The following is a 72,089-nucleotide window of genomic DNA, read 5'->3' as shown; positions in this document are numbered from 1 at the left end:
AAGACAACCTGTATAGCACAAGATTATTAATGTACCCACCAGCAACTTTAATGAGGATGAAATGTTTCCCAAAGAGCAGAGGAACTCAAGAAGTCAACTGAGGCATTTATACTCTAAAAACCCGAGTCTAATTATCAATGAGAAAAGACATACATACATTCAGTAAAAATAAATCACCTGAAGCATTTTTATAAAAAAAAGACATAAATAGCTTATGTGCTTTGAAAATAGGTAAACAAATACAGGAAATCAGGAAGACACAAGTATTGGGGAAAAATTGACACCTGAGGCAGTACTAGCTACTACAATTTTCTCTGTATATTGTAGAGGGAGCGATGTTTAGTTTTGTTGCTTATTGGCATATAAAAGAAGGTCATATATACAGAGACTTTAAAAGTTTTCCCTAGGGGTTTTTTTTTTAGTTTTTAATGAATTTTATTTTAAATGTATTTTCTAAATCACAAGGGATTTCATTATCTATTGAAGAAATGCATTTATTCTTCATAGCTTCATAATTTTATAGATAATTACAGACAATGCTTTCTGAGTTCAGGCTTCAACTTCTCTTTACAGGTTTCTGAAACCCACATTTAAATAAAAATCTTATTCCAAATCACAATTCCAATCAAATATTGTAGACTTGTAGACAGATTTTCCCAAAACTAACATAGCAAATCTGAACAATGACTTATGCCCAATAAGAGCAGGAATAAGGGAAGTGTCAATAATTACATGTTCAAAAATGGTTATTGATAGATTTAAAAATAAAATGAAACTAGTGCTATGAGAACTGGTGAATGGATACAGGAGCCTGTTGCTAATGGAGTATAAACTTGAAAAATTGTCATTGCCCAGGATATAGTACTGCATGAGCACATTGTAGATATGGATTAGTCTTCTTTTTTAATTCATAATGTTGTTGTCTTATTAGAGTTTGGTATCAACCTGTGTAGACAACTATGAATGGTTTACTTATTGACAATGAGAATAAGTATGTTAATCTAGCATAAGCAACTCCATTTTACTTTAAGCTTCCATTTTCTTACTAAGTAGTTTTATGTAAACCATTTTTTCTATAATATGATAAGCACTTAAGAGACATATTCAGACAATGATATGTGTCAATAGAATCTGAAATCTGGTAAAGATTAAAAATCTTCGATAATATTATTAAGAAATGAAAACTTTGGTAATTTCTTTTCATCACAAATTGAACAATTGATCATCAACCTGAATTCAGATGTAATTTGCAAATACCCCTTAACCAGAATCATAAAAATATACTGGAGATTATAGTCAATCAACCTACTTCCAAGTGACCTCCAAGAATTTACTCCTAAATTTTCCACCCTTGGGGCTCTGATGACCCTGTGTTCACTCAAAAAGCAATGCTTAATGATGTTGAATTGCCAGAATAACACTTCCTAGGAAGACATGCAACCTTTGGCCAGGCACAAGGTAAACACTATCATGAACTACTATTTGGGACACACTTAACCAGTATATCTTGGAATCATATTAGTGGTTTGTTTCTAAATGAGGCTAATATGTGTATTGTTGAATAGATAACTGAATGCTATCAATTAAGGAAGAGTGCCTGTATGAAATGATGAGTCTAAATATGATTTTTTTATTTATAAAACTCCCTTCTGTGACCCATGTTTTGACTCAGCTTCTATTAATTTCCTTATATTAATTCATTACATACATCTTGGTCTTCTCTCATAAACTTTCTTGGTAAACTTGGTTTGTTTTTGTTTCTCCTATTTTTGATGGTTGTGATTCATTTCATTGTCTGTACAATAGGCAGTAACTTCCCATATATGCTCTGGTAACTAGCATTTCAGTCTTTGTCTCCCATTAAATATTGGTGGGGCTTCAAAATTGGGAAGAATTCCTATGGGCTAAGAGGTTTGAACTTATCTAATTGTATTTTTAATTATTCTTTTAAAAAATTCCAGTTATATGTAAAGATAGTTTTCAACATTTATTTTTATAAGATTTTGAGATACACATTTTTCTCTCTACCTCCCTTCTCTTCCCCCCTCCCCAAGACAGCAAATAATCTGATATGGATTATAAAAGCATAATTATTCAACTTATCTTACTGAACTAGACCTTTTGTCTTTAGCCCAGAGAAAAGTGATTCAAGATACTTTGGGAGGAATTACCTCTTTTAAAAAATTTTAATTTATTTATTTTAGAATTTTACAATTTTCCCCATACTAAATACATAATAAGATAACATTTTTTTCTTTTCTTTTTAAAAAAAAGGTTGTTTATTTATTTTGAATTTCACAATTTTTCTCCTAATCTCACTTCCCTCCCCCCACCCCCACAGAAGGCAATCTATACATTGAACTAAGTTGAATGTGATGAGAGAAATCATATCCTTAAGGAAAAAAATAAAATATAAGAGATAGCAAAATTACATAATAACAGGGTTTTTATATTAAAGGTAACAGTTCTTTCTTCAGTTACAGATGGTATTCTCCATCACAGATACCTCAAAATTGTTTCTGATTGTTGCAATGGAATAAGCAAATCCGGTAAGATTGATCATCAACCCCATGTTGCTATTATGGTATATAATGTTCTTCTGATTCTGCTCATCTCACTCAGCATCAGTTCATGCAAATCATTCCAGACTTCCCTGAATTCCCATACCTCCTGGTTTCTAATAGAACAACAGTGTTTCATAATGTACATATACCACAGTTTCTTCAGCCATTCCCCAGTTGAGGGACATTCACTCAATTTCCAATTCTTTGCCATCACAAACAGAGCTGTTATGAATATTATGATATTTTTACCCTTTTCCATGATCTCGTCAGGGTATAGACCCAGTAGTGGTATTGTTGGATCAAAGGGTATGCACATTTTTATTGACCATTGAGTGTAATTCCAAATTGCTATCCAGAAAGGCTGGATGAGTTCACAGTTCCACCAACAATGTATTAGTGTTCCAGATTTCCTACATCTCTTCCAACATTGATCATTACCCTTTCTGGTCATATTGGCCAGTCTGAGAGGTGTGAGGTGGTACCTCAGAGATGCTTTAATTTGCATTTTTCTAATCAGTAATGATTTAGAGCAATTTTTCATATGACTATGGATCGCTTTGATTTCCTTGTCTGTAAATTGCTTCTGTATATCCTTTGATTATTTGTCAATTGGGGAATGACTTGTTTTTTTATAAATTTGACTCATTTCTATATATATATTTGAAATTAGTCTTTTGTCAGAAGTACTAGTTGTAAAAATTGTTTTCCAAAATGCTACATTTCTTTTGATCTTGGTTACAGTGATTTTTGTCTGTGCAAAAGCTTTTTAATTTAATGTTATCAAAATAATCTAGTTTGTTTTTAATGATGTTCTCCATCTCTTCCTTGGTCATAAACTGCTTCCCTTTCCACAGATCTGACAGTTAAACTATTCTTTGATCTCCTACTTTGCTTATAATATTGTTTTTTATGTCTAAATCCCATGCCCATTTTGATCTTATTTTGGTATAGGGTGTGAGGTGTTGGTATAATCCAAGTTTCTTCCATACTGACTTCCAGTTTTCCCAACAGTTTATATTGGAGAGAGAGTTTTTATTCCAAAAGCTGGACTCTTTGGGTTTATTGAACAGCAGATTATTATAATCACTTCCTGCTATTACACCAATCTATTCCACTGATCCACTACTCTATTTCTTAGTCAATACCAGACAGTTTTGATGACTGATGCTTTATAGTATCATTTTAGATCTTGTAGGGCTAAGCCACCTTCCTTTGCACTATTTTCATTAAATCCCTAGAAATTCTTGACTTTTTATTTCTCCATATGAATTTACTTAAAATTTTTTTCTAACTCATTAAAGTAATTTTCTGGAATTTTTAAAGTAATTATTTTGGAATTTTGGAATTGCCTCTTGTTTCTAGAGCCATTTTCAGTTGTCCCTTTAGAGGGAAAAAAGATCTTGCTGAAAGCAAGCAAAGAGAGTCATGAGCAAAAAGACATGGAGAGTGGACAGCTGAAGAAAGATAAAGCTTCAAAGAATGTCAGAGGATCTAAAGTAATCCAATTCCAGAATTGAAGCTCTATAAAATAAGCAATTCCAAGAATCCTTAGTTCGTTGGTAGTGAGAGTCATCCAAGGGATGGCACTGTGAGTGAACCCTTTTGCTATATGTCTTTGCCAATTACTTGTCTCTCTATTAGTTAGCCGAGTGTACAAGTTTGTTCCTTTCAATTTAGATTTAATTTCCTCGTAAAAGAATCCTATTGGTCATAAGAGATGCTAAGCTGTGTTTGTATAATATTTATGAATTATAAATAAAGAGGATAAGAGAGAGAATATCCTTTTTGATATGTTTGATTTAGACTGAGACCAGAGGTTGAGGAGCAAATTTAGGACAACTTGGCAAAGAAGCCAAGGGACTGATTATATTGCAAAAACCTGGAAATGAATCTGAAATGCCCATACCAAGGGAGCAAAATGCAAGCCTCTAATTTCCAATTTCTGTTTGGCTTCTGCAAAACAAACTCCAGGAAAAGAGGTGAAGTTATTTCATGTAAAGGAAAAGCCACACCCATGAAGAGAATGAATGGAAGCCTATAATGAATGGCCCTAGTTCAATGAACAATTCTCCTGGCTCAATGAGCAATTATTTAAATTGTAATAATGTTATAAAGAGGAACTTTTCACATCCTCATTCTAAATAAGTCCCTCCTAGGTATCAGAGCTATCTAAAGTTGATGTAGACTACCATGACAGGTAGAAAATTATCTATCACTTCAGGTGTTGAAGTGAAGACTCTGACTACTTGTTGAGAATGTTGGGAGAAGATTTCTGATTAGATGATAGAGTTGTTCAATCAATTATTCTTCCTTCTTAAAGAGTCTAGGCATCTAATAGACAATGGAGTTAATAAATGACAGTGGTAAAAATACTGGAGTTCAAGTCAGGAGACTTGGGTTCAGAGCCCACCTCTGACTATATGTGACCTTAGGCAAGTCACTAAACTCCCTTAGGTCTATTTCCTTACCTATTGTTTGACCTTCCCAAAGAAGAATGTGACACCAGGGAGGTTTTGGATTTGAGTGAGGGGATATTGAACTAAGTTATGTGTCACATTCTCCTCTGGAGCCTTCTGGGTCCAGAGGCCAGATATGAATCAGGACTACTCGAGGCAGAATGCCAGGCAATTAGGGTTAGGTGACCCAAGATCACACAACTAACTAGTAAGTGTTAAGTGTCTAAGGTTGGATTTGAATTCAGATCCTCCCCATTCCAGCACCAGCACTCTATCCTCTGCTATCTAGCTGCCCCAAGAGGAAAGGTGAAACTAGACGGTCTTTGTAGTCCCTTTTAAATTGATATCTATAAGGGGCAGCTAGGTGGCGTAATGTATAAAGCACTGGCCTTGGTGTCAGGAGTACCTGGGTTCAAATCCGGTCTCAGACACTTAATAATTACCTAGCTGTGTGGCCTTGGGCAAGTCACTTAACCCCATTTGCCTTGCAAAAACCTAAACAAATAAATAGATAGATAGATAGATAGATATCTATAACATATGATACTAGGAACTTGGAGATGAAACACTGCTACTTAGTGAAAGTACCTGAATCACTTTAGCAAGACATGAAACCTCCGTGTGCCCCAGGTTTCTCCTCTTTAAAATGGATTAGATTGCTTCCTAGGACCTCCCAGCTCTAAATGCCTTCCTTATACTTAGCTTATACTGCAAGCTTTTAAGTTATAATCTGAGTTTGTTTGTTTTTAATTTGTTTCCTTATACAAAGATTATAGTGTAATAAAAAAAATCTATCTCATTTTGTGGGTTTCTTTTCCTTTCTAATTTGAATGCATGACTTCAGAGCTTCTGGATTTTTTTAAAGTTTTTCTTTTGGTTACTTGTTTTTCAGTTGTCCTTATTTTGAAATCTTTATTTTTCCAACCTAAATAATTTTTTCTAAGATTTCTGTTTTATTTTGGTTCATTTATACTCTTTATTTTTTCCAATTTTGAGATTTTAAATCTTATTTTGAAATTTATTTTGTTCAATTTCTCATTGAAAGGACATCTATCTGTTTCTAACTCAGATAAGCATTCTGATTATAAACTACTTTCAAATGTGAAGTCCTCATATCAATGCTGCTATACAGTATTTGAGTAAGATTTAGTTCCCAATTATTGGCTAATAATTGAAATATTACTACCATCACACTGCTATTTCTTTTGCATATTTTCTTCATTGCTATTTGTTATTAATAACACTTAGATCCTAACTCTGCTGTGTCATCATGGTATATTTCCTGTTTGGTATTTAATTAAGTATTGATGGCCAATTGAATATTATCATTATTACTCAGTATTTTATCACCTGATGCTTACATCCAACCTCTAACTTTAGTGTAATTTTTTTCTCAATTTGGAGATCATTCCCCATGAGAGAATGAAAACAAAACAAAATAGATGATCAAGTCTCTCTTCTGTTAACATTATACAGTTAGGACAAGCAAATATAGTAGAGTAGGAAAAAAGAATACAGTTCAAATCTCCCCCCAAATTACTTTAAGAAAACCCTATAAGGAGCACAAAAACTAGTGATGATTAGAAATCCAAGAAAAAAAAAACACAATGAATCATTTTCCTAGCCCATGTTGACATAAAAACACAGAGGTTGGTAGAAAGTGGAGACACTAGAAAGAGGACACTATTCAGAGACTTCTAGAAGATAGAACTGAAATGAGGCCTTCTCCAGTGCACTAGGACAAGAAGATGTTCTGGATACAGAAGAGATGATCCTGATACATGAAGGAAGAAGGAACATGAACTGGACCAGAAGCTCTGTCACTCATACATAGTTAAGTCCAAAATCCATTGCAGTCCTCTGTCTAGAGATAGTGATCCAGGATAAGGGAGATTTCACAGAATTGAATCTCTGTACCAGGAAAGAGACTGGAACAAATTGCACAATAGCTGAGTATCTTGGACCCTGGAGTAGGGTCAAAAATTTAGTTGCCTAATCTAGTCTGAGGCATGCACCTGAGAAACAAGGGCAATGAGCTTAAACCAAAGGGAAGCATATGATCGTAGGAACTTGATGATGAAATGCTGTTACTTAGCCCCCCGAACCTGCAGTCTTCTAGGATTCTCTTAGTTATAGGCATTTTCTCTGATGTCCTCAATAGAAGGCATGCTTTCTCTTCTCATCTCTAGCTACCAGCTTCCTTGGCTTACTTTAAGATCTAATTAAAAATCTGACTTTCAAGATGACCTTTCCTCTTAATTCCAGTGCTTTTCCTCTTTTATGCTTTTTTATTCTCTATATAGCTTGCTTTGTCTATTTGTTTACATATTGTCTCCCCCTTCAGATACTAAGCTCCTTGAAGGCAAGTGTTACAACTGCAATTGACACATTGTAGTGCTTGAACAAAATTTTATTGAATTAATCCTTATGAAAACTCTGGAAGTTAGGCACTATTATTATCCCCTTATTACAGTAAAAGAAATGACAAAAACAAGTTAAATGACTTGCCCAGAGTCACACAGTCATTGAGTATCTGAGGCTGAATTTGAACTCAGTTATTACTGACTCCAGTCCTAGATATCTAACTGTTGAAACACTGGTACCTCAGGTGAAAAGTTCAGAACTAAAGTTATTTCATATAAAAGAGGCAAGCAAAGATGAGGGGAGTGACTGAGCCTTCACTGCACTATCATCAGAAGTGGATCAGAGAGGAAATAACCTACACACTCAATTGAATATAGAAATTTATCTTAACCTGTAACAGAAAGGATTATGTTCTGCACAGACTTTGAATTTGGTCAGCTCTAATCTGTCCTACAATGACATGTCCTTTCTGTCTTAAGTTTTTAAATGAGAATTTAATGATTAATACAACTTATAATCCAAGATTAATATACTTATGACCCAAAAGATATACGATTACATATATGCATATATGAAGGTGAAACTTCAGCATAGACAAAAGAGAAAGGAGAGATAAGACATAAAAGAAATAATTAATTACCCAATGGAGGAAGCTCCAACACCTGGAAATTTGTCTGACTGGGAAAAACAAGGTCACAACACAGCCTCCAGGATGTTGATTGGGAAAGTTCCTGTGGCAGAGCATCCTATTCAAAGAGAGAGATTTCCAAAGTCCACTTTCCCAAGTAAGACTTTTATATTACTTACACAAAAGTTGACACAGGTCCAAGGGTTTACAAGGCTAAACTCAATGATCTGGGGAATTTAGGCCAAAACACCCTCAGATCCTGAGTACAGTCACTTTCTTCAAGTATCTTAAGGTAAATACCCAGAATGGGCCAAGCCCCCAGGGGTGGACTCCAAAACATGTTTATTAGGAATTTTCCCCAGTATTCCTTACCCTGTAAGATGCTTCAGTTCAGTGTGCATAGGAAGTTCCTTCTCCTTGGACCAAGATGATTGATAGGGAAGATCTCAATTTAACCCTTCACTCTTCCTACCCTAAAGGAAAATAGGAGAGGAAAGGAATGGGAGAAAGAGGACAGGGAGGGGAGAAGGGGATATAGGTGACAGAAGAGAGGAAAGATCATGGGACAGTCAGATATTGTACACTTTTGAGGAGGGACAGGGTGAAAAGAGAGAGAGAGAGAGAGAGAGAGAGAGAGAGAGAGAGAGAGAGAGACAGAGACAGAGACAGAGACAGAGACAGAGAGAGAATAGAATAATTGGGGAATAGGGGTGAATTTGGATGAAAGGAAATGCAACTAGCAATAGCAACTGTAGGAAAAATATTGAAGTAATTTCTCTGATGGACTTATGACAAAGACAGAGCTGATGGTATCTGAATACAGACTGTAGCACACTTTTTCCCCCCCTCTCATTTATTTTTCTTGAGGTTTCTTTATCTTTTGGGGTGGATGATGGTTTCCTTACAACATCTCGTACTAATGTGGGCAAAAAGAAAGTACAGGAATCAGGAATATTGAGATGCAAACACAGGATTTGTGGGTAAATTTATACAAGTTTAAGTCAAAAGTCCAATTCATCAGGGGTTATGAGGTATTTAAAGAAGGCAGAGGACCTGGAATGTTTTTTGTTGTATTTTGATGATCTTAAAAGGAATGAGAAAATATAAATGAATGAGAAAATATAAATGTTAGCAGTTGGGGGGAAGGGAGGGAAAATAATCTTACACAAATGAATATACATAGATATATAGATATATAGATATATAGATATATAGATATATGTGGGGCAGCTAGGTGGCATAGTGGATAAAGCACCGGCCTTGGAGTCAGGAGTACCTGGGTTCAAATCTGGTCTCAGACACTTAATAATTACCTAGCTGTGTGACCTTGGAAAAACCACTTATCCCCATTTGCCTTGCAAAAACCTAAAAAAACTGTATATATAAGTAGAAAGGAAAGAATAGGGAGAGAAAATGATCTGACTTTCATATGAACTGATCAAAATAGGTAAATTATGCACACACACACACACATATACATACACAGAATGGGGAATAGAAACATATTTCATTCAACTGGGAATTTGAAGGAACAAGGAGAGGAAAGTGAGGTGAGAAGGATTATGAACTAAGTAAGGAACTAGTCAAAAGCAAAAGAAAGTCTAGCCTTAAAGACTGAATTTCAAAGAGCAATGTAAAAGAAAAGAAAGTCTAAGATAATCAATCTTAATGATCTTTAAAAGTTAAAGAGAAGAAAGACATAATCATTGGAAATTACACCATAGAATATAATTCCAGAGTATACTTTACCAACTACCCTCATTTTTGTAAAGAGGAGATGTGAAACAAAGGAAGAAAATGCATTAGAGAAAAAGATGGACAAAACTAAGTAATTAACAATCACAGCTATGAATATGAATGGGATAAACTCATACATAAAGCAGAAGAGGGTAAAAGAATGAATAGAAAGCAGAACTAAAAATATAGCATTTATAAGAAATATACATGAAACAAAGATTCATAAAGAGATAAAATAAGTCTGAAGCAAAATCTATTATGATTTAGTGAAATTTAAAAATATAAGGAGAGTTAAGTATGATTTTAGACAGGTAACAGAAAAAATTCACCTGATTAAAAAGAGTTTCAGGAGAAACTATTGAATGGTGGCATAGAAAATGACAATACCAATATTTAATATATACATGCACCACATAACAATGGGAAATAGTAAAACTATGATGACATGAGATTTTAAGTGCCCATTTTAGTCCTACATATTTTAACACATACATATGCAAATACCCAAAAGAAGTTAGGGACCTGAATGGAATTTAGAAAAGGACAAATTGCTGCCAATTAATGAATGGAATTAAAAAAATAGAAATAGAAATATATATGGGGAGAGAGAGAGAGAGAGAGACAGAGAGACAGAGAGACAGAGAGACAGAGATAAATATGGAGCAGGGGAAATCTGGTCACAGAGCTGTACTATGGCAGGAGTTCAAATTCCATTACATTTGTTCACATCCTTTGGAATGGGAGAAGATATGAATAGGCACAAATGAGTGCTGTCAGCCACTTCTTGGGGACGACTCCTGTGTCATGCACATTGAAGAATAAACACCACCTTTGTCCTACCCACCACTGAAATGCATTTAAGTAAAAATTAACTGAGGTGGAGTTCTCTTCTCGCCTGAACTCCAGGTTGGACTGTAATTCTCTTCTCTTCTCTAATTTAGATCCATGCGGTCTGGCCATGCTGCATGCAGCATGGAACCTCCAGTAGCTGAAGCTATGATGATCTAAGCTTTTTTTCTTTTCCCTTTTCCCTTTTAACTAAACAATTCCTTTCTCAACTTGTAACTACCAATATGACCCCAGATCCAGGAGGCTGAATCTGTGCTGATCTAAGCTTCTTTGCTCTTTTTATCCTTTTTAAGGGCCTTTTTAACCTCAAGTTCTGCTAATCAGTCTGTCCTTCAAGAAGCTCACTACCTTGTTGCATCTCCAAAGAACTTAACCTATGAACTATTTGTAGTCATCTGTGAACTTTATGTAGTAACTTAAAACTTTTACGTAATCTGTGAATTAAATTTTTTGCCTTTTCTTACCCTTCTGAGTGAGAGCTTGGTGTGTTTCATATATGTGTGTTTACATACATAAATATATGTATATATAAAATATGTATATACTATACTATACTATACTATATGTATACATATATGTATATATATACATATATATGAAAAAAGAGAGAGATAGAAGAGAGGGAGCAGGAGGGAAGGAGAGAAGTGGAAAGAAAGGAAAAGAGAGACAGTGAGAGGGAGGGAGGAAGAGGGAGGAAAGGGAAAATAACAATAAATTGTGTAGTATCTTTACAAAAAAATCTCCCAAACAAATGCAGAAAAACAAAAATATTGAACCTATCCTTTATTGAACACAATTCAATTTATACATATATGTATATGGGAAACATAAGGGTGAGGTCCTTTCAGATGTAATGTAATCATTCCGTATATTATAAAGGCTCTGAAGCTATGAGTAGCTCATTTTTGAATGAAAAGTTGAAGAAAACAAATGACTTCAGTCTGCAGAGAGAATGACCTTTCCTTAGGGTATAGATTATATCATTATCTTTTCTCTAGCTCACAGGGTTGTTGTGAGTATAAAGTGAAATGTTCGTAAAGTATCTGGGACACAGTAAATTTTTGTTACATGCTTGTTCTTCTCTCCCTCCCTGAAGGAGAAGAACCATAGAGACTTCTGTCAATCCTAACTAAGCATTTCTGGTCTTCCTGAAAGAGCACAGTACTTCCCTCTCCATACCCCCAGCTCCATTCCTACCCCAATTAAGCTTAAGGTTAAACATGGTGGAGACTCAAATTGCCTTTAAAAAGCAAGCCCAGGGGGCAGCTAGGTGGCACAGTGGATAGAGCACTGGCTCCAGAGTCTGGAGGACCTGAGTTCAAATCCAGCCTCAGGCACTTAATAATTAACCTAGCTGCTTGACCTTGGACTGAACCCCATTGCCTTGTAAAAGCTAAAAAAAAAGCAAACCCAGTGATCAGGAAGTGACAACATGCCCTTTCAAAAGTGAGAGCAGCTGAATATTTGATTGGTATAGACACACTATCAAGAACTAGACATGACCTATCCATTAAAAATAATGGATCCATTGATTGGGGACTTCATAAATCATTCTGACCTGTGTATTGGTACTGGATCCAAATATTCTGGAGAAGATAGTGAGGCTGATGACTTGATCCACTTCTGCCTAACTTGAATCCAATTCATTTGTAGAGATGACATCCTCCTGTTGATGTTATTGGTCCTCTTAGAGAAGGACAAACAATAATAAACAACATTTAACAAAGAATTTCTGAAGGTACTCTCCAGAGAAAGAAAAGACGTTAGGACCTTGGATTTTTAGACTTGTGAGTTGCCTTCACAACATGAGCCCCCTAGATGTGTTCATTATTTGTATTTAATTTTGGTCCCCTTTTTTCATTTTCCATAGACTCTATATTTGTGGGTGAGTGCACTCAGGTTTGGGGAGAAATATTTTATAAGGACCTTGCTAAGTCATTTGAATAAATTCCCATACTAAGAACAAATTGAGGCTCTTGGCTAGTTGTTAATAGAAGTACACTGGTGAAAGCTTGTGAGCAGCAACTGGGAAAGCAGTAATCCAAAGGATTGCTCCTGGAATTTTAGTTAAGAGCTGCAGCTCTGGAAATCCAACCTGCAAACTTTGAAGTGATAGTAAAATGCTAAGGAACAAAAAGGAGATGCTCAGAATAAATTTAGCAAGTTAGTTGCAAAAATAATTTTCCCTCCTCAACACCTCTTTCTTAGTTTCTTGCTCTACTATTCTGGGTGTTTTGAAAATGATTCCTTGACACTATTCTTTTCTCTTTTGGCATCTCTATCACTAGCCCCTCTCTCTCCCATATTTCAAAGTTTGTTTTTGCTGTTGTTGTTGTTTTGATATTAAACAGAAGTTCCCAAGGGTCTAAGAAGAAGATTTGGCCTTGTCAAAGAAAAGGGATATTTCATCTTCTAAGCAAATGAGTAGTGTGTAAGTGAAGATATAGAGATCTCATAGAATGAGGAAGAGCACTTGAAAAATGCTTTCAAATTTCTCATTAAAGAGGAGGTGAAGGGGCAGCTAGGCAGCACAGTGGATAGAGCACTAGCCCTGGAGTCAGGAGGACCTGAGTTCAATTCTGGCCTCAGACACTTAATAACTACCTAGCTGTGTGGCCTTAGGCAAGCCACTTAACCCCCACTGCCTTGCAAAAAAAGAAAAGGAGGTGAGGTGTCCAACTAAGAAAAGAAAGATATGAAAAATGGTGTCAGCCACCTGAGAAAAGGTTTGGAACAGCCATTCTGGGAAAGGTGATAGAAAGGATAAGAAAAGTTTTAGGAATATGGGATTGTCTTCATTTTGTGCTGAGACAAACTAGAAAGATCACTGAAACTGGAAATAGGAAGAACAGGATTCAAATCTTCCCTCTAATAGTATGATATGTGTGATAATGGGGTAATCATTTATTCTATCATAACCTATTTGATCATCTATAAAATGCGAGAATAAACATTGCTGTAAAAAAATAAGTTTTTTGTAACCTTTCTCTAAATGAGACATCCTACAACCCTATGCTTCTTTGCAAGATTACAATACGTTTTTAACTAAAAATATGTACTCTTGAAAGGAATAGAGAGTAGATAATAGCAAGTCAGAAAGCTTGATGAATGAGTTATATACAGCTTTCAATTGTCTGTGTACTCATAATGGATAAAAGGTTTTAGATGACACTTTCACACAACTTCTATCTAATTCCTTGGGCTACAATGGGCTATATCTGATGATAACAGAGAACAGTGGGACTACAGAATATAAAAGGAAATTGAGAAAAGAGGCATGAAGAATTTAGTGATTTATTCATTTTTAATATTTATTTCATCAGGGAACATTTGTGTATTTACTTAAACGGGAGAATCAGTATTATGACCCAGCGATAAATTATCAAGTGAAAACTACAGAATTGATTATATTTGAGTAGGGGGAAATACAGAAGAGTTCCACCATTTCACATCTATTTGTACGCTTCCTCCCTTGAACCATTTATATTCCTGTGATAGAACTAATATTTATCACTGTTTCTTTGGCATTCTTTTCCCTGCACTGGCAATTTGATGCCTCTTCTCCTCTAACAGGGATTAACTTTCCCTAAAAGGAGACAAAGATCTCCCCAGGATCTGAATGACCCTGACTTCATAGTTACCCAAAGGCATAAAAGTCTCAACCACAAGCAGTTGGGTCCCCTCCAACTTGTTGGATTCTGAAGACCACGTGAATCAAAATATCATCCACCATAGCTTATCCTTATTAACAGACAAATTTTATGTAAATACAATTATCATCAACAACTTTCCTCATTGAGATTTTGATATATCACAGGGTGTCATGGGAATTTTAGAGGGGGAGAGGGGGGTTCTGTGGGACAGATGAGGCACAAAGGTCAGAAGATGGCACAGGGCCTAGGACTAAATAATTAACCCAAATTGTACAATAAAGTACCATAATTACTCCCATAAAGTAAAAATATATATTTAGACTTCTTCTCTGGTATGAAGGTAGGGCTAAAAAGTTTTACTTGGATTTTCCAGATTGCAGGGGTATCATGTTCCTAACCTCTGCAATTGAAAGAGATTACTGTAATGGCTAGGAAGAAACATCCAAAGAAGCTCAGTATCATAGTATCTTTGCTATGTTAGGGCCAAGAAAAAACAAAAACACTTCCTCTTCCTCCATCAAAATCAATGCATGAACATTCATTCAACTCCCACCATACAGCAGGTATTGGGATTAGAAAAAGATGCAAACTATGCCCTCAAGAGGCTTGTTATCTTGTGGAGGAGAAAATGTGCAACAACATGCACATACAGCAAAAAGAGGAAACAAGAGAGAGAGAGAGAGAGAGAGAGAGAGAGAGAGAGAGAGAGAGAGAGAGAGAAGGCATTAGAATTAAAAGGCATTATGGAAGACTTCCATTTAAAAAATGGGCTTTCATTTCGGTAAGCCAGGGAGGTTAGCAAATGGAATAGAAAAGGGAGAGAATTCTAGGTCTAGGAAATAGTCAGAGAAAAGTGCCCAGAAGTGAGAGTTGGAGTGTTTTATTGGTAGAACAGCCCAAAGATCAGAATCACTGAATTAAAGAGTATGTGGCAAAACATAAGTTTACACCATGGGTTTACTGAAACGGTGAGTGTTGGGGTAAGTTATGAAGGGTTTTAAGTGCCAGAGTATTTTGTAATTTGATTCTGGGAGGCAATAGGGAGTCACTGAAATTTTGTGATTAGGAGAATGACCAGCACTTTATGAAAATCACTCTAATGGCTAAACTGAGGATGGGTTGGAGTGGGGAGGAATGAGGCAAATGACTTGTGAATGCTGTATTTTATTTCATCACTGACTATGAACTAAGAGAGTGCTGGTGTTAGAGACTTCTGAAAGTTTAGAATATTTCTTTAAAATATCATTCAAATTCCCTTATCCACCATGAACCAATTTTGTCTTTTTATCTCTTTATGGAGGACTCTAGGGACTAGTTCTCCATGATTCCTTCTCTTCAATGCACATGTATAGCATAATAACACTTCCCATCTTCAAGTGAAAGAGCATGAGAATATAGCCTTTTGAAACAATGGAATCCTAGATTTAGAGCTAAAAGGGACCTTGGGGCCATCCAATATAAATTCCTCTTACAGATAAGGAAATAGCATAAGAGAAAATAAGTGACTTGCCCAAACTCACTCTGGAAATAACCAACAGAGCTGAGATAGAAACCAAGGTATTTAAAAAAAATTTAACCATTTTTATTTAAAGTTTTGAGTTCCAAATTCTGTCCTTCCCTACTCCCTCCCTGAGATGGTAAGCATTCATATATAGCTTATAAATGTGCAATTATTTAAAATATTTCCATATTGGTCATTTTATACAAGAAAACTTGAATAAAAGAAAAAATGTAAGGAAGTGAAACATAGCATGCTTCAGTTTGTATTCAGCCAGTATCAGTTCTTTCTCTGCAGGTGGATAGTATACTTCATCATGAGTCCTTTAGCATTATCTTGGACCATCACATCATTGAGAATCGCTAAATTATTCACAATACATCATCACATAATATTGCTATACTTTGTACAATGTTCTAGTGGTATTGTTCACTCCATGTTGAATCAGTTCATATAAGTCTTCCAGGTTTTTCTGAAGTCATCTTGTTTGTCATTACTTACTACATAATGATATTCTGTTGCAATCATACAACATAGCTTGTTTAGCCATTACCTAATTGATGGGCATCCCTTTGATTTCCAATTCTTTTTCACCACAAAAAATCATCTATAAATATTTTTACTAATTTATTTGTTTTTCTAGGATGTCTTTGGGATTATACCTAGCAGTGGTATGACTGTATCAAAGGGTATGCAGTTTTACAGTCATTTGGACATAGTTACCCTTACTTTCCAGAATAGTTTGATCAGTGCATAACTTCACCAACAATGTATCAGTGTCCCAATTTTCCCCACATCCCTTCCAATATTTTCCTTTTTTGTCAAAATCCAGTATTCTTTCCATGGAATCACAGTATGTCTAAAACCAAAGACTATGAAGAACAGAAAACATTTGGTAGAGGGTTTAATGGTCATTAATAAATTACACAATTATTTTATAAAACAGTTCTGACTGTTCTGTGAGTGAGGCTTTTGAAGCCATAACCAATTATTTTGAAGGATGGAGGGCTTCAACTACTTTTTGACCCATGTTTTAAAATTTTTAATTTGAAATGTCTAATTGAATTAATTTATGTATAGGTTCAGGGTTTGAAAAAAGGTCAAGAGCAACATGATCACAGGGACTCTTTCCCTGTAAAGGGGGAAAAGAGGTTCCAAAGGGGAAAAGGAGAGAAAATGGGGAAAAAAGTTCCAAAAAGGTATTAAAGCAAATATCTTTTTCCTTTAATATACAGAAAATAGGCACCCCATCCAAACAGACAAAAAATTCTGTGACTCCAAATCTGCTGATGACTATAACCTTGCTCCAAAACTTACCTGTCCTGGGACCATGAGAAAGTTACTTAATTTCATTGTCTCAGTTTCCTCATTTGTAAAATGGGGAAAGATAATAATTGAACTATTTTACAAAAATGTTAGAATGTTAGAGATTCATAAACTAAGTACTATTTGAATATGAGTTATTATTATTGACTAAGCCAGTCCTGAAGTGTGACTGTACAGCTTGAAGATAATCTTCCATGAAAGCATGTTTGTAATGTCTCCCAGGGGTTTCAGGATAACTATAGGAAAACATGATGGGCCTATACCACACTGCCATAATGGTTATTGGCCTGGAGTCAAAAGCTGTGGCTTTTATCATTTTTCAGTAGTGTATCTAAAACCAGGACCTGCTAGTTGAAGGCTCAGCTATTTCATTCTCATTTGATATTCATCCTGCTACTCTTCCTCCCCAAATCAGCTCCACCAGGTTAGACTTCTGCTGACACCTCCTACCATCAGACAAGAACGTTTTTAACAGGCCCTCAGAGTGGGGCCACAGTTATTCAGGGTTACACACAAATCAGACTGGCTTCTTCTAGAGCAAAATCAACAACAACATAATTAGAGACCTAACTGTGTTTTGAAAACATCTCATTCCAGGGCAGCTTGGTTGCTATGAGTAACAATTCAATGCCAGAGTGACACAAGGAGCACTTTTGCTCCTGAAAATAAACTGGTTGGTATTCTTTCCCCTGTTTTGAAGAAGGAAATTAAACAAGATGTTCCAATTATATGACAATTACTGATAACAATGATAGTAACAGTTTAAAAGGCATTCCTTTTTCCTTGTTGACATTATGCTGTAGTCAGCAAAATGGATTTTGAAATATAATCTTACATTAATATGGCTTCCTTTCTGCCTCCCTCCTTTGCCTTATTATTTTTATAGTGAATATTGAGCAGTTTCTGGTTTATTTGGTTTATGAGCTGAAGATTAAATTGCTCTCAGAGAAGGGCATCTAGTAGTGTGTGGTGCTGTGAGGCATGTTATCATCATTTTAATCTTGGTTTCATATTTTAAAGGGCATTTATTTAGTCACTAAGTGGTGGGAACATGATGTAGCTCTCAGTTCAATTGAGGCTGAAATCATGTTTCTGATACTGACTCTTGGTAATAACTGGATGCTTGCATCCTTATTTAATATGGATTTTTTCTTTCTAAAAATGCTTCAAAATCTTCTTTTATTATTTGAATGTGCATCTTGTGTTCTATATGGTTAAGTTTTTATTTGCAGGATAAGTCACCCTGGGCTGCATCTTGAGCTCCATTATTCTTTGGAATATATTATTCCAACCTTTCTTCTTTTTTCTAAATCTTCATTTAATTTTGATGTTTTTCCCACTCCTTAATCATAAAACACCTGAAAACACATAGTGGTGCTACCTGACAGGGAAGTTTAAGGTGAAAAGTGAAAGCAAAAGGAAGATGTACCTCTTTTCCCATCCCAATCTGTCTTGCTTTCAAATGACCTCTCTCCTTACATATTTTTAACACTCAGCTCCAAATAAGCATATACAAAGAGGAAACAATGAGATAAAGATATGGTCTTCAGCTCTTATCTCTCTTTACCAGACTCCTAATGCCCTGCTCCACCCCAGCTCACTTTAGAGAAAATTTTCTCAATAATTTTAGCTGAGGATCTCACAATTAAACACTAAATGCTCATAGTGTTTTAGATTGAGGTTCAAATATATGTCTTGTTTTATTTCTTCTTATGATATTCCTTCCTCCTCTCCTATTCACAATTAAAGATATGTATAAATCACAAAGAAGTTATGAATAGTCATAATTTTATATCGATTTGGGTTAGATTTTTAAAGCACTGTTGTTCAGTCTTTTCACTCACATCTGACTCTCTGTGATCCCATTTTGGGGTTTCCTTAGCAAAGATACTAGGGTGGTGTGCCATTTGTTCCCTATCTCATTTTACAAATAAAGAAACTGAGGCAAAGATGGTTTAAAAAGTTACTTGTCCAGTGTCATGTAGTTAGTAAGGATCTGAGGTCAGATTTGAACTTGTGAAGATAGGTCTTCCTGGTTCCAAGTCCAGTGCTAAATCCACTGCACTACCAAGATGCCCCTTCCCCCAAAAAACCTAAAACAATTAAAAATTATAAACAATAAAAACATAAAGAAAAACTCTGGAGACAATGCCAACCATCTGTATACAGAATGGGAAAGAGAGTTTTACCATTTCCCCAACATTTAAAGATCTTCTGGAACTTCAACATTCAGTACCTCCAGTCTAGAAAAAATGTATGTAATGCAACCACAAAAGACATAAATAAGAGAAAAATGGAAAAGGAAGGAGGAAGGAAAAGAGTAAGAAAGAAGGAACAGAAAGGAAGAGAGGAAAGAAAGGAAGAAATGGAAAGATGAAGACACTTTAACCATTCCAGTCATAGTTTGAATACAGAGTTGCAGCCCAAAGAGGAGGTGAACCAACTGCCTAGATCTCTCAGGCTCCAGTCTTTAAAATCACAGCAAAACACCTTATGGAAATTTCTCTTTCTTTCCAGCTGCCAGACTATTACACAGGCTGATTTCCTGAAGTAGTGAAAATTTAAAACAAATTAAGATCACAAAAGGTTAAAGTTGAAAGGGATCTTATATAGCTCATTAAGTCTAATTTCTCATTTTATATTTGAGGAAATGAAGGTCTAGAAATATAAAATGACTTTTCAACAGTTACACAGTTTACTCCTGGCAAATCTAAAATCAAAACTCAGATAATCATTTCATCAAATTCCAGACTTGGAAGATTCATCTAGACTACCTTTTACCCAAAGAATGAATATGAATATTGAATGAATGAATATCTGCCATATTTCTGAGGAAGTTCCATCCAGAATCACCAACCTGCTGCCTTTTTACTCTCCTTTACTATTTTATTTGTTAAACCCACTCAAATTCAAATTTCAAGGCAAAAGACCTTCCTATTCAATTATCTTCATTCTTTCAATTAACTCAATATTAAAAGAATTCATGCTTAAGTTTTTTATGGATCTTTAGTTTTGCCTCAAGTAAAAGTTACCTATGCCCCAAAACCAGGTTGTTCAAGCTAATTACAAGGAAGAACATAATTTATTTCTTAAATTTCTCTGAAGAGTCTCCATTTTTCTTCTGGGTTTTTTTTTTTACATAGGGATGATGTGAGGGAGAAAAATAAAAATAAAATTGCACAATGTATCATGTTGCTAAGAATATAAAGTGCTGACTAATGATTTTTCATGTCATCAGGATTGATTATGTGATTATACATATATACACACATGCATATATTTATTTATTGGCATCCTTGTCCTATTAGCTATATTATGTATTTATAAAGAGTTAAATGTAATGATTTGTTTATATGTTTACTGAATGACTAAAGAAATTAATGTCTTGGTGGGGGTTGGAGTAATAGTAAACATGGGGAGGAAAAGAAAAAATAGTTCTAATGCAGTTTTAAGTTAAAACAGCTACAAAAGGGGCGGCTAGGTGGCTCAGTGGATAAAAGCACCAGCCCTGGAGTCCGGAGTACGTGGGTTCAAATCCGGTCTCAGACACTTAATAATTACCTAGGTGTGTGGCCCTGGGCAAGCGATTAACCCCATTGCTTAGCTAAAACCTAAAAAAAAATAGCTACAAAAGTTTAAAACTTTTGAATAGCTTTATTAAGCATTTTATATAAATGAGACAGAAGATATATAAAGCGCTGCAAAAATATTACATATTTCCTGATTCTAAAGGACTTTCCAGCTTAGTTGCTCAAATAAAATATGGACATAAATAGGTAAGGTTGGTAATGGTTGGCTGTGAAGTGATCTGATAGTAGAGGTTTCAGCTGGCAAAAAGTCTGCTGATCTTGCTTGGAAGCCTCTCAGTTGGAGGTGATTCGGGCCACCAATCACAGTGAATGATCCACTCAGTGGGGTCTGGAGGATGTTGCCCAGAAAGGTAAAGAAAATAGCCAGGTCCAGTATTCTTTGGCTATTTTTGGCTGTCCTATAGGAATTGGATGCCAGAATAATAAGATCGAAAGTGAACTAGACCACTGTGTTTAGCAACCAAAGACAAAAACTCTGCTTTTTGGAACTAAACAATGAAAGCTGAAGTGTAGCTAAGAGACGAACTTTTCACTGCAAGTGGAGCCTGATAGGGATGGGAACTGAAAGATGGCAATCAGAAGCTCACAATATGATCTCTAATACAGAGACACTAATTCCAGTCTCATGGTGAGACAGTAAATCTCTAGAAAAGTCAATTAACAAGCATTGTACTAACTGTTGGAGATACAAATAGACAAAAAGCCATCTCTGTCCTTGGGGAAACTATAGTCCAATGGACATACAATTATGTGGAAATGAGCTACATGTCGCATAAAGGGAAGATGCTAATATATAAGGGGTCTGGGAAAAGATTTCTTATCAGTGGGATTTTAGCTGGTATATAAAGGATTTTATTGTGAATAAGAATTTCTTTCTTCACAAAAAAAAAAAAAAGATAGGCATAAGAAAATGGCAGTGAATTGCCATGGAATAATGGAGAAAGTAAGAAAGCAACTTGAGAAATCTTACTAGTGGCTTTTTAAAAATGCCCCAGAATTCTTGTTTTTAAATGTTGATTTCCATCTATGTGATTGAGATAGAGAGTCATTAGAGCTTGGTCCCATAAAGATAAATTCCTATCATAGTAAGTTCCCTGATGGAGATGTGCAACAGAGGAGACAAAATTCTAGAAGGAATTGTGTTCAATAATGTCGATCTGTGCACCACCACCATCCCTCCTTCATACTTTATGAACAACTTGTTTAATAGTCTGCAAAACTGGGTGGTATAGTAGATAGAGGGCCAGAACTGAAGTCAAGACCTCAGTTCAAATCCCAATTCAGACACTTATCGGCCTATGTGATTCTGGGCAAGTCATTTCACTCTGTTTGCCTCTTCTATGCAATGAGCTGGAAAAGGAAATAGAAAACCATTCCAGTGCTTTGCCAAGAAAAATGCACACACTAAGAGTCATATCTGAACAAAAAGGGAAAAGAGAATAGGAAGAATTTCTCTATCAAGGAATTGGGGGAGAGGAAGAGGTTCATAAGAAGTTCAAATAGACAGTTGAATCATTGAAAAGGGGTTTATGAGGGTGATCCAGTGCTAAAATGCTTCTTGCAGATCATTTTCATTGCTAAGGGAGCATTTTGAGGACTGACTTTTGCGGAATCTGTTACATTTTATTAGAATCATCTTTCTGACCTTTTTGGTGGCAGAGATGGGGAGTAATTTGAATTTGGTCCCATGAAGATGGATTTCTGTCATAAGAGGTTACTTAATTGAAGATGTCTCACAGAAGGGACAAAGTTCCTCAAGGATATGAAGTTAATATATTGTATTTATGCAACCTGTTCCCCATTCCTTGACTTTTACACTTCAAGATTAGCTGACCTAATGGACAAAGGTTATAGATTTAAGAAATATATGGGCTGACCACCTAGTGAAATTTGAAAAAGACATCCAGGTAGTTGTGGCTTGGATGAATACTACTGTCAGGAGAAAAAAGTGCTCTGGGCTGGGGAGGAAAAAAATCACGGAGAAGTAGGGACCCTTCAACTCCCAACTGAAGGGACATTTTATGCTTTTTAAATATTCATATTTTCTTTTCCTCAATTACATGTAAAAACAATTTTAATATTCTTTATTTTCAATTTTGGAGTTCCAAATTATCTCTTTTTCCCATTCTCCAACTCTCACCCATTGAGAAGGCAAGAAATTTGACATATATTAGATCTGTGAAGTAATGCAAAACACATTTTCATGAAAGTCATGCTGCAAAAGAAAACATATGCAAAAAAGACAAGAAAAATAAAATAAGGAAAAAGTATCTTTGACCTGCATTCAGGTTCCATCAGTTCTTTCTCTAGAGATTGACTATCCTGGACCATTGCACTGCTGAGAATAGCTAAGTTATTCACACTAGATCTTCATAAAATGTTGCTGTTACTATGTACAATGTTCTCATGGTTCCACTTATTCAACTTAGCATGAGTTTATTTAAGTCCAGGTTTTTCTGAGAGCATTCTGCTCATAGTTTCTTATAACACAATATTGTTTCATCCCAATCCTATACAACAACCCCATAATTTCCATTTCTTTGCCACCACTAAAGCTGACATAAAAATTTTTGTACTTATAGGTCCATTTCATTTTTGCTATTTATTTTTTGGAATACAGACCTAGTAGTGCTATTGTTTGGTCAAAAGGTTTATATGGTTTAATACTCCTTTGGACATAATTACAAATTTCTCTCAAGAATGGTTGAATTAGTATACAACTTCAGCAACAGGGCATTAATGTTTTAATTTTCCCAAATCTCCTCCAACATTTGGCACTATATTTTCTATCACATTAGTCAAACTATTAGGTGTATGGTAGTACTTCATAGTTGCTTTAATTTGCATTTCTCTAATCAATAGTGATTTTTGAGCATTTTTTTCATATTATTATAAATAACTCTGGTTACATTGTTTACAGCTTGCTCTGCTTTCCCATATTTTGTGGGAGATGAACTAGGGCCAACTGCTCTAACATCCTGAGTCCATGACAATTTAACCGTGACCATAAATAAGATGATGATGCTTATGATTATGACATATGTATATATGCAATGTAGAAAACTGTGGATGACAATGTACCTTTTCTGACTCAGGAGTTGGAAGTTTCATCCATGCTTTAGAGGTATGGCTTCATAAAGACAAAGGTCAAGTGATACTTTTCAAATCATATGGCTAATTATGTTGAATACTGAATACTACCTTTGTCATCCCACTCTTAATCTTTATTACTGAGAATACTTAGAAAAAAAAGTATGTCCCCGCACATCTTTGTATTTCATGAGTGATTCCAGCAAGAAAAAGTCTAAAGCTTTTTCCTTTTTGTGGAATGACTCAGGGAGAAAAGAGGGGAAGTTTTGTATTCAGAGGTTTACATATACCTTTGTTAAAATTTACCATTCCAGAAAGCAAAAATAAATGGCTTTGGGTAAGTGACTACAAAAGATCCTGATCAAATTTGGCATTTACTTCCAAATCAATCCCCAACTCACAAACTCAGAGCTTTATGTGCTGGAAGCAGCGGATCAGAAAGCTTTTCATAGAAACATTATTTGAGAAATGAAAAGCAAGGAAGAAGAAGAAAACAAATCAGTCAGAATTTAAAATCTTGTGACTACACATAAACTGAAATAATTCTGACCCCTGGAGAAAAATGCTTTGTTTAGAACTAGCATGTCTGGAATACCAGAGGGCTGCAAAACAGAAAATGAAAACAGGCAAATATTCTGAGTTTAAGATGTTTATTCAGAAACGTTTGCAAATATTGGCAGTTACTTTTTCATTTTGTTTCTCTAACTATTCACTTCATACTTCCATAAATTTATATTTTGAGAATGTGCATTTTTTCACTCAAATTTCAGTCACATAAAGTCATGCACTCGTATATTAATGGAAAAAGCATTGGATCTGGAGAAATGCATTTGAGTCATGCTTCATTCACTTCACAGTTATATGACTTTGCAGAAGTTATTTAACCCTTCTGAGCAGGATTGTGCTGGTAAATATTTAAGAACTGGTTATTTCACACCCATTTTTAAGTTTAAATTTCATTATTCATTTCTTTCCTGTCTACACAGTCAACAAACAAATAAATTGAACTCGGTTGCAGCACTTTTGGATTTAATGCTCACACAAAAATTTAACAATCCATTCAATTCTTCCTTGATTTGAACCTACTGCAGAATACTCCTGTCTCTGAGATTTAATTTCCTCATCTGTAAAATGGGGAGAATACTTGCACTGTTTACCTCAAAATGTTGTAAAATAGTCAAATGAAAAATTGAAAAGGATACAAGATTTAGACTAAAAGGGTAAAACAATAGACCAGTTAAAAAAATAAGGAATAATTTATCTGTCATATCTAGGAAAGGGGAAGAATTTATGACCAGACAAGAAAATAGAGTACATTATAAAATTCAAAATGAATGAGTTTGATAATATTAAGTTAAAATTTATGCACAAATAAAACCAATATAAACCAAGATTAGAAGGAAAACAGAAAGCTAAAAAATGAACAAAAGGTATAATAAGCAGGCTGTTATAGTGGAAGAAATTAAAACCACCTATATAGTCTTATGAAAAAAATGCTCTAAATCATTATTGATTAAAGAAATATAAATTAAACAACTCTGAGGTACCAACTCAGGCTTAACAGATTGGCTAAAATGACAAAAAAAAGGAAAATGATAAATGTTGGAGGAGATATAGGAAAAGTGGGACCTTAATGTCTTATTGATGAAATTGTGACCTGATCTAACCATTCTGGAGAGCTATTTGGAACTATGCCCAAAGAACAATAAAATTGAGCATACCCTTTCATCCAGCAATACCATTACAAGATCTATATTTCAAAGAGATCATAAAAAGGAAAAAGACTCACATGTACAAAATAACAGCTTTTTTGTAGTTGCAATAATTTGGAATATGAGGTGATGCCATCAATTGGGAAATGGCTGAACAAATTAGTATATAAATGTGATGAAGTATTATTATTCATTAAGAAATCAGGATCATGCCCATCAATTGGGGAATGGCTAAACAAGTTATAGTACATGAATAATATGGAATATTATTGTTATATAAGAAATCATAAATGGTCAGACTCTAGAGAAGCATGGAATAAGTTACAAGATCTGATGCTGAGCAAAGGGATCAGAACCAAGAGAACAATGTACACATTAACAATATTGTGAGATGATCAACCTTGATGAAAGCAGCTCCTCTCAACAGTTTAGAGAGCTAGGACAGCCATAGTAGACCAACTATGGACTATGCTACCCCATCCAGGGGAAGAAAAACAAAACAAATCAATACAAAACAAAACATAAGAAAAGCCAAAAAAACCTAACCATTGAGAATCTAATGAACACTTTATAAAAAAAATTTATCTCTTGGTGTATCTAGGTGGTGCAGTGGATAGAGCTCTGGCCCTGGAGTCAGGAGTACCTGGGTTCAAATCCGATCTCAGACACTTACTGTGTGGCCTTGGGCAAACCACTTAACCCCATTTGCTTTGCAAAAACCTAAAATTAAAATAAAATAAAGTAAAATGAAATAAAATAAAATAAATTTGCCTAGCTGTGTAACTTTGGGCAAGTCACTTAACTCCATTGCTTTAAATAATTTTTTAAAAAATTATCACTTATGTATCTCTTTCCCTTAATCCTAATTCCTCACACTGGAAATGACTAATTTGTAAACATGGTTATCAAAAATATGTATGTATAAATGTTAATCTGACTATTTGCCGCTGAGGGGTGGTAGGTGGGAAGTGAGGGTGAAAGGAAATTTTGTAACCTTTAAGTTTTATATTTTTAAACATACATATGCATATGGATGAAATTTTTTTTAAAAAAATTTTAAAAATATATTATTTTAAAAAACCTTAAAAAAAAGAAATCAAGAGCTGGCGGACTTCAAAAAATCCTGGAAAATTTTGCATGAACTGATGCTGAGTATAGTGAGTAGAACCAAAAGAACAATGTTCACATTAACAGTAACATTGTGGATGATCAACTATGTTGGACTTAGTTCCTCTCAGCAGTTCAGTGACCAAGAACAATATTTAAAGACTTGTTATAGAAGATGCCATTCACATACAGAGGGAAAAAAATGGAGACTGAATGCAGATCAAATAGCATACTATTTTTACTTTTTAAAACTTGTTTTATGTTTTTATTTTTCCTTATGTTTTTTCCCTTTATTTCTGATTCTCTTTCACAACATGACTGCTATGGAAATATACTAAACATGATTGTACACCATAAATATGAAGATAACCTATATCAGATCACTCACTGTCATGAAGAAGGTAGGGAATGGAGGAAGGCAGAAAATGTGGAGCTCAAAAGCTTACAAAAAGATGAATGTTAAAAATTTTTTTTGAATGTGATAGACAAAAATAAAATAACATTCAAAAACAGGTCAAATGAGAAAATTGGTATGTGTATATTTTTATTTTAATTAATATATCAATAGAAAGCATCATTTTCCTTCTACTTTGTCTCTGAAATTCCAATAACATACTAGAATACTTAAATCTCCTTTCCTCTGTTACCATTTCTAAGTTTTGTAGTATAAGAAATGATTTCATCTAATAAAATAATTAATATAGCAGATTATAAGGGGCAACTAGGTGATACAATGGATAAAGCACTGGCCATGGAGTCAAGAGAACCTGAGTTAAAATCTGACCTCAGAATAATTGCCTAACTGTATAACCTTGGGCAAGTCACTTAGCCCCAATGACATAAATAAAATTAAAATTTTTAAAATATATAGCAGATTATACAGTGATGAACCTAAGTGAAAACTTTTGAAGTGCTGTATATTTTTATTTGTCCAGGATGGAAAAATTGCTGAAGGAAATAAAGGACACATAAGTGTCCAATTCAACTGAATTCCATTCACTATTACCACTCAGGCATATTTAGGAGCTTTCATATATTTTACTGTCTTCCTATATTTCCCTTTCACAAATACATGTGGTTATTGTTTACTACTGCTTCTGAGGATCATAGAAAACCAGTGCTGAAGCTGAGATCTTCTCTTCCATTGAAAAATCCTCTCCTCCAGGTTACTACAAGAAGCATGACTCTTTAGGAGAAAGAATGTTTAAATTCCTCTGAAATTAACCCTCTTTGCAAAGGATAAAGTAATTCACAGACACTCAAGATTAGATTGGAGAAGTCATGAAATCCAACCATAACTTGAGAAGGAATCTTCTCTGATATCTCCAGTGATCATCATCCAATGGCTTCTTTGCCTTATCTCAAAGACTTCCAGTGATTAGGAACATTATCTTTAGGATCAGCACATTTTATATTGGGACAATCATAACTTTCTAGTACTAAACAAGTCATTCTTCATATAAAGTTAAAATCTCAGCCCCTTCTATAAATTCTTCCTAGATCTGCCCTCTGATACAAAAAAAAAATAGGTTTATCCTCCCACATGATAATTCTTCCTAGGGTAGCTAGATGTCACAGTGGATAGAATACTAGGCCTGTGGTCAGGAAGATTTGAGTTCAAATCCAATATCAGACTACATACTACTAGTTGTGTGATCCTGAGAACTCTGTTTACCTCACTTTTCTCATCTATAAAATAATCTGGATAAGGAAATAACAAACTACTGTAGTATCTTGGCCAAGACCCCAAATGGGGTCATGAAAAGTCAGATACAACTGGAACAGTCATACAACAACAATAAACATGTTCCATCAACTCATTCCCTCTCCAGTTTTTTACCTACTCTTCATTGCAATGCCAGGAACCATTTTCAAGGGGTTTAAAAAACATATATATGTGTATTTTTTATTTTACATATATGCAAGTATTAGACATAATTATAATAGAATTACATATATATAATTATAGTATATTTATACTATATAATTATATTATAGTACCATGCATACATATATATATATATATATACATATATATAATAAGCACATATCTAAAGCATCTATGATTTGATGTCCAGACACTTGCAGTTTATGTAGCTTGCAAATACTTCATAGTCTCTGCTAGTTGCAGTCAAAAAGTTCAATATATGGTGGTCCAGGACCATCATTGTTTTCATTCTTGATTAATCATAATAGTCATATAAATAAAATCATTACATAGCACTTATTATATTGCAAGCATTATGATAAACAATTTACAAAAATAAGTCGATCCTCACAACAACCCTGACAGGCAGATGCTATTCTTATCACCATTTTACAGTTGAAGACACTAATATAAGTAGAGCTTTAAGTGACTTGCTTAAATTCATTCAGCTAGTAAGGGTCTGAGGCTGGATTTGAACTCAGGTCTTCCTGGTTCCAAGACCAGGGCTCCGTACCCTGTGCCACCTAGTAGCCTTTCCATTTAATTGGGGTCTGCCAAAATTCACACTCTACTAGCACAAGTATGACAACTCAGCTTGACAACTCTTTGACATGATATATCATTTTAATAGAACTCCCTTGATGATTTAGTGTGCAAAGGGTCAATGGCATGCAGGCAAATGTTTAACAAATGGTTCTGCTGCAGGATAAACCTTTTAAATTTAGCCTGCATTATTAACATTTTCTCCACTTTCTTCAGTCTAGATAATCAACCAAAACAATAAATCAAGTCCTGATTTGTAGTGTTTGCCAATTTCTGACATGTAAATGCTAACACCGAAAATAAAGCTTTGCACTTTTGTGAGGTGATCTGAGCTGACTCCAACACATCCCTGCATGAGACTGACCTTGAATTCTTTCAGCTTAAGTTGTTAGAAAATAAACTCTGGCATTTTTTCCTATATTACAAAGATTTAAGGTAAACAGTCCCAGCAATGGAGTGTGATGGTTTTCTAAGCTTCAACCTAGACAAGTTTGGAGAGACTCTTTAACAGGACACTGGCCCCTCAGAAATGAATGCATTGGCCATGACAGTCCATGAAAGAAAAACATGTATATCCATGGATAAACATGATATATACTCACTCCATTTAAGACCATCTTTGATGCTTTATTAAGACATGGGTTCAACCCTGGGTTCTCTAAGGCATAAAATCTGGCAAGTTGGCAAGTCTGTTGCCTGAAGAGTAGCCTAGGTAGGTATGGAGAAGCCATGGCCAGTTTGTTAACAGGGCATGAGCCCTGAAGCTTATAAAGCACCCTATTCCTATTTCCATGCCAAGTACCCCCCCCACTCTACTACCATCTTGAAGAAGACCAAGGAACTACCCCAGATTTACTTCATCATCCCAAGAACTAAGTTTTCAGTTGTTTGGAATCAAGTTCTTCAGAAAAAAACATTATTATCATTGATGACTAAGTTATGAAGGAAACCTAGAAAAACTACTATACTCTGATGGACATAAAGAATACTATCACAATTTTAATTAGTCTCACACCATTGTTATGAGGATCAATTTGTAAAGCATAATGAACAGGGCCTGGAACATAAAGTTACTTAAAAAATGTTTACTCCTTTCCATTCCCCTTCTCTATAATGTTATCTTCTTAAGTCAGGGTTATGCTGTTGAAGAGGCACATCATGTGAGTAAGAAGTATCATTTAACCATCAACAATTGCACAGGAAGTTATTGGAAATATATGTTCAGAAAAGAAGTAAGGCTATTCACATAGCTGAAGCAATGGAAAACCTATGTCCCATTAGTATTTATGCAGCATTAAAAAATCACCACAAAAAGAAACATTAGAAATATTAGGACATTCAGAAATCATTCAGGATATACTGAATAATATTTTATATGTATTTAGAATAACCTGTAATCTAATTTATGGCATTTTGATATATTAACATTTTTTAAAAAATAAATCCAAGAAAATTAATTTCTTTATCTGGTGGGAGTGCTAGTATAACCCATGGATATTGTTTTAGAAAGAAGAGAACTAAGGAGAAACTTCCTGGATTATACCTAATGGGTTTGATTCTTATCTTGTCTTTAATTATACCAGACACATCTGGATTCTTTTTGGCAATTGCCAAAAGTTCCTATATCTAAGGAGTCATATCTTAGTCCCAGAAAAAAATAGTTCAAATTAGCCTAAGTAAAGAAATAAAACCTGTCTCAAATTTAAATTCTGACTTTAGGTTTTCTATAGAATATCAGATTATTATTATTTCTAATAGCAAAACTATCTATGTAGTTAAACTCTTGAGCTTCCAAGAAATCTTGACTGTTTGGACAGAGTTATAACTCCAGTCCTGAATATAATTCTATATATTCTTTAGCTAACCAAAGTCTTTTATCATGAGTACAATGGATGCAATCAAGAGGCTACAATGTGTTATTCAAAACTTTCATAATTGACCATAGATTTTATCTAAAGAAAAAATGAAATCAGGATAAAGAAACTTAAGGAAAAGTTAGAAAACAAGTCATATAAGAATGCTTGTTTAAAACAAAAACAGGCTTTGAGAGAGGGGAAAGTTGATGAAATCCAAATCTTCAGAGATTTCTGTTTTTTAAAGGATAAGCACCTGATAGCTCATTTTGATTCTGTGTTGTAACTCTTACTGGATCAGAAACACATTTCACCATCTTCCATACCCTCCAGGACTGGTATTTCTCTCCAACTCAGTTAAGTCGTTAGGAAGAGGAAGGAAACTATCACAAACAGTGGTCTCATATTTTAGCACCACCAAAACCCAAAGCCTCTTGTCTAGTTACCTTGGTTCAGTGAACTATCTGCAATCTTGGTGTGATTTTTTTTTCTATTGTGATAGAAGAAATTTCATTTTGCCCAAAGTCCTTCAGTTCTCATTATGTATGTCTCCATATTTCAGAGATACTCAAGATTCACCATATTCTAATAACAAAATATATTGACAATTAATAAAAACGAGCAGGTAATTTGGGATAAGCTGTGATCGATCTCTAAACAAATAGAATTGCTAACAGATAATTTGGAGTTAACTGTCTCAAGTCAAGGTTAGATACCTATTCAGTTATAGAAAACAGTGAAAAGATAAAAGCCTTAGTACATGGACAAAGCACAATAGATTGACTCCAAATAAATTAATCCTAAACTGGTCAGAAAAATAATGTTAATAAATAAGCATAATAAAAAATCCAATTTATAAATTATATATATTATATATGTTTATGTGTGTGTATAAAATCTCATAGAAAAAAATAAACATCCAAATTATGAGGGCAAAAGGGAAGAATGAGCTTCCTTCCCAAAATTATTGTATGGAGAAAGTGTACTCCTCCCCATATGTTGAAACTTTGTCAAGAGCAAAGGTACCCTGCTTAGTGGATTCCAGATTCAAAGTGCTAATTACTCATAGTTGGATCTATGAAATAATTCCAAGAAAGTCATAAAGATAAAAATGTCAAGATTCCAGTTATCTATAGAGTAGGAAGAGAATAGCCAGTGGCCTATGTTAAAAAATAAACTGATGCCCACCCCCACTAGAAACCAATCATTCATTCCAGAAATGCTCAGATTTTTAGAAGAATAAGACCAATAATAAAACCAAAAACCTCTTGCAAGAGCAAAAGGAAGAACAAGAACAAGATGAACAAGAACAAGAAGGAAGAAGAAAGAGGTAAATAATAGCTGTAATTGTTAACTTAAGATTTATAAACTGTAACTCATTAATTTCATTTGATTCTCACAGCAACCCTAAAGGAAAGTTGCTATTAATACTCTCATTTTGCATTTGAGAAACTGAGGCAGAGTTTAAGTGACTTACTCTTAGTCAAACAGCTAGTAGGTATCTGGGGTCACATTTGAACTCTGGTCTTCTTGACTTTAGATCTAATCCTGGGAATATCTAGCTAGCCCTAGTCTTTGATAATCATAGAAGAGAAGAAATGGTTTAGTTCAATATATACTGTATCTGTAGTAATAGGACCTGGAGTCACATAATACCTCCGGGGAGATCCTGAGCAAAGTACTTAACTTGTCCAAGCATCAGTTTCTTCAGCTGTAAAATAGGCAAATTAGTCCCCTCCCAGAGTGGAATTGAATGAAGTAGCCAATGTTATAGTGAAACAATGTTGCAAATAAGCTGAAAAGCTGACCTAGTTTCCTGCCAATTTTTCCTTAGATCTTGAAGTTTCAATGAACTTCAACAGTATATTGCCTAGAAGGATAAACTTGAATAGAAAATTATGGGGAAAAGGAAGCACACTGGGCACTTGAGGCCAAGTAAAAATGGAAGGCAAATGAAAACCAATTTTGTCACCTCACAATTTTGCCTGGGCCCCCTCAACCAAACCAATCTTAGCTTCTACAATACTTCCCACACCAGAACCTAGGGAAAGGTCAAGGGTTAGAATTCCTTGATTCTACATTTCCCATCTTATTTGTCAAACTCAAGAAAACATCATCATTAATTCTTGTCCATGGGTCCTGAATGGGCTAATCCAAACTTTCATGAGGCCCAAGATTTTGGGATTGTCTTTGAAGTTGTTCTCAGGAGACTCCTGAAGGTAGCCAGGTCCAAAAGGTTGCAACTTATAGGATGTTTCTAACTTGTTCCTTCAAGCATCACACTGTGGAGAACACCTGTGTATCTGTTTCATGTTCTGTCTACATTGCCACAGCTTTGGACTCACAAAGGAAATGTATAAATGCATAAACCATCTGCTGATATTCTGCTTCTCCCCCTACAAGGAAGCACTTTCCATTGACCTCGTTGTGCAGCAAACAGATTTTATTTCACACGTACTAATCTGTTTATAGTGTCACTGGAATTACTCAGATTCCTTTTTGGTGGGAAGAAGGTTGAAGGATCAAGAAGGTCATGTAATCAAATGAAACAATTTTAGGACCAAATTCTTAATGTAGATGAGGGGGCCAAAAAACCAGATGGTCTACTTTTCAATAGTGATGTGAACATCATTTTTTCCCTCAAGTGTTCAGAGCTTTTGCTTTCTTTTTATAGATATGGACTTTTGTCAGTCTCTGCACTGAAGCAAGCCTCATAAGCTGCTTGCTAGGTGTGACAGTGAAAGAGTTGGTCTTAAAAAAGGGAGTGGTGCTAATTGGTAGGGGTGGAAGGGTGCTGTGGAACAGGCCCATATCTAACCAAAATTATCAAATAATTTCTCTTTGACCTTCACTTGAAGAAGATAGTTTAAAAAAAAGTATGATGGACAAAGAAATGGAATTTGATACTTGAACACATGCCTTCTGACTATATCATTTATTAGTTTGTAATCTTGGGTTACTTATTTGATCTGGTATACTTATCTGTCAAATGGAGAGAAAAATACATTCAACTCTTCACAGAGTTGTGGTAAGATTCAAGTGGGAGGATACATGGAAAGCTCTTTGTTAAGAGCTTTGGTTGACATACTTTGTAAAGGACATTACTGCTGTCATAATTTCCCTGTTCTCTTTCCATCTGTTCAGCCATGGCCTAATTATATCAATAGCCATGGCCTTATATCAATACTACTGTAGGGTTTGAGTGATATTTCTCAATTACTCATACAAATTTCCTAAATAATAGTCCTATTTTAGGGATCATTTTTATTAAGTTTGAGCTCTTAAATTAAACACATATAAATTCATCTGGGAGACATATTTTGAGAAAACATTTAGCTCAGTACAAACATGAAAATCTGATATGAGAAAGTAACATATGTAACCCAATGTTATGCCTATGCATTTAGAATGGGCAGGGAGTAGGAATCTAAACCTGTGATTTTATTGGTGTAAACTAGAAATTCAATGCAGAAACTTTCCACAGACTCATATAAATATCTATTAGATAATTTATGATCTTAGAAAGACTTGGATTTGAGGAGTTAAATGACATGACAATGGTCAGAGAAAAAATATAGCACCCTATAAATATAAAAATCCAATTACCTCACACACACCCCCACTTGCTATATCCCTTCTCCAACTCTGGGCAAACCAGTCCACCTTTGAATAGCTCTAATGGTTAAGAAAATTTTCCTTATGGAGAGAGATATAAAGGTTTTTTGTTGCCCAGAATATAGTATAAAAATTGTTTTTGTTGCTACTAACAGATAATACTAATAAAGGTAGCAGTATGCAAAAGAGAGATATTGGGTGGTAATTTTGCTTGTCTTGCAAATGAAGTTGAATAAGAACATCTTGAGAGCAAGATGGGTTTCATAGCTGAAAGCAATCCTGAGTCATTTGTTATTGTTCAGTCTTTTTACTGTTCAGCTCTTTATGATCCCATATGAAGTTTTCTTTTCTAAGATATTGGAGTGGTTTGCCATTTCCTTCACCAACTCATTTTACAGATGAGGAAACTGAGGTAAACAGGGTTAAATGGACTTGCCAAGGCTTACATAATTTAAGTACCTAAGGTCAGATTTGACTCCAGGCCCAGTCCTCTATGCACTGAGCCACCTAGGGGGTCTATTTCTGAGCATAGAATACAATTTAGGATGCAGGGATCATTGAACTATCATTAAGGATTAAGTGGGAGTTACAAGAAATTTCCTGTCCTTAAATCAGGTAGCTGTTTGTGACTCAGGAGCTCATATCCTAATTAGACACAAGCAGTCAAAAGAATCAAAGTAACTTTGTCCTAGGATACTGAATAGCTTTGTTAAGTTACCTTTAGCTAGATGTGCTGACTCACAGCCTTGGCAAGGGACTAAAGTAGATCTTTTTTAAAAAAATTATTGCATATCAGTATATAGTAGTTTATAACTCTCTATATTTGTGAGCCTGAATAGTATTGAAGCTCAGAGGGTGGGAAGGAAAGGAGTTCAGAATTATAAAACCATGGAAAATATGTTAGCAGAAGTAACATGACACTAAGCAATAGGTGACATGTTAAACAGCGAGGCAGCAAACCCAAGAAAGATCCAGCACTCAGAAGAGAGCAACACTCCAACATCTCCCAAAGACATTTGAAGACTTATTAGCACTGAAAATGTCTTCTCCATGCATGGCCACAGGTGTGACCATTGGACATAGAGGTAAGGAGGAAATTCAATTTACAAATTTATCAAATTATGAAAAATTGAATATTTTAGATCTTGGTGAAAAATTAAGACTTACATGTAACTAATGGTGAGACTGAAATACCTAGGACGCAGAGTAAATTGAATGCCAAGTCTAGAGACAGGAAGACATCTCCCTGAGATCTAATCTGACTTCAGATATTTACTGTGTAACCCGGGGCAAGTCACTTTTTCCTGTTGACCTCTGACTCTTCATCTGTAAAATGAGTTAAAGAAGGCCACTCCAGTAATCTTTGCCAAAAAAAAAAAAGCTCCAAATGAAGTCAAAAAGAGTCAGATACAGCTGAGATATGACTGAATAGCAGTGATGGTGAGACAAAGACATGAATGTAGGGGAGTATTTGTATTTATTGGTTTTCCTTTTTTAAAAAAATCTCATATACTAACAGATTATTTAGTGATGGTTGCTGTATTTGTTTTATTTATTTTTTTTTACTAAGAAGTGAGAAATACTGGAGAAAATTCTGGGAGAGAATATGAGAGGGAATAAATTTTTATTCCAGGTGAAAAAATATCTCCCTATTGATAAATTAGTTTTATAAATTATAGAGTAATGTGGAGAAACACTTTTTCAGGGAGAAGAGAGGCTTGAACAGTTGGCCTGTTTAATGACTTGTCAGGACTAGAGATGAGAAGCTTTTGGATCCTGTAGCATTAGGGATCATTCTAGAAACTGTAGAAAGACTGGTGGAGGCCAGAAGAATAGCATTCATAAAAGTGAAAATTAGTCCCTAATTCACTAAAACGTCAGTCTCCCTATACTTGTTACTCTATTTTTACTATAAACTGAATAAAATATCAATAAAACAAAGCACAATAAGACATCTACCAATTTGTCAGTTAATAAGCATCTGTGAGCCTGCCACTGGTTTAGATCCCAAAAGACTCCAATCTAGGAATCAACCTGAATCGAGTTCAAATAAATATAAAATTTTCTTTTCTTATAAACTCTAAACACAATAAATAAGTTAACATAATTTGTAGAGGGAGCTTGATTCCCACACCCAGCAAAGCCAAGCACCATATAAAAATATAAAATCTCACTACTGCCTTCCCCAGTCTCAGATGTCTTATTGATAGGGATTTCTGAATGTTTCTGACCTTAGCTAACCTACCATGGGGAAAAGGCAGTCAGCTTTTTCCATTACCCTACGCTAGCATTGCTTTCCCCAGATTTAACCACTGCATACCTGTTTTCCCATAACTTTATCTATACATCACTTCCTCTATTTATGTCCTGGCCCAGAATCCCCTGATGCTTCTCCAATCAGAGCAGGAGTGAGAATGACCCTAAAACAGATGCTCTCTTCGTGTAATGGGGCATGTCCAGGTCTAAAATGGTATCACCTACTTAATAGATGCAAGGAAACTGATTTTATTAAACTATGGGATTAGAGCAATCATGGTCTATCATGTGTTTGGGAGCTACCTTTTTTCCAGTAGCTACAAAACCAGAATTTTGCATGTCTTTAAAATAGGCTGTCTTTAAAACAGTCAGGTCTTCTGTTGCATTTGAGTCTGAGAGTGAAGAATTCTCATACCTTGTAAGAAAAAAGGGCCTCAGGGCCTTGCGCACACACACATAAACACACACACACACACACACACACACACACACACACACACAGACACAAATCACTGGTCTTTTTTTTAACTCTTTTCAACTCTAGAAGCAGGAAAAATTGACTAGGAGTATGAACTATGAAGATCCAGGAAGCCAGATTGGAAGCACAAGTCATGGAAATCTAGTAGTCCAGGAATCCAAATCAGGTGTCACTGTCAGCCCAACAGAACCCAGAAGAGTGCCATCTTTGGGCATAACCAATACTATATAAGAACTGAGCTAAATGGGGAGCTTAATTCATCTTCTTCCTGTATATAAGGGATCACACACCTGAGTTACTGGGGGAAAATATGTGCATATTCATTCTTACTACATCTTTAAAGCTCATAGATGATGTGTGTAAATGAAACTGGGGTGCTATTACCAGACCATGAAAAATGGGAAACAGTCAGGGAACAGTAGGAGAACAGAAAAGAAAGACCCCCAAAATCTCTTCATAGTACCAGAGATTCCCTAGATAGATAAAATGTTATAGACCTGACCTTAAGGAAGTGAAGTCAAATTAAGCCATTATATATATTAACTAATAAAGGGCTTAAAGTTTAATTAAACCATTTTGTTGTTGTTGTTTGTGTTGCTGTTCTTATCCATTCTTTCTTTTTTTCCCAATTACATGCAAAAGTAGTTTTCAACATTCATCCATTTGCAAATTTATGAGTTCATACCACCTTCCCTTCCCTCTCCCCTCCCCAAGGTGGCAAACAATCTGGGAAAAACTTTACATGTATAATCAGGTTTAACATATTTCCCCTATTAGTCATGTTGAGAAAGAGGAATTAGATCTAAAGGAGGGGAGGAACATGAGAAATAAACAAAAAAACAAAAAAAGAAGTTTTAAAAAGTGAACATAGTATGTTTTACTCTGCATTCAGACTCCATTGTTTTTGTCTCTGGATATGGATGACCTTTTCCAAAACAGTCTCTCAGAATTGTCTTTGATCAATAAAGTGCTGAGAGATCCATCATAATTGATCAACTCACAATGATGTTGTTAATGTGTACAATGTTCTCTTGGTTCTGCTCACTTCACTCAACATGAGTTCATGTAAGTTTTACAGACTTGTTTAAAGTCTACCCACACAGGATTTCTTATAGAACAACAGTGTTTCGTAATATTTCCACATCATAACTTGTTTAGTCATTCCCCAAGTAATGGGCATTCCCTCAATTTCTAATTCTTTGTCACTACAAAAAGAGCTTCTATAGTTGTTTTTGAACATGTGGTACTTTTCCCATTTTTAATGATCTCTTTGGGATATAGACCTGGTAGTGGTATTTTGGATCAAAGTCTATGCACAATTTTATTGCACTTAGGGCATAGTTTCAAATTGCTCTGCAGGATGATTGTATCAGTTCACAACTTCACCAACAGTGCATTAACTTTCCAATTTTCCCATATCCTCTCAAACAATTATTTCTTTTTTTTGTCATCTTAGCCAATCTGATAGGTCTTAGATGGTATGTTATTTTAATTTGCATTTCTCTAGTCAATGGTGGTTTAGAGAAATTTTATGTGACTATAAATAGTTCTAATTTCTTCAGTTGAAAATTGACTTCATATCTGAATGCTTATCATTTGGAGAATGACTTGTATTCTGATAAATTTGACTCAGTTCTCCAAATATTATCAGGAAACACTAGCTATGAAAATAGTTTCCCAATCTTCTGCATTCCTTCTAATATTGACTGTATTGGTTTTATTTGTACAAAAATAAAATTTTGAAATATATTAATTGTTTAATTTTATAATTTTATAATTTATAATTTTCTCTATATCTTATTTATTCATATACTTCTTCCTTTTCCATTGATACAAAAGATAGAATATTTCTTATTCTCTTAATTAGTCTGGTATTACTCTTTATGGTTAAATCCTGTACCCCCATTTTGACCTTATTTTGGCATAGAGTAGGAGATGTGGGTCTATGTCTAATTTTTGCCATACTATTTTCTGGTTTTCCCAAAAGCTTTTGTCAAATAGTGAGTTTTTATTCCAGAAGATAATGTCTTTGGGTTTATCAAACAGAAGATCATTTACATAATCATTTACAACTGTTTCTTTTATACCTGATCTAATATACTGACTTACTTCTCTATTTATTAGCCATTATCAGACAGTTTTGATGACTGTCACTTAATAGTATAGTTTTAGATCTGGTACAGCATGTTTTTTCATTAATTCCCTTGATATTCTTGATATCTTTATTGTTCCAGATGAGTTTTATTACTATTTTTTCTAACTCTGTAAAATAGTTTTTGGTAGTTTGCTTGGTATGATAATAAATAAGTAATTTAATTTGAGTTGAATTGTCAATTTTATTATATTATCTTGGCCAACTAGGAACAATTGACATTTTTCCTGTTGTTTAACTCTGACTTTATTTGTGTGAAAAGCATTTTGTACTTGTGTTCATAGTTTCTGACTTTCTCTTAAGAGGTAGATTATGTTGTCTACAGTTACATTAAATGGAGTTTCTCTTTCTGTCTCTTATTCTTGGACTTTATTCATTATATATGGAAATGCTGATAATTTATGAGAGTTTATTTTATCTTACTGCTTTGCTAAAATTGTTGTTTCAAGTAGATTTTTAGTTGGTTTTTCTAGAATTCTCTAAGTGTTCTAGTGTGAAAATTGTATTTCCTCACTCCCTATTCTAATTCCTTCGATTTCTTTTTCTTTTACTGCTAGAGTCCACATTTCTAATACAGTATTGAATAGTAGTGGTGATCATGGGCACGCTTGAATCACCTCTGATCCTACGTGAAAGGCTGTTAGATTATCCCCATTATATAATGCTTGCTGACGGTTTTAGGTAGTTACCACTCATCATTTTAAGGAACATTCCATTTATTCCTGTGCTCTCTAATGTTGTCTTTTTTTATATTTTTTCATTCATATGCTCATGCATATTTCTAAGTTGCAAAATTTCCCTCCACCCTCCCTTCCCATCCTCCTGCCCTCAGCAGAGAACAGTCAGGTAAGAATTTTACATATATATTTTGATAAACATGTTTACAAATTAGGAATTTTGGCATGAAGAATTAGGATTAAGGGAAAGAGATATATAAGAGATAATTTTTATAAAGTGTTCACCAAATTCAGAAGGGTTGTTTTTTTGGTGAATGTATGTGTGTGTGTGTGTGTGTGTGTGTGTGTGTGTGTGTGTGTGTGCGTGTGTGTGTGTGTGTTTTGTTTTGTTTTGTTTTGTTTTTCTTCCTCTGGATTGGGATATTATGGTCAATAACTGTCAAATACAGTTGTCCTAGTTCTTTGGACTTCTGAGAGGAGCTGCTTCCATCAGGGTTGTTCATATCATAATGTTGTTGGTGATGTATACATTGTTCTCTTGGTTCTACTCCCTTCACTCAGCACCAGATCCATGCTTCTCTAGAGTCCAACCATTTATGGCTTCTTATAGAACAATATTATTCCATAGAATTCATGTACCGAAACTTGTTTAGCTCTTCTCCAATTGATGGGCATCTCCTCACTTTCCAATTCTTTGAGACTACAATAAAGAATTGCTATGAATATTTTGGAACATGTAGGACTCTTCCCATTTTTTATAATTTCTTCTGGATATGAACCTAGAATTGGAATTTCTGGGTCAAAGGGTATGAACAGTTTTAATGCTTTTTGAAAATAGTTCCCTATTGCTCTCCAGAAAGATTGGATCTGTTCACAACTCCATCAGCAATGCATCTATGTCCCAATCCTCCCACAACCTTTCCATCACTGATCATCTTACCTGCTTCTTATCTTGACTAATTTAACAGGTGCGAGATGATATCTCATTGCTGTTTTAACTTGCATTTTTCTAATCAATAAAGATTTGGAGCATTTTTTCATATGATTATATATGGGTTTAATTTCTTCATCTGAAAACTGTTCATATCCTTTGAGCATTAATTGGAGAATGATTTGTGATCTTATAAATTTGATGCAATTCTCTATGTTTTAGAAATGAGACCTTTATCAGAACTCCTAGTTGTGAAGATTGTTTCCCAGCTTTCTATTTCATTCTAATTTTGGCAGATTTATTTTATTAGTGAAAAAAAACTTATTAATTTAATATAATGAAAATCATTCATTTTGCAGTTTGTAACATGCTGTAATTCTTCTTTGATCATAAATTTATTCCCTTTCCATAGATCTGGTAAATAATTTCTCGTTCCATTAATTTATGGTATCTTTCTTTATGTCCAAATTCTGTGCCATTTTTACCTTATTTCGGTATAGGGTGTGACATGTGGATGTATGCCTAGTTTTGCCAAACTATTTTCCATTTTTCCCAACAATTTTTGTCAAATAGTGAGTCTTATCCCACAGGCTGATGTCTTTAGGTTTGTCGAATAGTAGATTGCTATAGTCATTTACAGCAGTTTCTTTTGAACCTATCCTACCTAATCCACTGATCCTTTAGACTATTTCTTAACCAGTACCAGGCAGTTTTGATAACTGATGCTTTACAGTATAGTTTTAAATCTAGTAGAGTTAGGGAATCTTCCTTTACATTTTGTTTCATCAGTTCCCTTACTATTCCTGTCCTTTTGCTGCTCCAGATGAATTTTGTTACTATTTTTTTTCTAGCTCAATAAAGTAATTGATTATTTGGTAGTTTGATTGGTATGGCACTGAACAAGTAATTTAATTTGGGTAGAATTGTCATTTTTATTATATTAACTCGACCTAACCATGAGCATTTGACTTTTTCCAGTTACTTATATCAGACTTTATTTGGGTGAGGAGTGCTTTAAAATTGGGCTTTCTAATGTTTTCAATTGTCCAAAAGGTCTTTTTGGATTTGAGGCCAATTCAAAAGTTCCTTTGAGGTTTCACATGTAGGCATATTTTTCAGTATTACTTAGAGAATCATATGATTTCTGTTAATTTTGTTTTGATATAGTACATTATTTTAGTTATTGTCCTAATTTTGAATCAGCCCTGCATACCTGGTATAAATCCTACCCAATCATAGTGAATTATCCTAGTAAAAACATTGTAATGTAAAAAAAACTTTATTTAAAATTTTTGCTTCCGTATTCATTAGGGAAATTGGTTTGTAATTTTCCTTGTCTGTTTTGATTCTTCCTGGTTGCATCAGCACCATATTAGTGTTGTAAATGAAATTTGGTAGAAGTCTTTTTTCCACCAATTTTTCAAATAGTTTACAAAACATTGGAAATAATTGTTCTTAAAATGTTTGGTAGAATTTACCTGTGAATCTATCTGATTTTTCTTAGGGAGTTTTTTCTTAGGGAGTTCATTGATGGCTTGTTCAATTTCTTTTACCTGAAATAAAGTTATCTCCTGGGTAGCTTGTATTTTTGCAAATATTCATCCATTTCACTTTTATTGTAAGATTCGTTAGAATTCAGTTGGGCAAAATAGCACCGAGTTATTATTTTAATTTCCTCCTCATTGGTGCTGGGTTCATATTTTGGATTTCTTCTTTCTTTTTTAAATTTAATTAACCAAAAGTTTTTACACAAAACCAACTCAGTTTTATCTATTTGTTCAATAGTTTTCTTTCAATTTTATTAATTTCTCATTTGGTTTTCAGAATTTCTAATTTGGTATTTAATCAGGGATCTTTAATTTGTTCTTTTTTCTAACCTTTTAGTTGTATAATCAATTCATTGATTTTTCTCTTTCTCTATTTTATTCATATAAGCATTTAGTGATATAAAATTTCTTTGAGACTGCATCTCACAAGTTTTGATATAATGTGTCATTGTCATTCTCTTGGATGAAATTATTCATTATTTTTATGATTTGTTACTTGATCCATTCATTTTTTAAAATTAGATTAATTTCCAATTAATTTTTTTAGTTTATCTTTCTGTGATCCTTAATTGAATTTATTTTATAATACATTATGATCTGAAAGGGATGCATTTAATATTTCTTTACTTCTACATTTGATTTTGAGAGTTCTATGTCTTTGTATATGGTCAGTTTTTGTGTAGGTGACATGTAGAGAAAAAGGCATATTCTTTGTTATCTCCAGTCAATTTTCTTCAGAGGCCTGTCATATCTAAGTTTTCTAAAATTCTTTTCACCTTGTTAACTTTTCTTTTTGCTCATTTTGTAATTATATTTACCTAATTCTGAGGGATAGAGATTGAGGACCCCCACTATTATAGTTTTGCTGTCTCCCTGTAACTAGTTTAAGCTTCTCCTTGAAGAATGTGGATACTATAACATTTGGTGCATATATGTTTAATATTGATATTACTTCATTGCCTATGGGACTTTTAAATAAATATAGTTTCTTTCCTTATCCCTTTTAATGAGATCTATTTTCTTGCTTTTTCTAAGATCAAGATCACTGCTCCTGATTTTATTTAGTTCATTTGAAGCACAATATATTCTGCTCCAATCTTTTACCTTTACCCATTGTTTCTCTCTGCTTCATGTAAACAACATAATGTTGGATTCTGTCTTTTAATTCACTCCATTTTATGGGAGAATTTATTTCATTTACATTTACATTTATGATTGTTAATTCTCTATTTCCTTCTATGCTCATTTATATTTTTCTCTTTCTTTTCTCCTTATCCCCTCTTCACCAGTTTTGTTTCTGACTGTAGCCTCTTGATCAACCCTTACTCCTATTATTACCTTACCCTTTCCTTCTCCATTTCCCCTTTAATTTTTATTTTTGATTTTGACTTTAACTTTACCTTTACTTTTACTTACACTCTCCCTTTTATCAGTTCTTTCTTCTTATTTCTTTCCCTCTCCTCCCCCACTTCCTTATAGCATAGGATAAATTTTTAAACCTAACTGAATGTATTTTATTCCCTCTTTGGGTACCTCTTCATATAGTGTTATTTATCCTCTAATGCATCACCTTCTCCTAGTAAATTCCTTTTTTAATATCTTAATTGTTATAAACCTACTCAGATCTCCCCCAATCTCTGTCAAGATACATTCCTTTTATCTGTGCTGATCGAAGAACACTTCTCAAAGGTTGTTGGATTGGTTGATTGATTTATAAAAATCAGTGCATCATAGTCACTTCTTATTTACAGTCTCTGTCCAAGTACATTGCCCTCAACTGTCCCATTAGTAATATAATTCTCAAAAGCCTTAAGCATCATCAAATTGTAAACAATTTATACCACACCTTCATCCCGAGTACCCTCTATATGAATACAATCTCATGAGCTAAAGTATCTTGTAAAGCAAAATTACTTCATGACCTCATTATGCCCAGACCCTCTAAGCACACTTCCTCCCTCAGATTCAACAGAAATATAACACTTATGACCTAAAATACCATGTAAATAAAATCACTCCAAGATCCATTTAGATTCACATCGTCTTAGTACATACCCTCCAATTATATCCAATTCTCATCATTGAATCATCACATTCATGATCAATCTATACTCATACTCTCTAAGTAAGCTGCCTCTAACTATCCTGAGATAAAATTCTCAAGAGTTATAAGTATTGTCTTCCCAAGTAGGTGTGTATACAGGTCAATGTTATTGACAAACATTTTTTCCTTTTCTGTTTGCCTTCTTATGCAGCTCTTGGGTCTTATAATTAAAGATAGAATTTTCTGTCCAGTTTTGATCTTTATAATCAGATAATCCTAACTGTGGTTCTTCAGTATTTAAATTGCTTCTTTTAGACTCCTTTCAATATTGTCTTCTTTAACTAAGAATTCTGAAATTTAACTACAATATATCTTGGAGTTTTTATTCTGTTTTATCTTTCTTGAGGTGATTGCTGAATTCTTTTAAAAACTGTTTTGTCTTCTTGTTCCAGGATACTAGGGCAGTTTTCTATAATAATTTCCTGAAAAAAAAATATTTTCCAGGTTCTTTTTTTTTGAGGCTTTCAGGTAGTCCAATAATTTATAAATTCTTTCTCTGGCTTAATTTTCCAGGTTGATCTCTTTTCCTAATAGATACTTTACATTTTCTTCTATTTTTTTTTCAGTTTTTTTGGTTTTGTTTAATGAAATCTTGGTATCTTATAGAGTCATTAGTTTCCATTTGCCCTATTCTAATTTTTAGGGTTTTATTTTCTTCAGTTAACTTTAGAGTTTCTTTTTCTAGTTGGTTAATTTGACTTTTACATGATTGTTTTTCTTTTCTGTTACTTTGTGATGAGTTTCATTCCTTTTCCAGTTGGTCATTTTTACCTTTAAAGGTGCTGATTTCTTCAGTCATTTTTTTCATAATTTTCTTGCATGGATGTTATTTTTTCTCCATTTTTCTTCTTCCTTTCTTCTTTGGTTTTGAAAAGACTTTTTTGAAATTTTCCCAAAGTTCTTTTCACATGTAAGCATTTTGTCACTGGTTTCCTCTTCTAAGATGGTGTTTTTATCATCCCTATCACAATGGTAACTTTTTATGGTTAGTACTTTTTTGGTTTCTTTTCTCATTTGATAGTTGAGCTCTGCTACTGGAGCACAGGGAATATATTCCCAAAGTTTTTGTGCTGGGCCTGAAATCTGATTCTTGCTTATCACTAGCCTAAAGTATTGTCTTTGCTGTGATTTGTTCCCTCTGTTAGGGTAACCCTGGCTTTCCACTTGCCACTGCATTGTTTATGCAAAAGTGCTCCATCCTTTAGAATAGGCTTGACTTTCTACTTACCAAGGTGCTGTTTCTACAGCAGTTTATTTCCTGTATTAGGGTGGCCCAACCTATCCCTTCCTTGTTGCACCAATGTTTTCAAAGCTCAAACTTTGTCTTCCCAACTGGGGTTCAGACCCCCACTGCTGGCCTGCTGCAACACTGCTAAGATTAAAAACCTTTCACTAGCTTTCCAGTTTTCTCACCTACACTGGGCTATATTTTCCTTTTAGCCCCATGAGACAGACTTTTACTAATGTTCCCCTACACTATCTTGAGTTGAGAACTTTTTACACTTTATTGTGGAAATTGTAGCTTTAGGATCTATGGACAGACTTCATTTAAAGTTGTTTCAGAAAAGCTATGGGAGTTTCCTAGCTTCATGCCATCACCTTGGCTCTACCCATTTTTTCTCAACAATCATGTGTATGCATATTTCATTAAAATGAAACTAGGGATCAGTCATGTCACCTCAAAGGCATCTCCTAAGGTGTTGAAAGACAGGAAAATCTGGGAAGATTTATATTTACTTAAATAAAGTGAAATGAATAATACCAGAACACTATATACAGTAACAGCAATATTGTAATGATGGTCAATTATGAAACACTTAGCTGTGCTAATCAATATAATAATTCATGATGATTCTAAAGAACACATGATGAAAAATGCCATCCACTTTTAGAGAAAGAACTGATGTGGAATATAAATATACTTTTTGCTTTATTTTTCTTATCTTTTTTGGTTAACATGGCTAATATGGAAATACATTTTGCATGATTTCATAGAAATAATGGATATCATATTGTTTGCCTTCTTAATGGTAAGTGAAGGAGCTATGGGGAGGAAGAGAATATGAAATTTAAAATTTTTTTAAATGACTACCAAGATGTGGTAAGATGACATAGTGCAAATTCACTTGAGACCTAGGCTTGAAACCTGGCTCCAACACTTACCAATTGCATTATCATAAACAAACAACTCTAGAACTTCCATTTCCTTTTATAAAAGAGTAGCTACTAAATAGTCAAGCTGGAATATGAATCCAAGTCTTCTGCCTTGGAAACTACCATTCTTCTAAAATAACTATGTAATTTGAGCAAACCTCTAATTTTCCTTCATTAATGTTAAAGGAAAACAAGTTGAGTTTGCAAAGATTTACTTAATTCAAGAAAGTAAAGATCTTCAAAATTTTTAGGGATAAAGGGTACTTTGTAGGTGTAAATCATTTATTATAACATTGTGAGATTAAACACTAACAAATGAAAAAATTCAGCATTATTTGGGAGCAAAAGGGGAAAATGTTATTTCTTTGTAGGTTCTAATTATAAGCCACAATAGGCAAGAGAATGACTTGATCAGCTACAAAACTAATATGCTGACCTTGGGAATCAAAGGGCCATGACTTCCCATCCTAGTACTGTCATTAATATTGGTACTTTAATACTTAATTGGACAGAAGCTCATTTCAGAACAGCTAACAGCTTCAAGCTGAATTATTCACTAAAATAAGAAGTGGTCCTCCAGAAGACAAGCAGCGGAACTGTTTGTCTATATTCCTCTTTCTTGAACTTTTGAAGTCCTAGAGGAAGAAATTTGCTGCAATTGCTCATGTATTAGGAACTATTCTGTGTTAATAATTATGCAAAGGCAAATTTTATGCTGGACTTAGAATGATTTGGAGCACCGATATTAAAAAGTATTATAAGCACAAAAGTGAACTATTTTGAACAAAGAAATTTAGAATTTGAAAGGCAAGATTAAGAGGTAATCAAGTCCAAGTCCTTCATTTTACAGTCAGGACAATTGAGTCTGAGAAAGGCAAAGTCATACAGTAATCCTAAGAGAGATGAGATTAAAAGTCTGATCATCTGATTTCAAATACAGATGTTTTTCCCCCAGTATTCTAGCTTTATTTTAGTTTTAATTTTACTTTTCCTTTCTGGAGATATATCATGAGTCAATTTCAGTTTGAGTTTCTATGTGTAAGAGGTATAAACATGGAATGATATAGTTACATGGACATGTTGGTAGTGTGAAAACCTTTAAAAGATTTTATAGGGAGGAGACATGCATATAAAACCATCAAAAAGAAAAATTGAGAAACCATGGTTCATAATTATACTTTGAATTTTTCCCTACATATGCAAGGCTTATGTGATATATCATGATGGATCATCTATTATGAGTGAAGTGGATGACGGTCTTGTGTAATATCAGTAAATATACATGGTATACTTATTAAGAGAGTGGCTAGGTTTACTAGCTGAGCAGCTGAATTCACCACATTAATTAAGGCATCTTGATTAGACATAGACTTGTTTCCATTCAGTTTTGTCTTTTGATCATAGCTTAGATTATTCATGGGAATCTATAATTCTAATAAAAAATGAAGGTTACAGGAGGTAAAGTCATAAATGAATGTAGTAGGGGAAAATTTTTAAAAATGCATTTCCTTTGAGGTATAATTTCCAGTGAAATTAATTTCTTAGCTGTTGTTGGACTGTAGATATTCCCACCAACCATCAATAAGATCTTATTTCAAGGACATTTTTGTGTTTTCAACTGATCCTGGATTATTCTAAGATACTGAAATACAAAATAAACTCTGCCAAGTTCTTCAAAACTGAAAAGGATTAGAATATGGTCCAAAAGATGGATCCAACATTGTCTGTGATGTGGAGACTTTTGGTCAAAAGATTGGCAGCAAAATGAGGACAGTTTTTAGCCCCTAACAAATGTGAGGAATGATTCATTTGGACCCCCACTTTATTCCAATAAATATTAATCAATTTGATATGATTTCATAGGGGTAGTGATTATATAATCTATCTAACTATATATCTATATCTATATCTATATCTATATCTATATCTATATCTATATCTATATCTATATCTATATCTATATCTATATCTATATCTATATATGGCCCTGGAGATATGAACTGCAAGTTGTAAATTTACTTGCTTAATCTGAGGAAGCTTATTAGAAACTATCCACCTTTTTTCCCCCCCCTTTGTTTTTGGTGATCTAGCCTAGCATGGTGGAGGCAGCATAATTACATGGAAAGTTCCCTAACTAACTTTCGTACATACTGACCAGTCAAATAAGAAGGTGACCATCTTATGGCCACTTAGAAGTGGAGATGCCCTGGTCTTCGTTCAATCTGAGACTCCCCTAATGATATATCATTTTTAAGCTGATACATAATTTTTGGCCTTTGAGGTAAGGTTTATCAAATAATGGAATTCTGTATTTTGTGTAGTTCCTTTAGAGTGTTCAAATATGAAATCTAGTATCAACTTGGAGATTGAAATTCCTAGTGAAATGCCATATTCTTTTGCTTAAACTATACAATGATAATTCCAGGAAAATATTTTTTTTAAAAACTTCATTTTTTCTTCTGGCCAAGATGGTGGAGAGAAGACAGGCACAGTTCTAAAGTCTCCTGATCTCTTCCCCATCTATCACATGAAACAAAACTCTTAAAAGAAATCTGAATTGGGAAACCCAGAAAGAAAAGCCAGGAGAAGAAAATCTATCTCAGTATTTGTTTCCCGCAGCAGCCTTGGCTGAGTACCGGCAGGTGAGTCTGAGCTCTGAGGGAAGATCAGCCCGGGATCAGCCAGATTAACAGCTGAATTGGAACTGGGAGTCTGAGGGACCGAGAGCCGGACCTGCTGGATCAGCAGAGGGGCTGGACGAAAGGGGCTTGGGTCTGCATGGAAGCAGAGGCACTGGTGTTGGTGCTGTCCCCCTGGAGTATGGGGAAGGGGCTGCGGGGAGAGGTCTGGTGCAGGAGAGCTGCAGACACCATCTCTGGACTCCTCAGGTCTGAGAAACTCTGAGTCCACGCCTCCATTGCACTGACACCTCCTCCAAAACAAACAATTGCAAACTATTTCTGCCTCAGGCCCAGATGTGTGAGCAAAAGAACCAGCCCAGCTGAGGAATGACCTCAGGCCAGGGTAAAGACCACCATTGATTGAAGGTAAAATAATTCAATAGCTCCAATTCCTTCCCTCAAGAAAAGGAAGAAGGCCTCTCAGACAAGGTCACAGACACTCCAGAGAAAGCAACCAGCACCTCCTACTGGCCAGCCAGAGAAACTGCACTCAGTAAAGCCTTTAGCTATCCCAAGCCCAGGTGAACCAGCCCCCGCCCCCAACCAAAGTCTTAGCATAATAAAGAAGGGTCAGCGGAAAGGTGGATCCATAGAAAAATTCCTGGAAGGGGAAAGACCCCAACTCAGAGAGACCTGGTACCTCTAAGGAGAATACAATCTGGTCTCCAGCACAGAAAGACTTCCTTGAAGAAATAAGGAAGGAGCTTAAAAATTTGGGAGAGACAATTAATACCTTGCAACAAGAAAACAAAACCTTAGAAAGTACAATTGGACAAACACAAAAGGAGAATAAATCTCTCAGATCCTCAAATGAGCAAATGCAAAAAGAAATTAATTCTCTCAAAACCTCAATTGGTCAAATGGAAAGTTCATTCAAAAGTAGAATTGACCAATTGGAAAAGGAGTTGCAAAAGGTTAATGAAGAAAACTCCTCCCCCCCCAAAAAAAGAATGGAGTCTACAGAAACTAATGACTCCATGAGACAGCAAGAATCAGTTAAACAAAATCAAAACATAGAAAAAATAGAAGCAAATGTAAAATACCTCATCAACAAAACCACTGACCTTGAGAATAGATTGAAGAGGGGCAACCTGAAAATGATCGGACTTTCTGAAAACATTGAAGAGAAAAATGCCTGGACTTAATATTACAGGATCTAGTGAAGGAAAGCTGCCCTGATATCATGGAATCGGAGGGCAAGGTAGTTACTGAAAGAGTACATCTATCCACACAAGAAAAAGATCCTAAAATGAAAACACCAAGGAATGTTGTGGCCAAACTGCAGAACTATCAGGTAAAAGAGAAAATCCTGAAAGCAGCCAGAAAGAAACAATTTAAATATCAAGGAGCCACAGTAAGGATCACGCAGGACCTGGCTGCATCAACTTTAAGGGATCAAAGGGCCTGGAATGAGATATTTTGAAGAGCATGGGAGCTTAGAATGCAGCCAAGAATCTACTTTCCTGCATAGCTGAGCCTCGTCTTACAGGGAAAAAGATGAACATTTAATGAAATGGAAGAATTCCAAAAATTTCTGATTAAAAGACCAGAGCTAAACATAAAATCTGGACATCAAACAGGAGGTTCAAGAGACACATGTAAAGGTAAAAAAAAAAAAAGTGGGGCGGTAAAAGGAAAAAATGCAATCCAGTAAGTTGAAACTGGCTATATTTCAGCATGGGGTGGGGGGGAGACTCTCATAAATCCTGAGAAATGTAACTCTAACAGAGAGAATATACCTAGCCAGAAATGATGGACATCCATGACCTATCCATGAGACTGCTATCTAATGGGATGTAACTGGCTTCAACCCCACTTGGGAGAAATACTCTAATAACTCTCAGGATATTGACTCTATTCAATAGAATATACTGAACTAGAAGGGACAGACACTCAGAATTTTCTATGACATAGATAGAATGATCTAAAAAAATACACTACCTCCCTAAAAAGGGAGACAGGAAACAGACGGGAGGAGGTAGGGGATTGAATGGGACAAATCTCATTACACTAAGAGGTACAAAAATCCTATGGTAATAAAGGGGAAGAAGGGAGCAGAGGAGAAACACCTGAATATTCTTCTCATCAGACTTGGCTTAAAGTAAACCTACACATACTCAGTTAACTTATAAAACATCTAATCTTTCAAGTATTAAAAGGGGAAAAAGGGAGGGGGGACGGAGAAAGGGAAGGGGAGTGGAGGAAATAAGGGGAAATAACAAAAAGAAGGGAAGAGAAAAGGTAAAAAAGGGAAAGGGGCAAGAAAGGGGAGAGTGTTATATAGGAGGGCAAACACACTGAAGGGGGTGGTATTCAAAAAACAAAATACTTGGGAATATGGATAAAAGTGGGGGAAAGGGGGAAAAATACAAACAGAAGGAAAATAGCACAGAGGGCAATAAATAATTAGTAATCATAACCTTGATTGTGAATGGGATGAACTCTCCCTTAAAACGTAAGCAAATAGCAGAGTGGATTAAAAAACAGAATCCTACAATATGCTGCTTACAAGAAACTCATTTGAAGCAGAGAGGTACATATAGAGTAAAGGTAAAAGGTTGGAGCAAAATATATTTTGCTTCAGCTGAAGTAAAAAAAGCAGGGGTAGCAATCCTTATCTCAGACAAAGCAGCAGCAAAAATAGATAGTGTTAAAAGAGATAAGGAAGGAAATGTTATCCTCCTAAAAGGTACCATAGACAATAAAGTCATTTCAATATTGAATATATGTGCACCCAGTGGGACAGCACCCAAATTCTTAGAGGAGAAGCTGAAAGAATTATAGGAAGACACAGACATCAAAACTCTACTAGTAGGAGACCTCAACCTGCCGCTGTCAGATCTAGATAAATCAAATCATATAAAAACAAGAAAGAAATTACGGAGGTAAATAGATTGTTATAAAAATTAGATATGGTAGACTTATGGAGGAAACTGAATGGGGATAGAAAGGAATATACCTTTTTCTCTGCAGTACATGGAACTTATACAAAAATTGACCATGTACTAGGACATAAAAACCTAATGATCAATTGCAGAAAGGTAGAAATAGTGAATACATCTTTCTCAGATCACAATGCAATGAAAGTCATATGCAATACTGGGCCAAGGAGATATAGACCCAGACAAATTGGAAACTGAATAACCTCATTTTAAAAAATTAATGGACCAAAAAACAAATTATAGAAAGAATTAACCATTTCATCCTAGATAATGATAATAATGAAACAACATACCAAAACCTATGGGATTCATTCAAAGCAACTCTCAGGGGATATATTATAGCTCTAAATGCTTATATGAATAAATTGCAGAAAGAGGAAATCAATGAACTAAACATGCAACTAAAAAAATTAGAGAAAGAACAAATCAAAAATCCCCAATCAAATACCAAATTAGAAATTTTAGAAATTAAAGGAGAAATTAATAAAAGCAAAAGCAAAAAACTATTGAATTAATAAATAAAACCAAAAGTTGGTATTATGAAAAAAAACAATAAAATTGATAAACCTCTGGTCAATTTCATTTAAAAAAAAGAAAGAAGAAAACCAAATTGCTAGTATTATAAATGAAAAAGGTGAACTCACCACCAATAAGGAGGAAATTAAAGTAATAATTCAAAATTATTTTGCCCAACTCCATGCCAATAAATTTGATAATCTAAGTGAAATGGATGAATATTTACAAAAATATAAGTTGCCCAGGTTAAATGAAGAAGTGATTAAATACCTAAACAACACTATCTCAGAAAAAGAAATTCAACAAGCCATTATAGAACTCCCTAAAAAAAAAATCTCCAGACATGAAGGGATCAAGTCTTAGGAGCTCTCTGATAAAAACTCATAAACTAAGGACTCTAACTGAACTTTCGAGAGACAGAACCCACAAAGGGAACCAGTGAGGAAGTCCTCCTACTCAAGGTAACCTGGAAAAGAGCAGAAAGGCTCTGCTCCCCAGGGTCGGGGTCTGAGGGGCGGCCCGCCAGAGGGGGTGGCCCCCCAGAGCGAAAGAACTTCAGCCTCCTGGAGGTAGCCACAGGGTGCTGGGAGCCACAGCTCAAAGCAGCGGGGGAGTCTCCTGAGCTGCACCTGGGGGCGCACCGGGCACAATGTGGGGGAACAGCAGGGGACCTCTGCCAGAGCAAGCAGTTGGAGCCCAGCCCTCGGGGCACACAGAAAGCAGCTTGGTCTTTCCCCAGCCCTGATCCAGGAAACAGAAGCAGGTGGAGCCCATAAGCAGGAGCCCCCAGGGCATGAGCCAATTGAGCTGAGGGAGGGGAGTGAAGAGAAACTGCAAGCTTGGTCCTCTTCCCCTGGTACAGGACTCTGGGGTTCTGAACACATTCAGATCCTGATCACAGTCTAGGCCCCCCCATAGAACAGCAGGGGCCCCCTCCACCTCAGCCTCGTAGCAGAGGGGGGGCACATGTGGTCATTCACAGACCAGGAGGAAGGACAGAGCCCCACACACTGAGACCCTTGTGGGAGTGTCCCAAAAGATAAGGAAGCACCCTAAAAACAGGCTTAGGCTGGGCAAATGAGCAAGCAGAGAAAAAAGAGGAAAGCACAAGCTCCTGCATCTAAAGACTCCAAGAAAAACAGAAATTGGGCTCAGGCTATGACAGAGCTCAAAAAAGACTTTGAAAATCACATGAGGGAGTTGGAAGAAAAACTGGGAAAAGAAAGGAGAGAGATGCAGGAAAAACATGAAAATAAAGTCAGCAGCTTAGTCAAGGAAATCCAAAAAAATGCTGAAGAAAATAGAATGCTAAAAACCAGCTTAGGTCAAATGGATAAAACAGTTCAAAATGTTATTGAGGAGAAGAATGCTTTATAAAGCAAAACTGGCCAGATGGAAAAAGAGATAAGAAAACTCTCTGAGGAGAACAAATCCTTCAGACAAAGAAGAGAATTCAGGGAGATTGATAAATTTAACAGAAATCAAGAATCAATACTTCAAAACCAAAAAAATGAAAAATTAGAGGAAAATGTGAAATATCTCATGGAAAACACAACTGACATGGAAAACAGACTTAGGAAAGATAATTTAAAAATTATTGGAATACTTGAAAGTCACGATCAGGAAAAGAGCCTTGACATCATTTTCAAAGAATTACTACAGGAAAATTGCCCTGATATTCTAGAAGCAGAGGGAAAAATAGAAATGGAGAGAATCCACCGATCCCCCCAAGAAAGAGATCCCCAAAAAACAACCCCTAGGAATATTATAGCCAAGTTCCAGAACTCCCAAGTCAAAGAGAAAATATTACAAGCAGCCAGAAGGACACAGTTCAAATATCGTGGAGCTGCAGTCAGGATCATACAGGATTTAGCAGCAACTACATTGGAAGCTCGTAGGGCTTGGAATACAATATACCAGAAGGCAAAAGAGCTTAGAATGCAGCCAAGAATGAACTACCCAGCAAGGCTGAAAGTCCTCTTCCAGGGGAAAAAGATGGACTTTCAATGAACCAGGGGAATTTCAAAGGTTCCTTTTGTAATGGCCAGAGCTGAACAGAAGGTTTGATCTTCAGATACAGGACTCAGGTGAAGCATGGAGATTGGAGGAGAGGGGGGATATATGAGGAACTTAATGATGATGAACTGCATTTATTCCTGCATAGAAAAATGACACTGACAATACTCATATGAACCTTCTCAGTTAATAGAGCAGGTAGAGGGACCTTTTATAGTTGAAGCACAGGAGAAAGCTGAATTCGAAGATAAAATATGGTGTAAAAATGGAGTCAATAGAAAAAAAGTGAAATGGAATGGGAGAAAGAAAAAGGAGAGGGGGAATAGTCCAAGATATTTCACATAATAAGATTATTTTTATTACAATGAACTATTGCAGTTATATGGAAGGGGGGAGGCAAGGGGGTATGAGGGAACCTTTGCTCTCATCAGAGATGGCTAGGAGAGGAAACAGCAAATATACTCAATGGGTTATAGACATCTGGAGTAAAAAGGAGTGGGGAGCAGGGGGAAGGAGTGGGGATGTGAATAAAGGAGGAGTGGATGGACCATGGGGGGGAGAGTGGTCAGATATAACACATTTTCTTTTTTACTTCTTGCAAGGGGCTGGGATTGGATGGCCTGCCCAGGACCATGGGGCCAGGTGGATACTGGGCCTAAGGGTTGATATGGGGACTCAGGGATTCTTGGCCCCAGGACCAGGGATCTGTCTGCTGCGCCACTCAGCAACCCTATAGCAGAGTCAGCGTGAAAGGAGAGAGAAAATATAGTATATGGTAGTGGAGAAATAAGAAAGGTGGGAGTTGTGATCAGTAATGGCAACGTTGGAAAAATATGGAAGTAACTTTTGTGATGGACTTAACATAAAGAATGTGATCTACCCGTGACAGAGTTGTTGGTGTTGGAACAAACACTGAAGCACATTTTTTGTTATTATTTTGGGGAGGGTGCAGGGCACATGGGGCTGGGTGGCCTGCTTGGGGTCACATAGCAGGGTAATCTTTGGGTGTCTGGGGCCAGATTTGGACCCAGGTGCTCCTGGCTCAAGGGCCAATGCTCTGTCTGCCACCCAGCCACCCCTACTATTATTACTATTTTATTTTATTTGGGGTCTTTTTTTTTCTTCTTTTTGGTTTTTGAAAGGCAGTGGGGATCGGGTGGCTTGTATGTCACATGGCTGGGTGATTGTTGGGTCTACGGAGCTGGATGTGGGTTCGGGTGCTTGTGGCTCTAGGGCTGGTGCTTTGTCCATTGCGCCACCTGACCATACCTACAATTATTACTATTATTTTTTTTAATTTTAATTTTTTTTCTCTCCCCTTTACTTTTTTTGCCCAAGCAAGTCTATCTATATTCATGGGGGGAGGGGTATTTTGTTTACTTGTAAACAAGAATATTTTATTAATGTAAAAAAAATTTGTACAAAATGAGAATAAAAAATAAATTAAAAAAAATAAAGTCAATACTCTATCCACTGGAAAAAAAATCTCCAGGGCCTGATAGATTCACAAGTGAATTCTACGAAACATTTAAGGAACAATTGGTTCCAATCCTATATAAACTCTTAGGAAAAATAGGGAAAGATGGAACTCTGCCTAACTCTTTCTATGAAACCAATATGGTACTGTTACCTAAACCAGGAAGAGTTAAAACAGAGAAAGAAAATTATAGACCTATATCCCTGATGAATATAGATGCAAAAATTCTAAATAAAATCTTAGCAAAACGAATACAACAACTCATCACTAGGATAATACATTATGATCAAGTAGGATTTATTCCAGGAATGCAGGGATGGTTCAATATTAGGAAAACTGTTAGTATACTCAATTATATCAACAACAAACCCATCAGAAATCATATGATCATATCAATAGATGCTGAAAAAGCTTTTGACAAAATACAGCAGCCATTCCTATTAAAAACACTAGAGAGTGTAGGAATAAATGGACTGTTCCTTAAAATAATTAGCAGTATGTATCTGAAACCATCAACAAGCATTATATTCAATGGGGAAAGGCTAGAGGCATTCCCAATAAGAAGAGGGGTGAAACAAGGGTGCCCATTATCACCACTACTATTCAATATTGTATTAGAAATATTAGCATCAGCAATTAAAGAAGAAAAAGAAATTTGAAGGAATTAGAATTGGGAAGGAAGAGACAAAACTCTCACTCTTTGCAGATGACATGATGGTCTACCTAGAGAAACCCAAGAAATCATCGAAAAAACTACTGGAAACAATTAGCAATTTTAGCAAAGTTGCAGGTTATAAAATAAACCCCCATAAATCCTCAACTTTTCTACCAAGAAACAGCAGGAAGAGCTAGAAAGAGAAATCCCATTCAAAGTAACCTCAGACAGTGTAAAATATTTGGGAGTCTATTTGCCAAGACAGACTCAGAATCTTTTTGAAAACAATTATAAAACACTTCTCACACAAATTAAATCAGATTTAAATAACTGGGCAAATATCAATTGCTCATGGATAGGTAGAGCTAATATAATAAAAATGACAAGTCTACCAAAACTAAACTGTTTAGTGCCCTACCAATCAAAATTCCAAAAAATTACTTTAATGAGTTAGAAAAAATTGTAAGTAAATTCATATGGAAAAATAAAAAGTCAAAAGTCAAGAATTGTCAGGAGCTTAATGCAAATGAAGGTGGCTTAGCACTACCCGATCTAAAATTATATTATAAAGCATCAGTCATCAAAACTGTTTGCTATTGGCTAAGAAATAGAGTGGTGGACCAGTGGAATAGACTAGGTGTAAAAACAGGAGAGGATTATAGTAATCTGCTGTTAGATAAACCCAAAGAGTCCGGCCACTGGGATAAAAACTCCCTCTTTGATAAAAACTGCTGGGATAATTGGAAGTAAGTATGGAAGAAACTTACATTAGACCAACACCTCACACCCTTTTCCAAGAGAAGATCCAAATGGTTACAGGACATAGACATAAAAAAAATACTATAAACAAATTAGAAGATCAAGGACTAGTCTACCTGTCAGATCTATGGAAAGGGGAACAGTTTATGACTAAGGAAGAGTTGGACAACATCACTAAAAACCAATTAGATGATTTCGATTACATTAAATTAAAAAGCTTTTGCACAGATAAAACCAATATAATCAAAATCAAAAGAAAAGTAGTAAATTGGGAAACAATCTTTACAACTAATGATTCTGACAAAGGACTCATTTCTAAAATATACAGAGAACTGAGTCATATTTTTAAAACAAAAAGCCATTCCCCAATTGACAAATGGTCAAAGGATATGCAAAGGCAATTTACAGATGAGGAGATCAAAGCAATCCATAGTCATATGAAAAAAATGCTCTAAATCATTAATTATTAGAGAAATGCAAATTAAAGCTTCTCTGAGGTGCCACCTCACACCTCTCAGATTGGCCAGTATGACCAGGAAGGATGATGATCATTGTTGGAAGGGATGTGGGAAATCTGGGACACTATTACACTGTTGGTGGAGCTGTGAACTCATCCAACCCTTCTGGAGAGCTATTTAGAACTATGCCCAAAGGGCAACAAAAATGTGCATACCCTTTGACCCAGCAATACCACTACTGTGTCTATACCCTGAAGAGATGAGGAAAAAGCATAAAAACATTACTTGTACAAAAATATTTACAGCAGCCCTGTTTGTGGTGGCAAAGAATTGGAAATCCAGTAAATGTCCTTCAATTGGGGAATGGCTTAGCAAACTGTGGTATATGTATGTTATGGAACACTATTGTTCTATTAGAAACGAGGAGGGATGGGATTTCAGGGAAACCTGGAGGGATTTGCATGAACTGATGCTGAGTGAGATGAGCAGAACCAGAAAAACACTGTACACCCAAACAGCAACACGGAAGTGATGTTCAACCTTGAGGGACTTGCTCATTCATTCCATTGGTGCAACAATTGGGAACAATTTTGGGCTGTCTGGAAAGGAGAGTACCATCTGTATCCAGATAAGGAGCTGTGGAGTTTGAACAAAGTACAAGAACTATTCCCTTTAATTTGGAAAAAAAACAGATATCTTATTGTCTGATCTGGTTACCTCTGAGAATTCTGTTCTCTTTAAGGATATGATTTCTCTCTCATCACACCCAATTTGGATCAAGGTACAACATGGAAACAAAGTAAAGACTGACGGAGTGCTAACTGTGGGGTGGGGGTGGGGGAAGGGAAGCAAGATTGGGGGAAATTGTAAAACTCAAATAATATCTTTAATAAAAAAATAAAAAAATTGTTTAGAACAGATGAAAGAAGCACAGATAAGCTAGTTTGAAAAGTAATTTGTATATATGTATATAGACATATATAACAGACATATAGACATATAAAGACAACATCATGGTTTCCTATACAATCTTTTTTTGTATATTGTGCTGGAATATATAGAGATACTCATTTTTTAAAGTTTATATTTTAAGAAAATAATTAAAGTAAATTTCCTATCTAAATTAAACTTGAAAAAAAGTTGATTTTTTTAAATTATGAAGAATTTGTAATAACGTAAAATGAATCTTACAATGTTCAATAAAAATCATGTCTTAAAAAAATCTGGTACCAAATCTTATAAAAATAAGACCCTGGTAAAAGGGGGTGTCTTTGATTATGAGGAAGATCTAAAGTCCACTTCATTAGAGGGTACCAAAGAACTTTTAATAATATTCCATTTACTCAAAGCTCTGCCTCAGTGGTTATTTTTCCAGATGGGGAAATTATAATCTCCATACAACTCATGAAGATTAAGATAGACACAATAGAGGCTGCATGCTGTAATGGAAACAATGATTCATCCTCTGAAGACCTGGGTTTTAGACCCTGATCAAAATATTTGCCTACTGAGTGAAAAATAGGTAGGTCACACTCTAAGACTTAGTTTCCTCACTCATAAAATAGGGATGATAAGACTGTTTATCTCAGTATTTTTATTAGAAATGATTTGTAAATTTTAAAGTGCTATAACAATTGGAACTATTAGTTTTAAAGGTTTTGTTGAAATTTTTTTTATATCTCATTCATTTCCTAATATATCCTTAATTCCTGTTAAACTACCAAAAGAAGAATAAAAACACCAAGAGAACTATCTCTTATAATGAAGTTACAAATAAAAGAAGAAAATCAAAAAGGGTCAGCCTAAATAGCCAACAGATCCGTCAATTTCAACACTAAATGATGTAATACACCTCCATAATTCTCCCCTTCACACACACACACACACACACACACACACACACACACACACACACACACACAAACATAAAACCTTTGGAAAGACAGGAGAAAGTGTCATTCTTTGGGGTCAGATCATTATTATTTCTTAGCATTCAGTTTTGTTTTTTGATTGATATTCTTTTCCATTTATACTATTGTAATCATGATAGAGAAATGTGTTCAGAAATCCTTTTTCTGAGTCCTGTCCACTTTATCATTCATCTCTTTATTTATTTTCCTACTTTGTATAATTCCCATTCGTGATTTCTTGTTACATATTAATTGATTGCATTAATTGACTATAATTTATTTAGGCCTTCCTCAATATAAGTACTTCTACTTTGTTTCAAGTTGTCTGGTAGCAGAACAGTACTGCTTTAAGTATTCTTTGCATATTGGTCTTTTCTTTCCATTCTTGACTTCCTTGGAGTACATTACTAAAATGTGATAATATCTGGGTCCAAAGTTTATATATATCTTAGTCATTTTCTTAGCATAATTCCATATTGCTCACCAACATGTTTGTAACAATTCATAGTTCCACCACAGCATATTAGTATGTTTGTCCTCTGATAGCCCCTTTACTAATACTCCTTTGTGTCTTCTGTCATTTTTGTCAGTTTGTTGTGTTTGTGTAAAACTTCAGGGTTATTTTGATTTGCATTTATCTTATTATTACTGATTTGGAATATTTGTTCATATGTTAGTATTTTACAATTCTTTTGAGTACTGATTGTTTATACTCTTTCACTATTTACCTCTTAGGGAATAGTATTTGGTGTTATATATTTGTCTTAGTTTCCTGAATATCTTGGTTGTTAGACCCTTATCAGAAATATTTGATAGAAACAATGTTTTTCCCCATTAACCATTCCTAATCAGATTCTAATTATGCATATTATTAATGATATCATTTACCAAGTCCAATGACCTTTTCTCCTTTCTCATTCTCTTTGACTTCTCTATACCCACTGATCCTATTTATCACCCTCTCTTCCTTTATACTTTCCTCTAGATTTTCAGAATACTCTCTTTTCTCTAGGTGTTTTCCCTCCTTATTCTCATCCTATCTATATGGCCATTCCTTCTTTGTCTCTTTTGCTGATTCTTCTTCCAAATCAAATATTCCTTTAGAGATATCCTTTAGGGTTCTGTACTGGGCTCTCTTCTCTATATTATTTCTCTTGGTGATGTCATCATTTCCAATGAGCTTAATTACCACTTCTATTCTAATGAATCACAAGCCCCTGCTGACTTCTGAACTCTTATCTCCAACTGACATTCAGGTATCTTGAAAGGATTTCCAGTATGCCTAAATGTTCCCAAATCCTAACCTTTACTATTATTGTAGAAGGTAACACCATCCTCCTAGTCCCTCATTTTGAATTTAGGTGTCATCCTGAACTTGTCACTTTCTCTTGCTAGCCCCTGCCCCTATTATCTATGTTGCCAAGATCTATCCTTTCAACTTTGCAACATTTTTCAAATATACTCTATTCTCTTCTTTGATATTTCCAACACTCTAATACAAGCTCTCTTCACTGTACATCTTAATAACTGCAATAACTTGCTGATTAGTCTGTCCACCTCAAGTCTCTTTCCACATCAATTCATCCATCACTGGATCACTAAAGTGATTTTCCTAAAACAAATCATGTCACTCTGCTACTCATTAAACTCTAGTGGCTTTCTATTACTTCCAGGGATGGATACAAAATACATTGTCTTCAAAGTCCTTCCTACTCTTCAATCTTCTTAACCTTACTTACCACCATATACTCTTCACTCCAGTGATACTGGCCTTTGAACTGTGCCATGAGTAAAATACTCTATCTCTTGGTTCTAAGTTTTTTCTTTGGTTGTTCCCTATAGTAGGAATGATCTCCCTCCTCATCTCCACTACCAGCTTCCCTGGATTCCTTTAAGTGCCAACTAACATCCCATCTTTTACAGGAAGTCTTCATCAGCCCTCTTTTCTAGTGCCTTCCCTATACTAATTATGTCTTACTTGTATATAGGTATATATATATATATATATATGTATATATATATATATATATATATATATATATATATATATATACTTTGCCTTGCATTTATTTAATGTTTATTTAATGTTTCTTTTTTTGGCAAGGCAATGGGGTTATTGACATGCTCAAGGTCATGCAGCTAGTTAATTATTAAGTGTCTGAGGCTGGATTTGAACTCAGTGCAAAACCTTTTCAGTTTCACAAAATTGATTATTAAATAAGCTATTTAATTTTTTGTATTTATTTTGGAGGTTAAGAATTTTCCCTCTATCTATACCTCTGAAAGATACATATTCTGGTGTTCTTATTTTTTAGAATAGTATAATGATCAATAGTAAGATAAATAGTATAAAATGAGCATCTTGAAGCAATGTCTAACTCCTCTCCAATTTTCAGAGAAGTTTTTACAAATTTGTGAATTCTGTTGCTGGGTTGCTATATCATTGGGTTTCTCAAAACTAGATTGTTGAGTTTGATTATTTCTGATATATCCTCACCTAGTATATCCATTGATCTGCTTTTCTTTGTTTTTATTTTTAAACCAATATTAAATAATTTCAATAAGAAAGGTGAACCAAGAATCTCAAGGACTTCATTCATATCTGAGCAAAAGATGATTAAATAGAGAATTTGCTAGAGAACCATATTAAGTTCAGGGAATAACAAGGAACCAGGAAACAGTCAGGGACATGGAAAACAACAAGTAAGATTTGGATAAGGGATCATTAAAAATAAAGAAAACTTTAACCAGAGGGTGAATCAAAAATGAAGAAGGTGAAAAGGAGAGAAAGAAGGAAGAAAAAGAAAGAGAGAAAAACAAAGAAAGAAAGAAAGAGAAAAAGAAAGAAAATTTCAGTTATTAAGGTCTGTATTAGGTGAAGAGAGGGGAGAGAGGAATGTTATCAGACCACCTCACTTATGGTTTAATTAATATTGATGACTTCCTTTTCTCTCTCACTTTCTTTGTAAAGAGGTAAGAAACAAAAAAAAAAGATAAAAGAAGAAAATAACAATTTATTATCATAATTAAGAATGTAAATGGAATGAACTGATCCATAAAACACGGGTGGATATTGGAGTGAATTGAAGCAGAATACAATAAAAATATTGTTTACAAGAAAGACAATTGAAAAGATCAGAGCAGAAATTATTTGACATGTGCATTTTAAAAATCAAGAATGGCAGTCATGCTTCTAAGTCAAAAGTCAAAACAGTCATGAGGTAAGTGGGGTAATCATATTGATAATATATATTCATTCACTGACATAGCTTCTAAGTACCCATATATTTATTCAGGTCCTTTTTTCATATAGAGCTATTTTCATACATGTAAGGAGCTCCCTGGGAACAATTTGCATGGCCACTGAGGGATTAAATTACTTGGCCTGGGTCACAAGTCCAAAAGATGTTAATGGTATAATTTATGCTAAAGTCTATGTGAATATGAGATGAATTCCTTTATCTGTTATGCCTCCTGTTGCAACTGGTTAATTCTAGAAGATCATTCATTAAGTAAATTCTACCTATTCAGTTATCCCTTCTCTTAATAATAATAGATCCCCTAAATGGACCATCTAGGTATCACAAGGGATAGAGCATTAGACCTAGGGTCAGAAGACACCCTTCCTCTTAAGTTCAAATATGGCCTCAGTTACTAGTCTTGGGGCTTACATGTAGTACAATTTACTAGTTGTGGGACCATGGATAAGTCACTTAACCATGTTTGTCTCCACTTCTTCATCTGTAAACATTATCTGGAGAAGAAAATGGAAACCCACACCAGTATCTTTGTCCAAATGGAGTTAGGAAGATCCAAACATGACTGAACAACTAAAAGCAATTAATCAACAAGCATTTATTAAATGTTTACTATGTACCAGTCACTGTGCCTTCAGGCTATTTCCCTACTGAATCTGGTACCCTGATTTACTACCCTAAAGGAAAACTCCTTTTCTGATATATCTTGTTATACTCTCAATCCTATTTAATTCAGTCACAGAACTCTTAAGATCCAACCCAGCTATGTATTTGTATTAAGAATATCTAACATTTACATAGCAACCATAAAAGAGAGGCTCAGAAATTCATTACACAATATCCAAGAAAAATACTCAATAAAACTCATAGTTTGGTTTGATGGTTCTTGGCCCTTCTCATTGAACAAGACCAAAATGACATCACTGTGTTTGTGACAAATTACAGTGTGGCTGATCAGTTCGGATTACTCTATCACGGTATCACAAATAGTTCATGTGAATACCTGTGGTGCTTGCTCTAAATTTATGCATATTCTGCCTTCTTCATAGGGTTCAGCACCCTCACTGATGAGGGCACGCCATGCTGGGTCAGTGTCTCACATGCTGCATAAGCAATTCTTAATTTCTTCAATGAGACCTTTAGGGTATTTTGGTATCACTTCTTCTGACCCCTTTATGAACTCTTACCCTCTGTGAATTCTCCATAAAATAATCTTTTTTGGCAAGCATATGTCTGGCATTCTAATAAAGTATCCAGCCCATGATAGTTGTTCTCTCATTAATAATGTTGGAATGCTAGATAGTTTAGCTTGAAAAGGACCTTAGTGTCTGGTATCAGAATCTTAAGATAATTTAAATGGAAGTGATTCAGTTTACCAACATGGCACTGGTAGACTGTCCAGGTTTCATAGGCATATAGAAATGAGGTCAGCACAACAGCTCTGTAGACCCTCATTTTGGTAGTCAGTCTAATATCTCTTCTCTCCCATACTTTCTTTAGGAACCTCCCAAATACTGAGCTAACACTGGCAATGCATATGTCAACTCATTGTCAATATGTACCTCCTTAGAAAGGACACTGCCAAGGTAAATGAACTTGTCCACAATACTCAAAACTTCTCCATTTGTTGTAATCGATGTTTCTACTTATGGATAATGTGGTGCTGGCTGATGGCACACTTGTGTTATTTTGGTTTAATTGTTAAACCAAAATTAGTAATTTCAGAAAATCAATGCATATTTTGTTGCATCTAAACTTAAGAGGCTGAGTTGAGTACAGTCATCTGCAAACAGAAGATCAAGCACCAACACTCATACCAAGACCTTTGGTCTTGGCTTATAGCCTTATCAAGGTGAAGAATTTGCCATCAGTGCACTAACTGACCTAAAGACCATGTTGATAATAAGACTGAAAATATCATATTAAAAAGAATGGGAGCAAGGATATGTCCTTGTTTTACTCCATTGGTGACTAAGAAATCTCAAGAGCATTGTCCACTATCAGTAACCTGGGCAAGCAGACCATCATGAAATTTACATGTAATACTGATAAACTTCTTCAGGCAACCAAATTTTGACATATTTTTCCATAAACATTCATGACTGTTGGTATCAAAGGCCTTGGTCAGATCTACAAACACAGGATGCAGACCTCTGTTCTGTTCCTGGTATTTTTCCTGGAGTTGTCAGGCAGTAAATACCACATCGACTATTCCTCAACCCTTTCTGAAATCACACTTCAAATGTACAGATAAATACAGAAAGTATAGATAATAAACTCCATGACCTAGAGACCTTTGCATTTGTAAAATGGGATGTTAGAGATATAACTGAGAAATAGATATAATTTTCATTAAAAAAAATATTGTTTTGTAGGTGAAATTTGGCCACTCCACATAGATCTCTGCCCCTTCCATCTCCTACCACCACTTTTTTCATGGGGAAAAAAAATTAATACTGAAGCCGCAGATCTGATCTCCCTAGTGAGTCAACAAACCAGTCAGTCTTAAAATTCCATCACCAATCATATGTAGAATTTTTCCATTCTACCTTTTGGAAGCTTCCTATATCCTCAAAACCATATGACTTTATCATAGACCCTTGTCACTTGTCCTGTACTCCTTGGCTGTCCAAGGCACCAGGGACTAAAGTGTAGAGAAGAAAGCATTCCCCATATTTGGGGTGATGTTTTTGTACATTAATTCTTTCTGTTTTTTTCAGTAAATATTGCTCTATAAAAGCTAAATAATATAACTGATTCCATGACATCCTTATCACAGGATATGGGGGGGGGGGGAGAAGAGATTAGATTTAACATGCTTAATTTGAAGGAGAACACATAAAAATGAGTTCTCAATTCAATAGAATTAGAGGAAGAATCCTCACTTGTTGTGATCTCCCCTGAATAAAGATCTATTTTCTTAGAAGAAGTAATTTAGGCTTCCAAATTTGAGTCTAAGAGTGAGAGATGGAGTTTTAAATCTTGGACACATGGAGACATACTAATGAAAATACTGAGGGATGAAAATAGGAGGAATTTTTCTTTCCTTTCTGGCATTTCTTAAACATCCCCTGCTCCTTGACTCCTGAAAAACAGTAAGTGCTGATATAATTTAAAATTGACAAAATTGCATTTTCTTTCTATTGAGTCATCATGGAGTAAGTGAATACATTTTTTTTAATTTAATGATGTTGTATACATTCTTTAAATGACTAGAGTGTAACTCAAATATACAATTTACAAAGGACTTTCATAATATTCAAGGGGATTTTCTGATAAATTACTTAGATATTGATCCTTTAAACTTATTGGGACACAGCTTCAGCTGAACATTCAAATGAACTTATGCATCCAGGATGATATTAAAAATAACTGTTAAAAAGACACATAGCCAGAATTATATTAAAAATTGAAAAACAATATTTGCAGTATCAAAAAACTATATAAACTTTCATCCTTTGATATAATGCTGCAGGGATGACATAAATTCCATTAAAATTAATAGCACAATGCAACATTGGAGACATATTAAGATTTTATTGTTGAAGGAAAAAATAAACAAAGTTAATGGTCTTAGCTTGGTTGATCAAACAGAAAATAAACTAGGAAAATAATTAATAGCACTGGAGAGTCAATGGAAACAAAACAAAACTGAAGAGTTCTCTCCCTCCCCCTTAATTGAAGTGATTTTTCAACTTACAATTTCTACTTCCATTTCTTGTCAGATCATTTGTTGTTATAGAACAGAAGTAAAGAAGGTCCTGAATATAGTAAAGGAATAATGTACATGGAGAGGAGTTGAGTAAATTTTGAGACACATCTTGTCTAATAATTCAGCGTAAACATGGCTATTCTGTCCTTTAAGACTATACCTTCCCATAAAAACTGGAGCCTAAAAGAACTCACCCATTACATGAATGATTTTCATAATATTACATTGATTTATTTAAGATATTGTATTATCTCTAGAAGAATTCTATTTAAAAATCCATGTATTATGGGATATAAGGCAGAATATAAGTTAATATGTTAATACATCAATGATTTTTTAAAATTTTGTTCATTAGGACCTCCCAATATGTAATTCACATGGGTCCTTACTCCTTCAGTTGCTTCTCTTCACAAATATAGAGATGCATAATAGCTATATCAATTCATATTTGTGTAGCCCTTTAAGATTTATTTGTATACTTGGTCATAGTAGGTATGTTTGCCTCTACTGAAGCTATTGGAACCTATAAACTAGCTTCAATCTTTGGCCACTATTTTTTTAGATTTTTCAAGGCAATGGGGTTAAGTGGCTTGCCCAAAGCCACACAGCTAGGTAATTAATAAGTGTCTGAGGTGGGATTTGAACCCAGGTACTCCTGACTTCAAAGCCGGTGCTCTATCCATTGCACCACCTAGCCGCCCCTAGCCACTTCTTAAAAATTATAAAAAAAAAACCCTCCATATAGAACTAAATCCTGGGAACATATGAAGTAGGCTCATTTCTAGTTTTGACCTTGTGGTATACAGTTCAAATTACCAAGACATAAAACATAAAATAGTTTGGTGAATGCATGTAAAAAACTGAGAAGGGACAATTATCTTTGTTTTGCAAAGCCACAGTTCCCTTCTCCCTATTGACAGATGTCATAGTCTTCTTCCTTTTGAACAGTCAACTACATTCCAAGCAAGACAAAACAAAACAAACAAGAAAAGAGGTATCTTAGTGATAAGAGTGAAATAAAAATATTCACTTAATATTGTCACAAAAATATCTTTACTTATATTCTTTTTTTCCAGAGTTCTATTTGCTATTTGCTATTTCCACATCTGGCTTTACCATTATAGTTTTTAGTTACTATTTTCAGAATGTTCCATAATATTTCATCCTAGCACCATACATTGCCAGTTTCTTGTAGATTATTGGTGAAGCAGAATATCTGACAGCTGTCTGAACATTCTCTTCTGGTTAAAATAATAGAATGGTGGTATATATGTGTATGTGTATATGTGGATGTTTGTTTTGGGGAGAAAAAATGTGTAGTTCAGTCTGTGTTCAGATACCATCAACTCTGTCTCTGAGTTGATCTGCATTTTTTATCATTAGTCCATCAAAGAAGTTGCTTCAAAAATGTTTACTCACAGTTGCTTTTGCTAACTGTATTTCTCTCCATTTTGTTCCTCCCCATTCCCATTTATTCTCTCTCTCTCTCTCTCTCTCTCTCTCTCTCTCTCTCTCTCTCTCTCTCTCTCTCTCTCTCTCTCTCCTTTCACCCTGTGTGTGTATCTGATTACCCTCTTCCACAATCTTCCCTCTCTTACCACCTACAGACCCCCCTCCTCTTCCCCTTTTCTCCCTTTCCTCTCCTTTTCCCTCTGGGGTAAGATAGATTTTTCTACCCTATTAAGTGGGTATGTTGTTTCCTCTCCAAGTCATTCAGTTCCCTTTTGTACCTTGTCTATACCTACACACACACACACACACACACACACACACACACACACACACATATACATATATATGTATATATATATATATGTATGTATGTATACTCCTTTTATAAGTGAGAAGGTTCATATGAGTTTTCAGTATCATCATCCCATGCCAGAATAAAAATAGTTCAACATCATTAAGTCCCTCAAAATTTTCCCTTTTTAATCATCCTCTGTATGCTTCACCTGAGTCCTGTGCTTGAAAATCAAACTTTCTGTTTAGCCCTGGTAATTTCGACAGGAAAATTTGAAAGTCCCCTATTTCATTGAATGTCCATCTTTTCCCCTGAAAGAAGATGTTCAGTTTTGCTGGGTACTTGATTCTTAATTATAATTCAAGCTTATTTTGCATTCCAGAATATCATATTCCAAGTCCTATGAGTCCATAATATAGACACTGACCATAGCACCACGATAATTGAATTGTTTCTTTTTGGATACTGTAGTATTTTCTCTTTGACTTGAGTTGGCTATAATATTCCTGAGGGTGTGATCTCTTTCAGGAAGTGATCAGTAGATTCCATCAATTTCTATTGTACCCTCTGATTCTAGCATATCAGAGAAATTTTGCTGAATTATTTCATGGAAAAATGAAGTCAAGGCTCTTTTCCTGGTCAAGACTTTCAGGTAGCCCAATAATTTTTAAATTAGCTCTTGTGGATCTGTTTTCCAGGTCAGTTGTTTTTCCAATGGGATATTTCACATTTTCTTCTAGTTTTTTATTCTTTTGGTTTTGTTTTATTTTGTCTTAATTTCTCACAAAGTCATCAGCTTCCCTTAGTTCCATCTACACTTGAAGAAGTTATTTTCTTCAGAGAACTTTCTTATCTCCTTTTCCATCAAGTCAATTCCACTTTTTAAGGTATTATCCTCTTGGATTTTTGAACTGCTTTTTCAATTTTACTTAAACTGGTTTTTTAACATATTTTTGTTATTTTTTTATAATTCCTTGACCAAGCTGCTGACTTGATTTTCTTGACTTTGCTGTATTGCTCTCATTTCTCTTCCCAATTTTTCCTCTACCTCCCTTTCTTGCATTTCAAAGTTTTTCTTGAGCTCTTCCATAGCCTGAGACCAACTGCTATTTTTCTTGTAGTCTTTGGATACAGAAGCTTTGACTTTTCATCCTCTAGTGTATATTTTGATCTTCCAAGGGGTCAAAGTAATTTTCTGTGGTTACATTCTTTTTTTTCTGTTTTTGCTCATTTCCTCAGTCTATGACTTTATTATAATACTTCCAACCGTTTTTTTTTGGGGGGGGGGGTTTGATACACCTCTCTAAGGACCTTAATTCCTTCAAGGACTTATAAGAGGCTAGGAATGCTCTCCTGGCCTGTGGATAACCACAAGCTCTCCCCACTGTTATGGAGCTCTGCTCCTCTATGACAATATGGGGGCCCAGACTGCAACCTGGATCTGAGTATAGGCAAAGCAGCACAGTCTTGCCCCAGGGATAGTGGAGAGACCTCTGCAGTCTTTCCCTAACCCCTTACTGTCTGTGGGTTGAGTGTTCTGCAATGATGGGTAACTCCATAAATTCCCAGGGTAGGGCTGTCCTGAGACCAGTGCTGGCCTGGGCTCTGTGTTCACTCTGATGTGACAGATTTCTCCCACTTCCTCTCCAAACCCTGGCCCAAGAGGCCTGGAAACCTCTCCATCTCTTAGGGACCCAGACACCTCCCCCAAGTCCCAGGCATTCCCAGGGACTCGGGTGCCCCCCCGGACTGTCATTGAAGCCTGGAGCTGCTCTGATCTAGCACAGTGCAACTGCAGTTCCTTCCAGCCCTGGTCCCAGTGGACAGATCTTTTCCATGTATCTACTAAACTGTCTTGCACTATCTTGGGGCTCTCTGTGGGTTCTGCACCTCTAGAATTTGGTTAGAGTCACACAATCCTATAGCATCAGAGCTTTTGGGGGAAGAGCCTTCAAGCTGCATCTTGGCTCCTAATCTGTATCTATGCTTGTTTGTATGCCTTTAATAAAGTATTTGATGTCTTATGCCTTGACATAGAGGAGAATGAGAGAATACCTTGGTAAAGACGAAAATTAAGACCAGCATTGCATCATAAATTAGCAAAAGACTAAAACAATTTTATAGAAATCATGCATACACAATTTTATATATATAAAGGGAAAAAGAGAGAGAGAGAGAAAGAAATATTTCAATTCATATGGGTATAAATTCAAATATGTACATTTTTTTAAAAGCTGGGACAATTCACTTTTTGTCCTACCCAGTTTTCATTTATGAATTTCAGGAAATGTAGCTCTGAAAAAAACAGCTTTTAAAAAGTTCATTGTATTTTAAATCTGCCTATGCCTTTAAAGATCAATCACTCTTGCTTTCATTGAATGACTAATAATAGACCTCAGCCCAAGCCTCAGTGGCTTATTGTTTAGGGTGTGTTGACATAGAATGAGTGTGAATATTTTTCTGTTCTGTCCAGAAACTTGGAGGGTCTTCACATATTTTTATTTTTGTGATTTAGGTCATCTTTTGTCTCAATTCTTCCATAAAAACCATTTTCCCCCTCTTTCAAGTAATTCCATCAAAAGTGCACAATTAGAATGATGAAATTTCCTCTCAAGGAAACATTTAATCTATTTCCAGAAAATTAAGAATATATGAAAAGAACAAACTGCATCAACTGACAATATATTTATGCATACCAGAGATAGTAGAATTAAATTGTTTATTTCCAAGTAAAATAAAATACATCTAAAATTTTTTGTATTTAAAATACAAAGGAAAAACTATAGTAAATTATAGCACATTGGGGAAAAATTATAAATTTTTGCAATAATTGACACACTTGGGCCTTCTAGTTTTAAGAGGGATAGCTCTAATTTTGCATTGTTTTTCAACCTAACTTGAAAATATATATACATATATATATATATATATATATATATATATATATATATATATATATTCTTCTACCATTATTATTCATAAATTTTCTTTCTTTTCTTTTTTAATGTCTAAAATGGAGCAGACTAATTACATAATGCTGAAAATAGGTCTTTGGAAGGAAAAATCTAAACACTTTTAAAGACTTTTAAAAATCTCCCATTTTATAAATCCATATCGGGCACATCAACTTATCAACTTCACTGTTGTTCAA

This window comes from Macrotis lagotis, chromosome 1 (assembly GCF_037893015.1).
Source record: "Macrotis lagotis isolate mMagLag1 chromosome 1, bilby.v1.9.chrom.fasta, whole genome shotgun sequence".
NCBI lineage: Eukaryota > Metazoa > Chordata > Mammalia > Peramelemorphia > Peramelidae > Macrotis > Macrotis lagotis.
Note: the sequence above shows the minus strand (reverse complement) of the source record.